At 39.8% G+C, this 60,948-nt stretch overlaps 2 protein-coding genes across 3 annotated transcripts; one reads left to right on the plus strand and one right to left on the minus strand.

The window, feature by feature from the left end:
* Nucleotides 1-8,329: 8,329 nt before the first annotated feature.
* CDC5L (cell division cycle 5 like) lies at nt 8,330-56,105 on the minus strand. 2 transcript variants are annotated; one of them, XM_082662585.1, is made up of 16 exons: nt 55,945-56,105; nt 53,173-53,276; nt 51,597-51,758; nt 50,655-50,782; nt 49,165-49,264; nt 43,727-43,945; nt 41,811-41,955; nt 40,516-40,704; nt 37,198-37,346; nt 35,084-35,246; nt 32,886-33,050; nt 31,573-31,653; nt 30,202-30,444; nt 27,394-27,591; nt 13,970-14,182; nt 8,330-12,969 (listed from the first exon to the last, which is right to left on the minus strand). In XM_082662585.1, the coding sequence occupies exons 1-16, from the start codon at nt 55,987-55,989 to the stop codon at nt 12,865-12,867; spliced, it is 2,409 nt and encodes an 802-aa protein (XP_082518711.1). In that variant the 5' UTR covers nt 55,990-56,105; the 3' UTR covers nt 8,330-12,864. The 2 variants fall into 2 exon arrangements, with proteins under 2 accessions (XP_082518711.1, XP_082518712.1); XM_082662586.1 differs by lacking the exon at nt 8,330-12,969 and having other exon boundaries at nt 14,142-14,266.
* Nucleotides 19,965-20,782, plus strand: LOC309829010 (large ribosomal subunit protein uL30-like). The gene has a single exon (XM_082664700.1). It carries the CDS (start codon nt 19,976-19,978, stop codon nt 20,720-20,722), a length of 747 nt encoding a protein of 248 aa, XP_082520826.1. The 5' UTR covers nt 19,965-19,975; the 3' UTR covers nt 20,723-20,782.
* Nucleotides 56,106-60,948: the final 4,843 nt, after the last annotated feature.

Below are 60,948 nucleotides of genomic sequence, written 5' to 3' on the forward strand. Positions count from 1 at the left end.
CAGATGCCCCTTTTACTTCCTGCCTTCAAAGCACCAGAGTCAAAAGGCACACTTACCCACCCAGGCCTAGCGAAAACCAAGCAGACTCTCAGGCCCCTTCTTGTGCAGTTCAATTTTGTATTAGAAATAAATTACTACATCTTAGCAGCCAACATGCCTTACCACCCGACATGACTTTCTAGAATAGCACTGCCCGACAGAACTTCCTTGAGGGTGGAAATGTGGCTACTGAACCCTTGATATGCAGCTAGGGTGAGTGAATGTAAATTTCTTTAGACTTACGTAAATTTGATTCATTAAAATGTTCGTTGTAACAGCTGCATGCAGCTCTTGTCCATATCGGACAGCACAGTTCCAGAAGCAGCAGCACCTTTCTGAACCTTTGTTTTTCCTTGGATTTGTCTGCGTCTTTGTCAAAGTACAAACGCAGGAACTATGGATACAGCAAGAGCCCTTGTCTTCTCCATCCTCGCCCCCAACTCCCCCTGCCCTTTCTACCATTCCCCCTTCCACCCAAGTTCTCTAGAGGTTTCCAGGACCAAATATTATTTCTAATAACAGAGTTTTCTCACTCCAGTTATAATCACAAATCCCTCTGGGGAGAAAGTCTTATAGCGAAACAAACGGCCTATCCAAAGGTTTCAGAAAATTACTTTTTAAAAACTCTTTGGAGTGGACTATGCAGGGAAATGAAGTAAGTATCAGGTTGGTTTGAGTAAGTTATCACATATGCCCCATGAGCTTCAGGGCATGTTTTGAGAAGGTTTTTCTCCCTGCTCCCAAATAACGGACAAATTGTTGATATAACGAGTGATCGAAGGAAGGGCCAGTTGGCAGCCTTTGGAGCAGGAAGGCCTCTGCAGGGAGGAGAATATTAATCAAGGTTTCCCGAGCACGGGGGCAACCCGGAGAAAAACAAGCTTCTCCTTCATGTACAAGGCAGCTCCTGGGGACAGTTCCAACAGAGCTTCCCAACTTCAATGTGCACGCACGCCACCCGGAGAGTCGTGTTATAACGCAGATTCGCATTCAGCAGGGCCAGGTGGTGCCAAAGATGTGGGTGCAGAGACCACACTTTACATAGTGAGCCTCTAGGCCTCGATGCTCCTGAAGTCCACTCAGGACATCTGGCAGGCGGCTGCCGGGGCCCTGACTCCCAGCCCACCCCTGCCTGCCGAGGGCTAGTTTCTCTTGAAATGATCATCTTGGAGCCTGTCTCCTAGGAATTCAGCCCCACTTTATAAACTCACCTGCTCCAACCAGAGATCAACAGACCTTTTCAAAGTTGACCAAACATATAGGACCAAAGCCCTGAGAGACCAGTGGAAGGCAGCAGTCTTGAGTGAATGCGTCTGCTCCACAAATTCAGACTAGCCCACAGGGGGTCTGCTCTGAGGCCTGAGGGTCAGGGGGGTACCTGTTAGCACAAACCTAAGCTCCATCCTCCATTCTAGTTTCATTGATAATAACATTGGTGTTTTCCCTTATTTCTTCTTGTTCCCTACTACTGCTCACTTAATTCAGCCTTAATTCGGGATGAAATTGGTATAATCTGCCCTTTCAAACCATTTTATCTCCATCTACAAAAGGAGGAAAATAGGGCACCTATACCTCTCAATTTTGTGAGGATTAAGCTAGTGCACAGAGGGGTTTAGCACTGTCCAAGTATGACAGATGCTTACTAAATGCAAGGTGTTATTATAGGTTATTTTATGATGTTTGTTCCATGAGTAAGTACAGACTGGGGGGCTTCCCTGGTGGCACAGTGGTTAAGAATCCGCCTGCCAATGCAGGGGACACGGGTTCGAGCCCTGGTCCGGGAAGATCCCACATGCCGCGGAGCAACTAAGCCCATGCGCCACAACTACTGAGCCTGTGCTCTAGAGCCCGCAAGCCACAACTACTGAGCCCGTGTGCCGCAACTACTGAAGCCCGCGTCCCCTAGGGCCCACGTGCCACAACTACTGAGCCCACGTGCTGCAACTACTGAAGTTCACACGCATAGAGCCCGTGTTCCGCAGCAAGAGAAGCCGCTACAATGAGAAGCCCACGCAGCACAACAACGAGTAGGCCCAGCCTGCTGCAACTAGAGAAAGCCCGTGCGCAGCAATGAAGACCCAACACAGCCATAAATAAATAAATAATTTTTTTAATTATTAAAAAAAAAAAAAAGTACAGATTGGTCTCCAATAACAATCTCTCTCTTCACCTCCAGACCCAATGCCCGCTCGGTATTTCCACCAGAAGCAAACGTTTCATCTTTTCTCCAAAAATCAGTCTCCCTCGCCTTCCTGTCAGAGGTGCCATCAATGTCCCTCTCAGAGGCAACTAACCCACAGCCATCTTCTACCTCCATATCCAAGTACAACACTTCTCAGTTCTGCCTTCACAAAGCCTCTTGAATCCACCCTCTTCTGTCTCCACTGCTCACACCTTGTCACCTGTTCTTGGACTCCTGCAATCAATACCTTCTCACCAGTCTTCCTGCCTTTGCCTCTCTCCTTTCCAGCCCCATTACAGGAACTGCCTCCAGGTCAATCTTTCCCAAGCACCACTGGAGGTTTCAAAACAATCCCGATACGTAGTTCCAAAGACTTTTTTTTTTTTTTAAAGCAATGGAAGCATAGTTGCAATAAGTGCCTGACTACTTGGGAAAGGGCCACACACATGTATCCTGATGCTTATGAAATTGCTCCACAATCACTGTGGTACCTTACAGCCACGTCGCAGGCACAGTTAGAGAGATGCAGATCTTCACTGCCGCACCCATACTCAGGGAGTTCCCTATAGTAGCTCAGTCTATTGAGGGAGACTTAAGTCTCAGGTTGGATGAAGCTGTTTCTCAGAGAGCACTGGTTTTGTTTGGGTTTTTCCCTTTACATATCTGCTGTGGTTTTGTCATCAAGCAAAATCACTGCTATTATTTCCTCATTAACTGCTAGGGATTTTAGGACCTAGTATTATTTTGGAATTCATCTAGTTCACAATAAGTATTTCCGAAAGAGCAAGTTCACTTGAAGATAGTGATGACACTTGAGAATGAACATGCTCTATTTTTCAAATTTGAAGGGCCAGTTGTTGGTCCCTCAGTTAAAAGCAACTCCTCCATTCAACCACTAGATGGCATTTGAGCCTTGGTGACAGAGGAGTCAGTGGGAATTTGGAAGAGGTAGGCCACGACTTCCTTAACCAACCATAACAGGCTTGTCACTTCAGAACTAATTCTTATTAAAGGCAAGAACAAAATACTTGATTACCATCAAAGCAAGAGCGGAAAATAAAACCAGACAGGTGACGGGGAAAATAATTCCACACAAGAGTCTGTAAGTCATGAGGCTCCCTAGTCCCACCCTCTAGTTCCATTCCCCCTCCTTCTGAAAATGACAGATTCTGCAGGGTAAATGCCCCCAAATCCCTCTAGTTTAGTGCCTACTCCCACCTGCAGCCTCATCACTGCTAAGATCCCCACCTTCCCTCTGAGCTCAATCATGTAAGTACTCAAAGGCAGTTCATTCACACGGGCTCCTCCTAACTCACCAAGCAGAGAAGCAGCTTGCTCCTGCCACCCCAATGGCTGTCATTCCCCTTCCACAAGATCTTACGAACCAAGTCTGAACTCTGGGGGCAGACACTGGACACGTCCTATGGAGATTAAAAACTTCTAGATTTCTCAAGAAAGCACGCAAATCCTAAATCTAAACAGGTTTTCTTGACCTCTGCTTCCTCAGGTAAAGAGGTTTTTTTGTTTTGTTTTGTTTTGAATTCAGCCGCGCAGCTTTCGGGATCCTAGTTCCCCAACCAGGGATCAAACCCGGGGCCCAGCAGTGAAAGCAATGAGTACTAACCAGTGGACCGCCAGGGAATTCCCTCAGGTAAAGAGTTTTAAACACAAAACTACAGTTGGCAAACCTGACCTTTTTTATTGGTGAGCAGGAAGTTCTCCTTGGAGTAATCAAATAACCATCACCCACATATTTTGAACAGTTCTGCTCTCACTCAGATATTAAGTTTCTTTGCAAGGGCTACTCTGGAAGCAGAGAGTAAATTATACATTTAATCTTCCAATTCACCCATCATACACCTCCTAGAGGCAAGCCACATGCATCGTTTTTAAAATCTGGTCCAACTTCTGTTTTTTAGCCACTTCGTTACAGCAGGACAATCTTTGAGCACATTCAGCCAAATGTTCTCAGTGGTGGAGAGGGGCAGGGGCAGAACATCAAGTGATGTTTGGTGGAAAAGGATGACAACTGCTTTTCCATGAATTCAAAGGTTACCAGTACAAGATATACTCCTAAGATGTAGAAAGAACCTCCATAATTATTCATGAATCAAAAAGGTGGATTCATGTGTTCCAATAAAATTTTATTTACAAAAACAGGCACGGGCCATAGTCTGCTTCAAAACAAGCCTCAAAGGATTGTTTTAAAGTAAATTAAACGTAAATTAAGTACATTAATTTTACTTTATTAATTTTACTTTACTTTAAGTAATTTTACTTTATTAATTTTACTTTAAGTAATTAATTTTACTTAAATCTGCAAGTAAATTAACTACCTGCTAGAATAAAGCCCAATACAAAGAACACAAAAGCCAGCAATGTAACATTAACAATGTATACCATCCTTTGTAGGTACTAGACCTACAAAGAACTGGAAAATGACCTTCTGAGAGAAAAATCAGTCAATAGAAATAGACCCAGAAATGACAAATGATGGAATTAGCAGATAAGGACATTTAAAAAGCTATTATAGGGCTTCACTGGTGGCACAGTGGTTGAGAGTTTGCCTGCTGATGCAGGGGACGTGGGTTCCTGCCCCGGTCTGGGAAGATCCCACATGCCACGGAGCGGCTGGGCCCGTGAGCCATGGCCGCTGAGCCTGCGCGTCCGGAGCCTGTGCTCCGCAACGGGAGAGGCACAACAGTGAGAGGCCCGCGTACCGCAAAAAAAAAAAAAAAAAAAAAAAAAAATCTATTATAGCAAACTATTACATATAAAATGGATGGAAACAAGGTCCTACTGTATGGCACAGGGACATTCAACGTCTTCGGATAAACCATAAAGGAAAAGAATTTAAAAAAAAGTGTGTGTGTATATATATATGTACATGTATAACTGAGTCACTTTGTTGTACAGCAGAAATCAACATAACATTGTAAATCAACTATACTCCAATAAAAAAATAAAAAATAATAAACTAATGATGCATTTTCCAATCCAAAAAAAGAGCTATTATAAACTTTAAATGGAGTATAAACTACAATAATATTGAATCACTATGCTGTACACCTGAAACTAATATTGTAAATCAACTATACTTCAATAAGAATTATATATATTAAAAAATTAAAAATAAAAAGCTATTGTAAACATAGCTCTTTATGCTCAAGAATGTAAAGGAAAATACGAATACTGTTAGAGAAATGATGTAAAAAAGAACACAGTGGGGGCTTCCCTGGTGACGCAGTGGCTGGGAGTCCGCCTGCCAATGCAGGGGACATGGGTTCAAGCCCTGGTCCGGGAAGATCCCACATGCTGCAGAGCAACTAAGCCCGTGCACCACAACTACTGAGCCTGCGCTCTAGAGCCCAGGAGCCACAACTACTGAGCCCGTGTGCCACAACTACTGAAGGCTGCGTGCCTAGAGCTCGTGCTCCGCAACAAGAGAAGCCACCGCAATGAGAAGACCACGCACTGCAACGAAGAGTAGCCCCTGCTAGCCGCAACTAGAGAAAGCCCACATGCATCAATGAAGACCCAATACAACCAAAAATAAATAAATAAAATTTTAAAAAAAAAAGAACACACTGGAACTGCTAAAGACAAATGAAATATCTGAAATGAAAATTTCACTGGAAAGGAATAATAAAAAATAGATACTGCAGAAGAAAAAGATCAGTGAACTTGAAAGACTGCAGTAGGATTTATACAAGATGTGGAACAGAGGAGAAAAGGATAAGTTTTTAAAAGAACAGAGCCTCAGTGACCTGTGGAATATCAAGCAGTCTTAAGAGACATGCCTACCACAACATGATAAAACCCATCGTAATTGTAAGGATAGAGAGGTCAAAAGTAAAAGGACAGAAAAAGATGCCTATTGACATAGTATCAGATAAAGCAGGCTTCAGGACAAAAAATGTTGCCAGATATAAAGGACATTTCACAATGACAAAAGGGACAATTCAACAAGAAGACATAATAATCCTAAATGTGAGTGCAGAAAATAACAAAACTCCTGAACGGAAAAAGCAAAAACCGACAGAACTTGTAAAGCAGAAACTAACACACCAGTGTAAAGCCATTATACTCCAATAAAGATGTAAAAAAAAAAAAAAACTGACAGAACTAAAAGGAGACATATATGCAAATCCACAGCTGTAGTTGGTGATTTCACCGGTATCTCTCTCAGCAACTCACAGAACAAGTGGAGAGAAAAAAGCAACTAAGTATATAGGAAACTTGAGCTCTACCAATCAATGTGACCTAACTGGCATTTATAAAACATTACAGCCTGCAGAATACACATTATTTTCAAGTGAACAAGGAGCATTCACCCAAACAGACCATATGGTAGACCATAAAACAAATTTCAATAAATCTAAAAGGACTGAAATCATCCAGAGTATATTCTCAAACCACAATGGAATTAAATTATAAATAACAAAAAAATTACAACAGTGTTTGGCAGTAGAAATATAATGCAAGCCACACACGTAATTTTAAATTTTCTACTAGCCACATTTTAAAAAGTAAAAACAGGTGAACTTAATTCTAATAATGTTTTATTTAACCCACTATATCAAAAATATTCTCATTTCAACCTGTAAGCAATATTTAAAAATTGAGATATTTTACATTTTTTCCATACTAAGTCTTCAAAATCCAGAAAGTTACTTAGGGCACAACTTGATTTAAACCAGGCACATCTCAAGTACTCAACAGTCACATGTGGCTAGTGGCTACTAGACAGTGCAACTCTACGTAGTAGTTTAACAAATATGTTAGAGCTGGTAATTTTAACACCCATCTATAATAAGTTATTGCATTTTTCCCCCGAAAGGAAAAAATCTTGCCTTGAGACAGACTTTTGAAATATTTAGACCTATCTTAAAAAATGTTAACACATCAATCATCAAGGTTACCAATTTGTCTTCAGACTTTTACTCCCCTTTTTCACTCACCCACTATCCCAGTGGGCAGAACACTTCCCAATTTTATCCATCGTTCTCAAACTTAGCTACCACCCATTCCATGAATACCTGCTGGCTACTTTGGGGTCCTCCTGTTCTTACGTCTGTCAGATGCCCCACTGCCTCCCTTTTATTTTTCCTGCACAGACACGAGAGCACGCAGGTCCTGTGCCTGTTGGTGGTTTATCCCCACCCCCTCATATTTTGGAGTCCATGCGGATAGCTTGTCGTCTAGTTCTTGAAACTGTTGTCCAGGGGTTTTTAGTTGTTACATTTTTATGTAGGGAGTAAGAAAATTCAAAAATCTAAAAGATATTCCAGCCATCACCATCATTCCAGAATTTGATTTTCTAAACATATGCATGTATGACTGATAAAACTAAAAATTTGAAAGAGAGAATACTGTCTGCACTCCCCTCCTTGGTTTTATTTCTGACTCCGAATGTGGAATAAAGGGGACACAAAGAACGATACTGCCGGGTGACACTAGAGTTGTGACCTATGAACATTCCTCCTTTACCAGTGACACATTATTAGGCGCTCTCAGCAGAAGGGCACTGGAGGGGCACTACAAGTGGAAGGAGCTTCACTCCCGGTGCTGGTGCTTTTCCTTCTTGCTCCTAATGCATCCTTGTCAGCATGTGGCTTTCTTGCCAGCGGGAGGTTCTCCGCCAGCAGCACACACTCTCCGGAATTTTGCTGGCACCTCATGAAGCACCTTTCCTCCGAGGGTCACAGGCACCCCCAGCAAGTGACTTCCTAGCGAGTTTTCCTGACACGCTGCCTGCCACCTTAAACTGTGGCACCTCAGCAAACTTCTCCATCCAGTGGGCCACACCACAGTCTTCAATGAGACCTGAGTATCAGCCTTGCGGGGAGAGGAGAAGGCTCTTTCAAGTTTGTTCCTTCCTTGGGGACTCTCTCAGTCTACAAGCAGTGGCTGCTCCCTACATCTGCTATTCAGGTATTCTTTAGAGATGTCTGCCCCTTAGTGGTTAATCCCCTGCTACCTAGTTAATAATTCTTCATATTGAAACTTCCCTGTTCAAATTACTGGTATTTCTTTCTCCTGAATGGATCCTGAACCTTAAATGATAACACAAATCATTTGTAAAATTTACAAGAGGATGTATTTTTTTTTGAGGATGTATATTTTCTAAATCACTAAGAAAATTAAAACCAGGAAATTACAGTCCATTTAGGAAATGAGAGAAATCAGTGAGAAAGCATAAAACATAATCACAGAAGACCAAAGTCAGTAATTAACATAAAAGCAAATGGATTAGACTCCCTATTAAAATGCAAAGACCCTCCAAATGGGTTGAAATATAAAATCCAACACGACACACTGTTTAAGAGACAACTAGAAATTATATGAAAGTTAAAAATAAGAGGATAGATAATTTGTCAAGCAAATACAAACAAAAAAGAGGAGAAATATTCTAATATCAAAAACAGTAAAATTCAAGGCAAAAAGCATAAATAGCAGATAAAGAATAACTTTAGACTAATAAGTCTTCGTTATGAATTGTACCTAACAGACACAAGTATTTATATACTAAGTAACAGCATCAAAATATACAAAGCAAAAGCTAGACGGACAAGATGAAATTGAGAGAAATAACTATAATAGGAGACTCTAAGACAATACTATTACTCTATGGTAGTTTATTAAAAAAAAAGAAAACAAAAATTGAATTAAAGTGGTTGAATAGATACACATTCACCTCCATCCCACACAAATTGAGTAAACTTTCATTTAAAACACCCATAGAATACTCTTAAAAAATGCTAGGCCCCCAAACCGCAATAAATTCTTAAAAACAGAAACCACATAAGCCATATTTTCTTTCAAGGTAAAAATCCTACAAGTAGCAAAAAATGAAAAAAAAAAGGCCAACCACACAGGAATTCTTAAATACTCTTAGTTACTGAACCAAAAACTTAAGACACAAAAATAAACTACTAGAACAAGACATATTAACATAGCTCGGATGTGAACATATTTGAAATTAGAAATAACCAAAAACCTTCAATGTATTCAACTGTATACAAACAAAAAGTATCAGACTCAAAAAGGTACAGGGAAAAAAATCTAGAGCAAACAAAGGAAATAATAAACATGAGAAAGTAATACATTTTCAAACAAAATCACAATTGATAAATCCACAGTTTTCTTTTTTTAAGGGAAAAAAAGATACCTTTAGCAAGTCTAATCAAGGGGAAAAAATGGTAGAACTAAGATAAATTTCTTACAACTTAGAAGTAGCAAGCTTAATAGAAAAGAGACTTTTTTATTCTCTATTAAAATTATCCAATGTTAAATTTCAACAAAATGAGAAGTTTTCTGGAAAAGTATAAATTTAGTAAATAATAAACACAAAAGGAGATATACATTTTAAAACAAAAAATTTTAAAGTTACTTAAACTTAAAAAGACATAACATACTAATAATAGCCACAAAAGAAACTAGTAGTTATCAAAAAGTTATTTCCTAAAAGGAGTCTGAACTCAGAAGTTTTATAAGCATGGTCCTTCAATTCTTCATGGAACAAATCACTCCCATGCTATAACTGCTATATTAACTGTTTATGTAACTACAGAAAACTATATACAGTTATCCTATTCACTTTATAGAGCTAGCAAAATCCCTATGTCAAAACTTGGATGATAGCCCAGAAGACCAAACTCACTCATGTAAAAAAGCAATTTTCCTAAATAAAATATTAGCAAATCAAATTCTATAGTAGCAATAGGGCAGTCACATTTTAGGAGAAATGGATTCCAAAGGACATCCCATATTTCAAAACTAATTTTCCCAGGAAAATAAATGTAAAGATAGAGGATGCATGGTTGGAGAGCGTAAGTCTACAGTCACTGTAGTGTATTTTTTTTCTTTGAGGCTTCTTTTTCTTATCTCACCGTTATTTCTAATATTGATAATCTCAAAGAGAGCTCTCACTCATCGTGGTGGTTTCTTTTGGCTCTTTATCACATTTAATTTCTGCCCCAAATTTACTGAAACTTGAACGTGCTTTTGAACACTAGTTTGTATACCACCACTGAATGAACGCCTGTAAGAGAATACAATAAAGGTGAATGTTACAACAGCCACCCAAATTGCTCTCAGAGGGTGTTGGTAAAGAACCCCGAGGCATTACAGGACACTGACAAAGGATGGCACATCTGTTTAGCAGTTAAAGCTGCACTGCTAAAAGGCAAAATCATGAGTTTACAATTGCAGAAAGACTGCCAGGTTCAAACGATGAAATTCTTGGTCATTTTTTAGGATATGGGTATGTGCATTACTTCAAATTTCAAAAACAAAGTGACTCTTTATTAATATTATTTGATTGGCTATTTTTAAACCTTATAACTCAAGTCTACATACGAAGCAAGTAAACTGTAAATCTTTAAAAAAAAATTTTTTTAACTAACTGACCTGATTCCAGGAGTTCAAAGATGGTTTGATGTTGGAAAATTTATTAAAGCATCATTAACAAATCAAATGAAGAAAAAAACACACACAAAAAATAAGATCATCTTAACGGATACCCAAAAAGTATATCTGACAAAGTTCCAGAGCCATTTCTAATTCAAATTCTTTAAAATCTAAAAATAGAGGGTATTTCCTCTCTAGATAAAGAAAAGAATACCTGACTCAAAACAGCCAACCTATAGGTAAAACACTACTGACACACCCATTAAAATGAGAAATAAAACAAGAAATGTCCACTATCACCATCGTCATTATTTAACATTTCAGCCAACAAAACATGCAATAAAAATTAAATAAAACTATTAGAAGAAACATTATCATTAACCATAGATCAAAGTATTTCCTAAAAATACATGTGAAATTATTGAAAAAAGTACTAGAATTAAGTGACTAGATACCTGGAAAACGTAAATTTATAAAGACTACAGATGAGACCACAGAATTACTACTGCTCAAATTCTTCCAACCTGTCTCCATCAGGACTGGCTCTATCCTAGTTTGAGTCGCTCTTGTTGTTTGCCTGGATTACTGCATCAGGCTCCTACATTAACTGGCTTCCCTACCTTCAGCCTGGTGAGACATAACAGTAAAGCCACAGGATAAATCTGATAGTGTCATTCCTTTGCTAAAATCTTCTCACAGCTTGCCATCATAGTTAGAATAAGACCCAAATTCCTTAGGACAGCTTCCTATATGGCCCTATCCAACCAGGACTCATACAAATGCCATTGTTGACACTCTAATCACACTGTCTTCCTTTCTGCTCCTCAAATACACCAAAGCGGCTTTGTACTAGTTCTTCACTCTGTCGGCACTGCTCTTCCCTGAAGCTCACAAGGATGGCTCCTTCTAAGATGCCAACTACATCTCCTCAGAGAGCTCTTTGATCATCCAACCTACAGCAGCCACCCAGGCACTATCTCTCATCACCCTATTTTAATTCCCTCCACTAAATCTGAAGTTCACGATCTGATACTTTTCCCTGTATGTTTGGTATTCCTCCCACTAACGTCACCTACATGGGAGCAGGAACTTTGTCTTAATAACTGTTCATCTCCAAAACTTAAATAAACGCCTGGTGCGTAAGAAGAGTTGCTCTTCTTCCCTGAATTTTCATTGTCTATCATTCTCAAGAGACTGTAAACTCCACAAAACAGGAACTCTGCCTATTTTAGTCACTGTTCTATCTCCAGGACTCAGACACTGGCTATATAATCAATAAATATCTGACGAATGAATGAGTCCCTCCATCCCCTCCCCGTAATTCCTAGCAGTCTAAGATTAAGCAAACTTTCTGGTGAGTCCAACATATTACTGGCTTATATTGAACTGCAGCCAACTAACGATTCCATATGAATTGTTATAAAGTTAGATCTTCCCACCTCTATGCATTCCCCAAATTCTACACTTGTGTGACTGACTTGTTTAGATAAACAAGGAGCTTTAATAAAGTTTGATAGTACTGTTGAAATTAATCTTTAAAATGCCTTTGTCAAAAAAGTATTTACAAGAAAATAACAGGTCAAGAAAAATTAAATCTTTTGAGTCCTAATCCATGAACTGTGTAAGTAGCTGGGAAGAGAAGAGAACTCCCTAAAGTTACACTGAAAAAAACACTGAGGTATTAAAAAGATAATCTATCTTGTCAAGGTATAGAGAAATGACCATCCTATGCAAAAATGGTCAAAACTAACAAAGCCACAAAAAGACTGCCTCTTAAGGATTTAAATTAAGATACTGGATCGTCATTTTGATCACCCGAGAGTTACTCATTAAATATGACACAGAGTACATATTTCCTGGTTTGTGGGCACTCTAAGTATCTAATTACTTCAAACAAAAGGCTACATTCTCAATTTTTTATATTTTGTTTTTATTCGAGAGTTTACTCACAGGCAGCAGTTTAAAATCAGGCTTTTAAAATTAAAGGCCAAAACTAAAAAAAATCTGCAAATATGACACTTTTAAAAGAATGATCGTCTTAATAATTTAAACCCTAAAATGTCCTGTGGAGTTAAAGTCTTTATACATAAATGTGTAAGATCGATATCATTTAAAATAAACAACTGAAAAACCACAGATGGTGGGCAAATTTGTCAATGAAGATAAACATCAGTATCAGCCTTCCAGGGTATGAACACCAGCAATTAATTCATCTTGTGAGAGAATATGCTTCAGAATTTGGCCTTTAAAGTCTCTTTCTCCAGCAGCAAATCAGCATATCTATGCTGAAGTTCCTTTTCTCTTTCCTGTTGTCGCTGAACATCTTCTTTCAGACACTTGAAGAAACAAAACCATTAAATTATTTTTTCATATGTAAGCACACTGAAAATTAAAAATATCTTATGGTACTTTATCATCTTACAAACAGCTGAGTTAAGTCAACACTTTCAAGAGGTAAGTATTCCCCAAAGAGAAACAAAAATAGTAACTACTTCTGCTATAAAACCAGTCCTGGGGCTTCCCCAGTGGTGCAGTGGTTGAGAGTCCGCCTGCCAATGCAGGGGACACGGGTTCGTGGCCCCGGTCTGGGAAGATCCCACATACCGCGGAGCGGCTGGGCCCGTGAGCCATGGCCGCTGAGCCTGCGCGTCCGGAGCCTGTGCTCCGCAACGGGAGAGGCCACAGCAGTGAGAGGCCTGCGTACCGCAAAAAAAAAAAAAAAACTCCTCCCCGATAAAACCAGTCCTGTGGCCATTCTTTGATTTGGTCATACAACTACCATCTTGTTATAAAACCTCTGCTGCTATCTCAAATAAACAAGCTATTATTGTCCTATCAATACCCACAAATGCACTTAAATAAGCCCTGGCTGCCCTTTATCTGGGCAGGGGCTATCATGCACACTTGGCAAATAAAGTTAAACCAAATCTGGCCAAAGGAACTTGATGCTCTGGGATTACTGATATATTCCCAGCATCCTAAATTACAAAACAAAAAGACACTGGTTTAATGTACCTCAGAGAGCTATATGAATGGGATGCAATTAAATTTCGGGGGAAAAGAATCACAAGGGTTACTTATTCCATTTCACAGTGCATCTATATACAAGACAAAAAATTGGTACAGGAAAAGCCTGTGTATCCAAAACTGGCCTGGTCTATCCACCTACACACAGGCAATTCTAGACTAGAAAGTCAAAAACTTTAGGCTCTCATTGAAAAAAAGCCAGTCAATGTCAACTGCAAAAGACAGCCTGCACAGGAAAGGAAAAGAGGAAAGCCCTGATTATTCTTTGGAACTCTCTTTCTAAGCAATGCTGCAAGCCAATAACGTTACCTCTAGCCTCCGGGGAATAGCAGAATCTTCATGTTTCTTGAGTTCTTCAAAAGTGCGTAACTCCAAGTAAGCCTGCTCAATTTGGTCCCATAAGTCATTCAACTGTTTCATGAGCCCCATTGCACGAGACTGGTAACCCCCAAGCAAAATTTTCATCTTCTTTTCCATCTTTGCAGCTCTCTTGGCTTCTGTCGTCATGTGACCCCTGTTTATCTGGGGGTCGGGGAAGATTCACATCAGCACACAAGAGAAAAGCAGGCTAAATAACAGGACTAAAAAGGCACAACTGGTCATCTACTACCTCAAAACAAAAGTACATTAGATGCAATCTCTATCAAATTACCCATGACATTTTTCACAGAACTAGAACAAATAATCCTAAAATTTATACGGAACCATAAAAGACCCAAAATTGCCAAAGCAACCCTGAGGAAAAAGAACAAAGCAGGAGGCATAACCCTCTCAGACTCTGGACAATACTACAAAGCTACAGTAATCAAAACAGCATGGGGGCTTCCCTGGTGGCACCATGGTTAAGAATCCACCTGCCAATGAAGGGGACATGGGTTCAAGCCCTGATCTGGGAAGATTCCCACATGCCGCAGAGCAACTAAGCCTGTGCACCACAACTACTGAGCCTGCACTCTAGAGCCCACAAGCCACAGCTACTGAAGCCCACGTGCCTAGAGCCTGTGCTCCGCAACAAGAGAAGCCACCGCAAAAAGCCCGTGCACCACAACGAAGAGTAGCCTCCACTCGTAGCAACTAGAGAAAAGCCTGCATGCAGCAATGAAGACCCAACGCAGCCAAAAATAAATAAATAAATAAATAAATAAATAAATAACAGCATGGTACTGGCACAAAAACACACATATGGATCAGTGGAACAGAAAAGAGCCCAGAAATAAACCCACACACTCACGGTCAATTAATCTTTGACAAAGGAGGCAAGAACATACAACGGGGAAAAGATAGTCTCTTCAGCAAGTGGTGTTGGGAAAGTTGGACAGCCGCATGTAAATGAATGAAGTTAGAACACACACTCACACCATAATAAATTCAAAATGGCTTAAAGACTTAAAATATAAGACATGACACCATAAAACTCATGGAAGAGAACATAGGCAAAACATTCTCTGACATAAATTATACCAATGTTTTCTTAGGTCAGTCTCCCAAGGCAATAGAAACAAAAGCAAAAATAAACAAATGGGACCAAATCAAACTTATAAGCTTTTGCTCAGCAAAGGAAACCATAAACGAAATGAAAAGACAACCTACTTGCAAATGATCCTACTGACAAGGGCTTAATTTCCAAAAATATACAAACAGCTCATATAACTCAATAACAAAAAAACAAACAACCCAATCAAAAAATGGGCAGAAGACCTAAATAGACATTTCTCCAAAGAAGACATAGAGATGGCCAATAGGCACATGAAAAGATGCTCATCATCACTAATTATCAGAGAAATGCAAAGCAAAACTCCACCTCACACGGGTCAAAATGGCCATCATTAAAAAGTCTACAAATAACAAATGCTGAAGAGGGTGTAGAGAAAAGAGAACCCTCCTACTGTTGGTGGGAATATAAACTGGTGCAGGCACTATGGAAAACAGTATGGAGATTCTTCAAAAATCTAAAAATAGTTTCCATATGATCCAGCAATCCCACTCATGGGCATATATCCAGACAAAACTATAATTCAAAAATATGCATGCACCTCTATGTTCACAGCCGCACAATCCACAACAGCTAAGACATGCAAACGACCTAAATGTCCACGGACAGATGAATGCATAAAGAAGATGTGGTACATATATATAATGGAATACTACTCAGCCATAAAAAGGAGTGAAATAATGCCATCTGCAGCAACATGGATGGACCTAGAGATTATCATGTTAGGTGAAGTAAGTCAGAAAGAGAACGACAGATACCATATGAGATCACGTACATATATATGTAATCTAAAATATGACACAAGTGAACTTACCTACGAAACAGACTCACAGACATAAATAACAGACTTGTGGTTGCCAAGGGTGGGTGGCGGCGGAGGGAGGGATGGACTGCAAGTTTGGGATTAGATAAACAACAATGTCCTACTGTATATCACAAGGAACTATATTCAGTATCCTATGATAAATCATAATGGGAAAGAAAAAAAATACATTAGTGTTTCTTATACTTCAACTACCTTAATGCAAAATTAGGCTTAAGGGCTTCCCTGGTGGTACAGTAGTTAAGAGTCTGCCTGCCAATGCAGGGGACACGGGTTCGAGCGCTGGTCAGGGAAGATCCCACATGTCGCGGAGCAACTAAGCCCGTGTGCCACAACTACTGAAGCCCGCGCACCTTGAGTTCCTCAAAGAGAAGCCACCACAATGAGAAGCCCGCGCACCGCAAGGAAGAGTAGCCCCCGCCCACCACAACAACATAAAGCCCACGCGCAGCAACAAAGACCCAACACAGCCAAAAATAAATAAATAAATAAATTTTAACAAAACAAAACAAAATTAGGCTTAAGAAGGGCTTCTCCTGCACTTGAACAGTTTTTACAGGTTAGTCCCAAATAAATTATTCATAATAACATCACCGATGATTCAATCTCAAAGAAGGCTTGAATTTCACAGTATGGGGAAAACTAACCTTTACCTCCAAAAATAACGTTTGCCATCATTAATCTGCAACAACTCTGGGACTGACAGCAATGTATCTTCACCATCTATATCTCAAAAATGCACTTCTATATATTATACATCGACCACATTTTTAATAACTGAATAATATCCAATCAATGTACCAAAGCTGTGATCAAAACATAACCCCTTCAGGGGCTTCCCTGGTGGCGCAGTGGTTGAGAGTCCGCCTGCCGATGCAGGGGAAACGGGTTCGTGCCCCGGTCCGGGAAGATCCCACATGCCGCGGAGCAGCTGGGCCCGTAAGCCATGGCCGCTGAGCCTGTGCGTCCGGAGCCTGTGCTCCGTAATGGGAGAGGCCACAACAGTGAGAGGCCCGCGTACCGCAAAAACAAAAACAAAAAATAAAAATAAAAAATAAAATTAGGTGAAAAGAATTTAAAACGTATAAACTCAAAAGAGAACTGGAGAGGGACAATTAGCAGAAGGTTTCAACAAAACTCTAGAGCTGATGCAGAAGGGCAGAGAAAGCCCCAGCTTAGAGGGTCCAAGGAGAGACGGCTGAGAAGGGAGATGTGGGATGCAGAATCCCATTAGCATAACGCCTTCTCTAGGTGTACATTCTACGTCCCACAATGTTATCACTTCATCATGATCTGCAAATACTTGTTTCCAACATACAACACTTAAAATTGTGAGGTCAAAGCCTTAGGGATAATTATTAAATCTGTGTTAATTTCTTTGTATTTATCTGTTCCTCCCCCACCCCCCTCCAAACTGATTCCATCAAGTGACTTCTATAAGCAATCAAAACTAAGTAGTTTCAGGATAATATATACCCAAATACTCTGTAATTCATAATAATGTAACTGAGAGCACCCTGTAACAAGGGAGACAGTGTGACAATATTTTTTTTGAAATACGAAATGTGGCGGTGGGGGGGAGATAAGCAGAAATGGTCCCACGGGAAAATACTGTCAAATACAAAATATTGATAAGAAAGCTGTTCATAGGATGTTTTTCTAAATATTTAGGAACAACATAATCACCAAAAGAAATATATAGCTTTCCAAGATAACAACTTTGAAACATGCACTTCAATGCATTACGTCTGATTTAAAAACAAACATGTCAATCTCAATGCCTTTTTTTTTTTTAGAACATGTAAGAACACCAAGAAACACAGTGTTCCCCAAAATATAAAGTACACTTCTACTAGAAAAGTAGTACTTCATACCTATCCATCTCCAGCTTACTTTATTGAAGTCAAAGTCAAATAAGTCTAGGGCAGAGGCGATGGCAGGGAAGGGACACGTTGCATGTGCGCCTTAAGAACATGAGATGGATCTAAAATTAATTTACATAAAGCTCTTTTAAAACAATTCCTATCTTCAGCATTTTATAAAAGTTAATAAGCTTTTATTCCTCTGCAAAGCACTTGAAGACTAAATCCATGAATAAATAATGTCCTTTACAAAAGAGCCATTTTCCTCTCACAGATAACAAATCAAAGTGAGTTCCACAGCAATGATCTGTCTTCTAAGAGTCAGGAAATACTGGGCCAAGTCAGCAGCACAGTGGAGTGGAGAAGTGAGTCACTCTTTCTACCCAGCACGGCCACCCAGCTGTTTTGAGTTGACGTAGGTTATTTAACCTCTGCATTTCCTTTTCCCCATCAGTAAAATGGCAGTCATTGCTAAAAGTTACTATGAACCCTAAGATAATGTACAGAAAAGCCCTTAGGCGCCCAGTAAGTGACATAAAGTAAGCAGTCAACAAATGTTAGCTCTGATTACAATTATTATAGGTACTACGAGTTTAACCATTTTGCTCTCCTCTCTAACGGATCAAGGGACTATGGATGACACTTTAAAACCCTCCTTTAAATTCCGACTTTAATTTTAAAAATGATGGAGATCCCCTTCCTGGGACTAAAGCAAGGAAAAACAGCTGTTTCTTCTTGTAAGTGAGCCGTTTGCCTCTTGAGGACCACCACACCTAGTAACCGGTACTGGAGCACATCTTTTTAAGCTAATGCTATTCAACCCCAGCTAAACTTTAGAATTAACCATACAGCTTTTAAAGTCTACCGCTGCTATAAACCCAGAGACCCTTATTTCAATGGTCTCAGACTACTGTATTTTTAAAGCCCCCAGATGATTCTAATAGGCAATAAGGATGGAGAATCCTGTTTCAGCCACTGTCATTACAGAAGCTAGGTGTCAGCTGTTTTAACTAGACCTACCAAAAAGTCCTCATTCCCAGTAAAAAGTGAACAACTAAATCCATAAGTTAGTTGCATCAAGTTCCTTACACTATAATTCAACATGTTCCAAGAATACCAACATTAGATATTCTAATCACATGTGGATTCGAATACACATTCCAAAAACCTTAACAGCACAGAATTTCAAATTAATACATACTTTTTAAAATTAGTCATACAAATTATCATTTTTATTGGTTAAGATAATTCAGTTAGCTATACACTGCACTCCATGGAAATCCAATTTCCAATTTGGTATAACAGCATAATACGCTCAGAAAGTGTTTAATTAGTCATCAAGGCACATTTATCTGGGAGTTACCTCACCTCACACAGTTGAGTCATTTATTATTCCCAAAACACCAAAGATTTTAAAACTGCAAAGTTGCTAATGTCAACAATTTTATTAATGCCAACAATTTTATTTCATTTAGCTCAAGCTTTATTAACATCTTCTGGCTCAAATACTGTGCTAAGATTCCAAGCAAATATGGAAATAGATTATACCAAAAAATTAAAGTGCAGAAAAAAATCAAATAGCTATATAAGTTAGTATAAAAATATAAAGAAGAAATGGAATACAGCTTTTAATATTCAATTTTAGCTTACTTATCTTACATCGGCCATCTGATCGTTAAAACGTAAAGGAAGATATCTGCACACAGAACTTTGTAAAATGCTCAACCTATGACTGCTCGATACATTTTAGGAGGAAAAAAACTAACCTATAACGTCTGGCCTTTTCCTAGCCAATAAATCTCAAGCACGAAACGCACATGCATGTATGGAACAGAACTACCTTAAATCAGCCCCAACTGCCCCGCCCCACATTCATACACAGAAACAACATTAAAGTCCAACAGAGTATAAAAACTTATTGTTTAAAATATGCAGAATTGAGAAGAACCAGACTCAGGTTTAACCAGATTAATATTTCTAAGCCCTTTTAAAAACTACAATTAGGCATTAGCAACTGCCCTGCGGGACAACTTATTTTGTACAAAACAGGCTTAAGGAGCTTGCACTGCCTCTTACAGCTGATTTACCAACAGTTCTTCCAAAAAATGATTTTCATGCTCTCTTTCCCGGCTGGAACCATGGAAGGTGCTGAGGAGAAGAAAAAGAAGGTTCCTGCTGTGCCAGAAACCCTTAAGAAAAAGCGAAAGAATTTCGCAGAGCTTAGGATCAAGCGCCTGAGAAAGAAATTTGCCCAGAAGATGCTTCGAAAGGCAAGGAGGAAGCTCATCTATGAAAAAGCTAAGCACTATCACAAGGAGTACCGGCAGATGTACAGAACTGAGATTCGAATGGCTAGGATGGCAAGAAAAGCTGGCAACTTCTACGTACCCGCGGAACCCAAACTGGCATTTGTCATCAGGATCAGAGGTATCAATGGTGTGAGCCCAAAGGTTCGAAAGGTGTTGCAGCTTCTTCGCCTCCGTCAGATTTTCAATGGCACCTTTGTGAAGCTCAACAAGGCTTCAATTAACATGCTGAGAATTGTGGAACCATACATTGCATGGGGGTACCCAAACCTGAAGTCAGTAAATGAACTGATCTACAAGCGTGGTTATGGCAAAATCAACAAGAAGAGAATTGCCCTGACGGATAACGTGGTGATTGCTCGATCTCTTGGCAAATACGGTATTATCTGCATGGAGGATCTGATTCATGAGATCTATACTGTTGGAAAACGTTTCAAAGAAGCAAACAACTTCCTGTGGCCCTTCAAATTGTCTTCTCCACGAGGTGGAATGAAGAAAAAGACTACCCATTTTGTAGAAGGTGGAGATGCTGGCAACAGGGAAGACCAGATCAACAGACTTATAAGAAGGATGAACTAAGGTATCTACCATGATTATTTTTGTAATCCGGTCAGTTAATAAACAGTGACTGCTCTCAAATTGAAAAAAAAAAAATGATTTTCAAACCACTGCATTTATAGCTGATTTACCAAAAGTTGTCAAAATCATTTTTTTCAAATCCTTAACTGCACTTAGAGATGATATACTTTAAAGTCTTCTTAAAACATCTAACGAAGTTAATAATGGAATTAGGATTAAATACTCTGTTCACGTGTCACCAGACAAGTCTCCCAAATATGATTATAATGGAAGTTTGTGCTTAAATATGTATCAGCACAAAATTTCCAATAATTTTAAATGAAGTTCACTATAACTACTAGGATTTTAAAGCAGGACAACACTTGGTATAATTAAAGCTGACTACATCCAAAATGAAAGCATAAAGTTCAAGAGGGGATGAATGAGAATAGATCTAATACAAATGTGCAGGGGGACCAAGTTGACGAATTTCATGCATCATAATTCTGTTTTACAATATGATGTCTGGAATTTGTTTCAAATAGTGGGAGAGGGAGAATAACATGAAATAAGAGTGGCTGTCACAGCTGGGTGATAACACGTGAGGACTCATTACACCAGTCCACTTTGGCGTGTATTTGACAATTCCCATAATAAAAGGTTTTTTAAAATTCAAATTCAATATCTACTCTAAAGGATAACTATTTTGTTAAGACCATACACCACAAACCATGAAACATCAGTACAATGAAACATAATGGAGACATTAAAATTTATAAGTATGTCAACTACTTCAACATACCAAAATGTACATATGAAATGTTAAAATGCACAATTATGTAAAATTCATTTATATTAAACAAAATCTGAGCCTTTAAGTATTACTCAAACCTCTCTCCTAAAATTGACCCATGTCTCATATTTCAGACATTCATCAAAATTCAGAGAACAGAAAACTTACCCAGCCTGTTATTCAAGGTGAATAACTTGATAAATATCAATTTAATCTAATTTAGCTAACACTAAGAATGATATGAACCTAAGAAAAATGGGAGAGAACTCCTATTCACTAAAACTTGCCAACTGCCAGGCACACAGTATCTCATTTAATCTTACATTCTCTCAAACTCTCATTTCCATGAGACTAAAAAACTATTACACACCCAAATTTTACAGGTAAGAAAATTTGAGACCCAGAGAGGTTAAGTAACTTGCTCTAGGCCACAGAGTCACTAAGAGATGAAGCTATGCAGTTGTGTCCCACTTGAAAGTCCAACACATTAGGCTACACCACAGCTAATAAACCAGATGTCCTCCCTGCCTCAGCCCCTGAAATGCAAACATGCCTGAAGAAAGTCAAGCTGTGGGGCTAAATGGCTTAATGTCACCAGACAGTTCACTGAAAAACAAATTATTCTAGACACACATAAACAAGATCTCAATTAATGAATCTGCCCATCATTCCTTCCCTGATTTAGACATTAACCTGAACGTAGGCCACTTGTAAGAATTTTGTTTGACACTGGAGAAAAGCATTTCCCCCGCTTATATTTTTTAATTCCTAATTCTTTTATTCATAACAAGCTATAAAACTATAGGAAAACAAACATCTCAGAAATTTTTATGGGCAAAAAAGGTTATTTAACAACTCTTTAAGAAGTTGGGCAGAATATAACTAGAATAATTATTTACAGATTTCACCAAAGCTAATCCTTTGCAACAGACTTTAAAAGAGAGCAAGTGATTCTTTTTTTGAATGATACTTACAATATTATACTATTAAATGATCCCAATTTAGTTTTAAAGGCCTTCCATCTTTCACTCACACATAGATATGTGTAGATGTTCATATATTCATCTTTTTCTATCATATTTAATCTTATACGTACACACACCGCAAGATGTTTAAGGTGATTACATTTGAATGGTAGGCTTTTCTCTTTATTTTTTTTATTTAAAATTCTCTACAAAGTACAGTTATTATTTTTAGAAAGAAAAAAAGCCTACAAATGTTATTTTTTAAATGCATAGAAGAGAAACTGTCTAAAAAAGACTGGCCAGAGACCAATGGAAAACTGATGGTCCCCAGGAGATGAATCAGTGGAACCATAAGTGTTTCCTCGGGTCATTACAAAAGGGGGCTGTATGGGACTTATAAAAGTGTAATTGTTACTTTCAAACTCACTAAGTTTGTTAAGGTTACTAAGCTTAAGTAATTCCAAAGTAAACACATTATCCTTGGGTCTCCAATACTGTCTTCAGTTAAAGTCTGTTACACTGAGGTTCAGAAACATTAAGAGCATCCCTTACTGAAATTCTTGCTTGGGGACCCAGAATATAACCTTATACCACTAGAAAAACAGGTTTCAGGATACCTAAAATAAATATAGTTAATGGCAGCTCCACTTCCTAGTCCATCATTCCACAATATGATCCTATAGCAGTAAAGATGTGGTTCAGCCACCGAAATGTTTGCAAACAAGAGACCACGAGCGACTCTCCTTTAATCTCTATACTGTTCACTAGCATTAAGTTTTAGCAGTGAACCATCTCTGTATTGATGAGATGCAGGTCCAATTCAGTGATTATTGTCAGCATCTATCAGTTAGCAACCATCAGACTGCATCCCTGAAAAGCAAGCTAAGCAATAAGGCAAAACCTTACTAAACACATCTCCAAGGACAGTAATGTAACAATAAAGCAATGCCGAGAGCATTTTACATTTGCCTAAGTTAGGAAATGAAACTCAAAAACTGCACGAAACAAATTCAACTCGACGTTGAGGCATAACGAAAGCAACATGGTTGTATCACAGGAGATCTCTGGTCCAGCTCCCAGAGTTCTTGCTAGAAACAACCAAGAAATCTGTTAATGCCTTTAAGGGTCATGGCAGAGGGCAGAACTTAAGGATGAGAGCGTTCCAGAGTACTGGGGACTTGTCTCCTGCCACAGCATCCACCCCCCCACACACATACACTCACCCACAAGGGAACATAAGCGCAAACCTGCTGAGATACAACATATAATCCCTCCACCCCGAACTGCCCACCAACTTAATCCTTACCCTAAGTTTTCACTCTTTAAAGTATTAAGGGAATTTTTTTCCTGTGTAAAAATATCTAACTTTATAATGAAAATCACTGAGAAAATGAGAGCCATTGTGCAGCCAATTTTGCTGAAATATAACCATTCAGTAAAGTCAGGGGTCCCCAAAAGAGTTCTACAAATACACTGAGAAGGATTTTAAATGTGTTATCTGTGTTCTTTAAGTTACTTTATTTCCAAGAAGTCAACGTTACATAGTATTTCTTGACTAAATTGACTGTGCCAGTAAAATACAGGGAGAAGTATTACCTCTGGACCTAGTTTCCACCTCTAAGGAAAGCCTTTCCATTTTTACAGCTAACATGACAAAATCTACTTTTCAGCCAAACTTCCTCAACACAGCCGTTTAGATACTATTTCAAATACTATTAAATTTAATGGCAGGCCTAAATTCAGACTTCTCATTTCACTTTTGCACCTACTGGAAATTATTTCACTCAAAATAATTATGTCTTCAGACAATTTCCTATTTCCACTTTAAGTGGAAACAAATTAGAACACTTCAAATTCTATTTGCACTTCCCAAATACAGTAATGACTCATGTATCTGGCATCGGAAAATGAGGTTCTTCTCCATTTATCTGGAAAACGCTTAACGTGAAGTCCACAAGAGCACAGAGCTCATCTGCCTCGTTCCCTGCTATATCCCCAGGGCCTAGCACAGGGGCTGGCACAGAGTAGATGCTCAGTAACATTCACTAAATGTGTGATTAAATAAAGTACTAAAGCTTTTTACTTTTAACCACTTGATGAAAATTTTTCTACAGTTATAGCCATCCCTCTTTTTCTGTTTTTTAAAAACATAACACTGAACAGAAATTAAGCTTTTCTTATTAACTGCGGTATCACTATAAAGAGCAATCACTCTACCCCCCTACCATATACCCATAACACCCTCAAAGCTATTCAAATAACAGGGCTTTTTGCCGCCATATTTAAATGGCCTCAACATGCTATGTTTTTATAACTTTTCCTTTTCTGATATTAGGTGTCATTTCTGTTTGCAACTGCTGCCTTATTTTACACACAAATGTCTGGTAAGGTCCTGAAATTAATTCTACCTCCTAAGCAGAATAAAATACATGGACTTGGTTACAATTCAGAAGTCTTTCCCACTTACTTCTGACCTGCAACTACACTGATTCTATTTATTTAACAGACTCCTTGTACCACCCACAACATTCTACATAAAATCTGAGATGGTTCTACTAGTTTTAAATGAGTATCTTAAGGATTTTCGGTTAAGTTCTAAGTTTCAAATATTAATCAGGAGTAATGGCTCGAAGACTAGCTACAATATAAACCTCGGGGCGTATTTTTTAAATCCATTTAGGAGACACCAACCACGACAAAGCTGGATTTCATCTTGCTTGATATGCTGCGATAGGGCCATAATTTAGATTCACTGTTCCAGAGTTCATGGCAGCAAAACTCAAACACACTGGCAGCCATGGTGTACTGTGCTTGCACAGCAAGGCATATCTCCCTGAACCTAAGAGTGGAAGGATAATTTAAGTACAGCCTTTAGTTTATATAATACAACTGGAGTTCCTTCCCCACAACAAACTTTGAATAATGTTTATAATTTAGCAATCAACTGAAATGATGAAAGAATTACCACAATTGAAATAAAATATTTATGTATTTCAAACCAGGAGAATTGTGTCTTCAAAAACTAAAATAAGCTAAGACAAACCTAGTTCTGAATTAGGGAATGAATACAAATAAAATGGGGGATTTGTTTATTTGGGTTTTTGAGTCTCTTTTCTTCTTTTTAAAGACTTAATGAACTTTCATTTGAAATAAGCATAGTTTACTAAATTAAAGGATTTGATTACATGTTCTTTAAAAGTAACTAGTTGGGTAAACATTAAAGCAAGTTATCCAGGAGTCAAGAAAAGAAAAATTACTTCAGACTGTTTTATGAATATTCTTCCAAAATCACCAATCCTTCAGCAAAAATAGTTCAACAGAAGATTTCAGTTCCTGGTACTGAACTGAACAAAGAGAACCACATGTTTTTAATGGTTGCTCATAAACGACCCAAATAAATCTCCAAAAGAACAGCAGTGGTTCTCTCTGTATTTTTCCCTTCAAAACTCACAAGACCAATTCAACACAGAAATAAAAATTACTGTACTTTATGGCACCACTCACTTTGTGACACATTTATTTGCTGTCATGAAAGTTAGGGCCTCAACAAAGTAAATGAGATTTAGGGAAAAACTTTTTTTTATATTTTAAACAGCACAAAATGTCCTTACCACTTGAGGAAGAAAGAGTTTACCCACCTCAAATGAGATTTTCAAACTAAGTGAGAGACCTAAGTATTTATGTATAAGTGTTACAGGAAGCTTTCCAAATAGCTTTCCAATCAATTATGATGCTGACCTTAGATCAGAATTACACTGCTAACTACCACTTATAAGAAATGAAGCCTACATAACAGAAAATATAACTTAAATTTAACCACTGATGTTCTTTTTTAGTTTCCCTGTGAATTAAAACACAGAGCAACAGCACACCCTGCTGGAAGTTAGTAACACAGCTAGAGTAACCAGCAGCACTGGATTGCTAAAATTTCACCCAAGATGAGAATTACTTCAGAAAGTCTGATTTCCCACTAAATGATAAAAGATGTGCACAGGCATTACCATTAGTGTCTATACATGTGACCTTGAAGGTAAAATCAAAAATGTTAATTTTAACAGGATATCGCTTTTTCCAGTTCATTTCCCTAGCCCCACACAGCCCCAAACACCCCTAAGTGATTTTACTATTTTTTTATTTTAACCCCAAATAAAAATATTTCCAAATCTACTTTCTGCAGAGAAACTGGTAATCACATAAGCGGAATTTGAGGCCACTTTGACTGCCTGAAGCACCCCTTTCTCCTTCCCATCCCAAGATATCCTGGCCTCAGAAACATCCCTGAAGACCACCATTAAGAATTCACAAGGCAGCCTAGCGGTCTGTGAACCACAATTTACATACCATTGGCAAAATGCATACACAGATTCTGGAATTCAAAACATGCAGACTATATTAAGAAACCACATGCCATGAAACTCCCATCTAGTATGTTTCAACATTTTCATAGACATGAAAAAATCACAGAAGCCATTGTCTGGATAATCCAGCTCAGTGCTCTCTCTGTAACAAACTGACAGGAATCCGAGGATGAGCAGAAAGGTACCAAAGTTCCGTAAGTGTGCCCTTCTGGCTACAGAAAGAAAGCTCCCTGGTACACTGAGAGCCCCCCTAGAGAAAACTGCATTGCTCTTGTAGCACTGCTCTGCACTCTTCTGAGTGACCAGTGTTCACGTCTTGGCTCTTTGCCCCCACATCTAAAAGGTTCTGATTGACCTGTGGTCAACTTGGAGGGCACTCTTCATCACAAAGGCCAGCAGCTCTGAAAACCCAATGAAGAAGGCCAAGGAAGATCAAACACTTCAGTGTAGTTTTTCTCAAGAAATTCGAAAACAATTACCTTAGATCTATTTTTCTGAAGTTGTCTCCAGTGGTATTATCTGGTTCATTATTTCAATCAAAGTACATTTAAATTAGAATTTTAAAAGGATACCAACCTCAAGCCTCTTTTCCAGTGACTCAATTCTGTCCTTTTTGCTAGCTAGGTTGGCCCGTGTGTAGCGGCTCTGCCCAGGAAGATATAAAACTTGACTGTAGCATTCTTCCCACACCTGGTTATAAGCTTCACTTGAGAGTTCTCCGTGGCTCATACCTTGTTTTACCACTTCCATCTCCTGTACCAGAACATCCTGGGCCTGTTCACAATAATAATAACAATAAGCTTGAGTACTAGAGATACCTGCCATCAGCAGAAATAAAAGACTAGTTTTTACTCCTCTGGGCAAAGACAATGAGCTCTGGTTAACTGTTTGTTTTGGAAGGGGGTTATAATACCTAAGCAAAATTAATTAAGAAGCCTAGAAGTCAATGCAGGTTGATCTGAAAAGCCAAGCATCCCTGTATCATCCCTGATAATGTAAACGTCCTTTGCCTTCATTCATTATAATAGCAGCTACCATTTCTCAGATACCTACTATGTGCCAGGAACTGAACTGAAAAGTTTTACCTACTTTATCTCCGAACAGCACACCACCCTTACAAAGCAGTCAACGTTAACCTCACTTCAAAGCTGATGAAACTAAGGCTTAGCGAGGTTAAACCACTTGTTCAAAAATACAACACTAGTAAGCGGACAAGGCAAGGTCACACCCAAGCCAATGCTTGGGCACCAACGCGTGCGGGTGCTCCTCCCTCTCTACCATCCCCCGCTATACTCTGGACTTCCCAGTATGGTGAAGCGGAAGTAGGCGTTTTTTTGACACCTGCCTTTTTTCTCATCTGAAAGAATGCCCCTGCCATTGTCAGAGAATAAGACTGGAGGCACAAATCAAATAATGACGGATCACAGACCAGCTTCTGTTCAGTAGAAAAGATACGGTTTAAGATGACAGAATGGGGATGGAGTTGGACAAGCCTGGGCTCCAATCACAGATTTAGCATTTAAGTCGCTATCTGAACTTGCTGAACTTCTGTGAGCCCATTTCTCATCTGTAGAGTGGAGATAGTACCTAACATGTTTGTTATGAGAATTAAGTGACACAGTATACACAAAGAGCCAGTCCAACACCAGACACACAGACTCCATGAACATACCACATGAACTTTTTCCAGCCCTTTGCTTCATGGCTCATGAAAAACTGACAATTACTTTTTGTGCTTTATAGAAAGCTTTCAATCACTCCAGGAACATCAGAAAATAAACACAGGCCAAAATACATAAAGTCAAGATAAATAACCAGCATATGAAAAAATGTAAACAAAAAAATGGAAAATCAAGTCTCTAGAAGATAAAGAATGGATACTTTTAAACAATACCTCTTAGGGGAAATAATGGAAACAAACCAATTTTAACACACTTCATGAAAATCGGGCACTGTACCATCAGAGAAATGGTATTTCACTCTGAAACTGTACACAGTAAAAATTTACAAATTCACCTCTTATAATAACTAGGAGAGAGTACAGCTAAGTTCTACTTAAACCATCCCTAAAGAATCTGCTAAGTAAATAGCTGCTTCAAATTCTTCGGAACAAAGAGGACTATAGATAGATAAATAAAATATGGGAGGATATTTAAACTACTGTGTAATCGTTTCAAATAATTCCAAAGCACTACTTACATTATTATCAAAATATTTATTAGAATTTGTCCCTTATAGAATCTCTATTAGCAACAACATGATCTTTATTTCAGGTTTCCATATGTACAATAAATTTAGGAAAATTTATTTCCTAAATTCCATCTTCCCCTCATATTTTCACTCTAAAAAGAGGAAACTGTTCAAGCATCAAGTTCATTGTCTAATTCTCACCCGGTTCAGTGACTGAACGTGCCTGCCAAAGTGCAGGCGCTCAACAGAGGACAGCTTCCATGGTACTTACTGAAAGGCAGCAAGTCAAAATTACTCGTGAATCAGGGGCAAACAAACACAAATCTAAACCCTCCTTCCTTTCTCTATCTTCTTTTTAAAAGTCCTATAATAAACATGTATCACGTATGCAATAAGAAAAAGAGAAAGTAAGAAAAAGAGAGGAGAGAGGGAAAGTGCAGGAGAGAAGACAGACAAAGGAACCTTACCGGTTTTCTCCCAAGTTAGCCCATTCTAATGGATGAATCCATCTCTGCCCCTCAGGGCGAAAGACTAAAGAAAAAAGACTTTTAAGCTAATGACCACTCTGCTTCCAACCATGAAACTAACTCTATTATCTTATGCCACTGTACAGATTTCTAGTCAAAATCACACCTGTTTGCTCTGTCAAAGCAGAAAGAATAAAATGCATATGGAGGAAGAGGCAGGACAGACTTTAGACAAGAAAACATTTCTTTATTTCCTTATCCAAAAGGGTAGGGGGAAATCATGTCAGGGGAATGAATTCAGTGAATATTTCCTTTCTGTGAATAGGTGAAAGATTGAATCTGTAAATATTTTTAATATATTCTTGTTTCTTCATAGTATTCTAAATAAGTGAGGTTTAAGTATTAAAGGCATTCCACCCTATTCAGAGACAGCAGAGTTAAACACAGAAAATAGCAACTGTAGCAACTATCAATGAGGCATACACCCATGAGACAAGAACACCGTGCCATCACAACCAGTGTTCATCTGATAAAGGCCTGCCACTGAACACAGGAAGGGGTGGGGGGGGTGGTATGTCCTTTGCATAACACTTAATATGAATATTTATCTCTTAACCATATATTTCAGTTGCTTATGAACATCAATAAGGGAAAATGTTAATGTCTGTCCATGATACATGGTATCTAACAAATACTTAAGTCTTGAGACAGAAATATTCAATGATACCTTTTTCAGGTCTTCTTTGGAAAACTTTTCGTAAGTGTTATGTTCCAGATAGGCAATGTGCTCTGCATTATTGGTACCAAATCCTATAGTTTTTCCTTTTTTATTTCCAGATGGTTCATAAGGGTGATGTAGGAGGTCATAATGAAGCATTGTGATCATTTCTTTTTTGATTAGTTCTTCACTTTTCTGTAAATCTGTCAGAGGTGGTTCTACATTTAAGGGTCTTAGAATAGTTTCATTTACCTAAAATTTTAAAACAAGTACAATTATTAAACATGTCGCTGCAACATACTAATGTTATTAGCTCTACTAGCATGAATTAAATACAGGCACACCTTATCTGACTGGGCTTCACTTTACTGTGATTTGCAGGCAGTGTGTTTTTTTACAAACTGTAAGGCTGTGGCAGCGCTGCGTTGAGCAAGTCTATTGGCACCATTTTTCCAACAGCATTTGCTCATTTTGTGTCTGTGTCACATTTTGGTAATTCTTGCAATATTTCAAACTTTTTCATTACTATTCTATTTGTTATGGTGAGCTGTGATCTTTAATGTTACTACTGGAAAAAGATTACGACTCAGGCTCAGAAACTTAGATGATAATTAGCATTTTTTAGCTATCAAGTACTTTATAAGTTACGTACTTTTTTTTTAGACACACTCCTACTACACACTTAAAAGACTACAGTTCAGTGTAAACATAACTTTTACATGCACCAGGAAACCAAACAATTCGTGTGGCTCGCTTTATTGCATGACATTCTCTTTACTACAGCGGCCTGGAACCAAACCTGCAATATCTCCGATGTATGCCTAAAGCAGTTTTACATTTTCAAAAGAAATTATTTTCTTTTTTTCTTCAAAATTCTTATTTGGGGACTTCCCTGGTGGCTCAGTGGTTAAGAATCCGCCTGCCAATGTAGGGGACACGGGTTTGAGCCCTGGTCCAGGGAAATCCCACAGGCCACAGAGCAACTAAGCCCATGCACAACTCCTGAGCCTGTGCTCTAGAGCCTGTAAGCCACAACTACTGAAGCCCGTGCACCTAGAGCCCATGCTCTGCAACAAGAGAAGCCACCACAATGAGAAGCCGGCGCACCACAACGAAGAGTAGCCCCCGCTAGCTGCAGCTAGAGAAAGCCCACATGCAGCAGCGAAGACCCAATGCAGCCAATCAATCAATCAATCAATCAATTTATTTTTAAAATTCGTATTTGTACCAGTGAAGCATTTCAAAGATTGGATCTGGGAACTGCTTTACTATATTCCAGAAAGTAGATGAAATGTCGTTTTATAGACTTTATAATATAAAAAACATCAATCACATAAAAAGAAACTTAAAACTTCCTAAGCCAGAAATTCTAATACTTACTTCTGATGGTCTTGGCAGATCTTTCTGGACAGCTTTGTGCATTCGTTTCATTTCCTTTACACGCTCTGCATCTCGTATGGCCTAAAAAATTATTTTAAAAACCATTTTTGCAGCTATACAGTATTTGACACATTTCAGTAAAGCTGAAAACACTTTAGTCTATAAGAATATGTTATGTTCAAGAGCTAAAGCTGTAGGAATCTGTGTTAAGTTTGTAGAAAGGCAATATAAGGCCACTAAAATTAATCAGCCTATTCATTCTCCTATTACAGTAGAAACTAAGAACTTCCAACGTCTACCAGGAGCATTCTCCAGATTTACATAGTTCCCTCCAACAGATAATCATTCTTTTCTTGTCTAAATCAAATCCTAAATGTAGAGGGGATGCTTCCAATTATCCCTCCTGCAACACAACCTTTCCCTTCCACCTCAAAAGCTACTGATTTTTAATTTAAAAAGCCAGCCAATGAATGTGCTGTTTCCTGATTCTTAAATTATGAATAATGTGGGTTAACACATTAGAACTTCAAACCAGTTCTGAGAGTAAATGTAACTCAAAATAGCTAAGAGAACTAAACACATAAAGTATTATTATCTACTCCCTACCAAAAAGCACATTCACGTGGTTTCCCTCTAAAACGATTTCCATTGATGCCATTCTCACTCCAACCCCGGGAAATTATTCAATTTCTAAAACCATCCTGAAATGGACTGCAGCAAGAATGTCTGAAGTGGGTCACATGATCTCAGTTTTAGTTCAAGTTTCACCAGTTTCCAGCCACAAGACCTGAGAAAGTTAACTTAATTCACCTGAGCCTGTTTCCTCGTTTCTAAAACGAAGCTGACACCTATCCTACTTACATCACCTGATTGTTATGCACAAATGAGAAAGTAATTAACTAGAAGATATATTAGTACAAGGTGTTACTAATTTTATTCTGACCCAGGCTACATATCCAAAGCCACATTTTTTATTAGTTTACACTGATGAAAAACCATTTGCTCAACCAATCCAAGATGTACTTGTTTTTAAGACTGATAATAACATCTTTTCTTGGCTAGAGTGAAAGCAATGTCTAAAAGACTACTTATATGTATTTTAAAGAAGCATAATGAATTTGACAGAGGATATTTAAATGGCTATCCATATAATTATACATTTTAAGAATACCTATCAAGATATTCTAAGTATATTATGAACTATGTGAGCGAATATTATTAATGATGTAAGTAATTTTCTTCAGTGTAATTTTTTTTAATACTGAAAAAACTTTTAAGTAGAGATCTTGAGACATGTAACCGTCATCACCCACCTGCTTCCGTGCATCCACATCAGCAGCATCTTCAATGTAAGTATCATCTATTTCACGGTCTTCCAGTTCCTTCTCGGCATTTTCTGGTAGAACAATTTCAAAGTCATTCTTAGGGGCAGGAAGGCCCAACAACCCTAAACGGAGGTGTTCACGAGATTCTCTTTCCTGTAGAAAAAAATTGGTCCTTCTCAATTCATGTACATTAAAATATGCAACTAATATTGTGTAAGAGTTTCTAAAAAGTAATTAGCTTAATTTTAATTCTAGAAAAATGACCCCTAACTTCAGAGTTGAAACAAGATTTCGTTTAATTTCTATCTCCATTTCTTCCCTACCTTAAGACCAACCATAGGGCTTCCCTGGTGCCGCAGCCGTTAAGAATCCGCCTGCCAATGCAGGGGACACGTGTTCGAGCCCTGGTCTGGGAAGATCCCACATGCCACAGAGCAACTAAGCCCATGTGCCGCAACTACTGAGCCTGCGCTCTAGAGCCCACAAGCCACAGCTACTGAAACCCGTGCGCCTAGAGCCTGTGCTCTGCAACGAGAAGCCACTGCAATGAGAAGCCTGTGCACCACAACGAAGAGTAGCCCCTGCTAACCGCAACTAGAGAAAAGCCCGCGTGCAGTAACGAAGACCCAAAGCAGCCAAAATAAATAAATTAAATAAATAAATTTATGGGAAAAAAAATGAAACCTTTAAAACAAAAAAAAGGACAGCTCATAAACTTTCATTTGTGGTCAACAAATTTACCTGGGATAATCTAACAGAAGGTTTGAGAATTACCTCTGAAGGAGCAAAAAAAAAAAAAAAAAAGTCCTTTAGGATTTCCATTTAAGGATTTCTGAAATTTAACAGCAAATGAAAAGAACAAGTTCAAAGGTAAATTTGTCCTTGGACTAATAAAACCTAACCTGAAAAGATGCCTGAATTTGTGTGTGTGTTTCTTTTCCATGCAAATACTAGATAATATGAAAGCCAAAGAAAACAATTCATACTTCCCAAGAGAAAGTGCCTGGTACCCAAGTTTTCCCCAGTCCATCCTCAGCTCACTTCTCTCATTCCCCACTGCTCCATTACACGTATGCTAGGTGGAAGGACCAGATGAGCTGCTATGACGCAAACATGCTCCAGGTTCACTCATGTTAACGGCCTCCATCTGGGACAGCCCCCAACCCTCCTCTGAGCATACCTCCTCAATGAAGGTTTTCCTAGTACCCACCCAACAAATGTGATTATTTCTCTGGCCAGCCAAAGCATGTTGGTTTTCCTCAAAGGGCTTATTTTATTCATATATTACAATTATTTCTGGACTTGGTTTAGTACTGCCAATCTCTCCAGAGCATAAACTTCTTGAAGACAAAGGACATCTTTACTCAACTTTAGATTCCCTGAAGTGTCCAGATCCATGCTTTGCACACATTAGATTCTTCATTTGTTTAATTCTTATGTAGCCACTCAGAGTTGGCACTACCTGATATCAATTTGGGCACTAAAAAAAATTCTCAACTAACCAAATCTATACATGAAGGTAGAATTAATTTGTAAACCAGAAGCAGACCATCACTGGAACTCATTTTTTTAAAAAATCTCACAATGATCTTCTGTGGCATAAATAAGAAGAAGGCTCAACAGTGACGTAATGAAAGCAGTAACGAGCAGAAACAAAACTATAACTTGTATAATTAGCTTTCTACATTCACCTTGCAAAACATACAAAAGAAAACTTCACTAAGGTTAGCAACAAACATCAAATTAACGTGGCTTTGAGATCTAGACTGTCCTTCTAAAAGTGTAATGAAAACAGAGGAACCAATGTTCAAAATCTAATTTATGAGGCATTCGAAACTCAAAACATTTTACAGAACTAGGAAAAAAAATTAAATGTACCATTCAAGAAGGTAAAGTATTAATTAGTAAATGATGAAAATTAAAAATCACAAAAGATATAAGGAGCATTACTATCAGCATAATCATTTCTGAAAAATATATTAAGAATAAGAAAAAGTAAGCAATAAGACCGTAAGATTTCCCTTCTCAAACCCTACAAATCATGTTGCTTTTCTGGTGTCCGCAGGTGTACAGAATCTTAAGGTATATGCGATATGCACTGACAAGGGGACAAATTTTAATTTGGTACCCATGAGATTTTTTTTTTAATTTTTTTTAAAGAATACTAAAAGGGAATTGACATGTACCATCTGCTTCACATAAGAGGGATCACTGTAGTCTGCCATTCCATCCTCCGGATTAATGTTTAACTTGTCTCGAAGAGGCGTTCTACCCGGGGTGGAGTTAATAACTGGTTTGGGAGTTGTCCCACTCCGGGGAGTCAGCCCTTCAGATCCATGAGAAGGAGTTCTATAAAGACAGAAATTCCAATTAATGAAAGTGCCAATTTTATTTGGATCGTGCTTTCAAATGTTTTTACATAAATTATTTTACAAGGAAAACAGAAAAGAAATAAAGATTCCAGAAATTCCATCTCCCTACCTGGTTTTTAGTTAGACCTCTAGGTTAAAATAAAGCTTTGGTTCAGCTAACTCAGTATTTACACACAGTATATTTATTTTAATGACTTCAAATAAAGTCATTACATCTGATATTTTCTTACCTTATTAATAACTAGGTCCACCAAACATTTTTCAACCTTTTTTTTAATAAATTTATTTATTTTTATTTATTTATTTTTGGTTGCATTGGGTCTTCGTTGCTGTGTGCGAGCTTCCTCTAGTTGTGGTGGCTTCTCCTGTTGTAGAGCACGGGCTCTAGGCACGCAGGCTTCAGTAGTTCTGGCACGTGGGCTCAGTAGTTGTGGCTCGTGGGCTCTAGAGCGCTGGCTCAGTAGTTGTGGCACACGGGCTTAGTTGCTCTGCGGCTTGTGGGATCTTCCTGGACCAGGGACCGAATCCATGTCCCCTGCACTGGCAGGCGGATTCTTAACCACTGTGGCACCAGGGAAGTCCCACAACCTTTTCTTGACACATCAGGGTGGCTGAGAACACACAGTGGGCAGAGAGGTTGGCCACCACACTCAAGATCCCAAATGACTCCTTTCGAGTTCAGTATCTTCAACTTATCATTTGTCTCCTCCCTGCCTGTAGCTGTTGGCTATCACATCATCATCATCATCATAGATGTGCATACCTGAAGTACTTCTTCCCTCTACAGTTTGGAAACCAAACACCAGGCTTTTAGAATCACATCTAAATATGAATAGCTCTGAGTTAGGTCTAAGAAACTCTCTTAGGAATAAAAGCCATAGACTTTGCACCTTATAGTTTAAATGTTCAAAGCCTTTTTTTTTTTTTTTGGTTGATTACTTCCTGTATCTTGGCTGTGTTCCAGACAGGTGGTGCTGCCAGAGAGCTGTTCCCAGAGGTAAGGTGAGGTGTTACCATATAACACATGGTCCCTGCCCTCAATGAGCTTACAATCTAGTTGAGAAATGAGACACCCACGGGGAAAGAGGGATTAGGCTCTCTTGCAAGCCTTGCAATTAAATATTATATAAGGTTTTAGGGGCCAATGTTTCTTGATCCTGTTTGTCATGTGCAACTATAACAGTCTTCATATACTTAACAACCAGTAGGAGGACATATTTTAAAATTACAAGTAAACCCTAAATATTTCTAACCTTAAAAGCTCAAATTCCATTTTAATACAAATTGCTTCTATAATGTTTGTATCTTAAAAATTCTTCTTTAAAAACAGTAGCTTAAAACAAAAGAAGTATAAACAAATACTGAACTCTAGTTAATGATATACACAACTAGGAAGCGTTTACGGTGAAATGGACTAATACCTGCAACTTGGAAATTACTAAAAATAAGATAGATTGATGGACGGATATGTGATTAAAGCAAACACTGTAAAATATTAACTGGAGAACTGGGTGGTGAGTATATGGATGCTTGCTTTACCATTCTTTCAACCTCTCTGAATGTTAGAAATTTTCATAATAAAATGTTGGGGGAAAAGCAACAGTAATACATACATTAAAAGGCTTAGAATTTTTATAAAATTCACCAAATCATCATTAACAATGGATTGATCTGCTCTTTTAAATCAGATTAAAAGTATTCAGAAACGAGGTGATAGCACCAGAAACCCTGAAAAAAAAAAAGAAGCTCCATTTGGTATTTGACTATTTCCTGGATACTATAATGTTATTTGCTACTATGAGGAGAAATTAAAAAGCAAGTTAAACACTTATTTCCATTCTCTGCCAGCATTTCTAAAGCAAACATGTTGTCCAAGTCCTCGGATTCAAGTTTTTCTAAAGCAGAAAACAGTTATTTATTTACAATACCTGAATGGGGTAGAAAGAACTGTGTTTGGAGTCTGTACAACCTGCCGCTGTGGAGTCACACCTGAGAAGTCGCTCTCGTGCAAAGGGGTGTTAAGTCCACCTTTTAATGGGGTGTCCACGTTGGTCAGAGCCATGAGGTTTTGGGCTTCCTGATTAACAAGAAGGTAAAGAAGCATGTTTTAACAGTTTAGACAGGAGAGCAAATTCCTCTCTTCTTGTCCTACTACACAAATCTTGAAACAGGCAGAATTCTTATACATTTTTCTCAATGAAAACCAAGAGAGAAAACGAATACTGAGCTGTGGCAGAGTTCAATACTTCCATTCCTTCTGTCGACCTAACATTAGCATGCCAGAAGTTCTGGAATAGGGCTTCCCTGGTAGTGCAGTGGTTAAGAATCTGCCTGCCAATGCAGGGGATACGGGTTCGAGCCCTGGCCCGGGAAGATCCCACATGCCGCAGAGCAACTAAGCCCATGCGCCACAACTACTGAGCCTGCACCCTAGAGCCCGCGAGCCACAACTACTGAGCCCATGTGCCACAACTACTGAAGCCCGCGCACCTAGAGCCCATGCTCCACAACAAGAGAAGCCACCACAATGAGAAGCCCGTGCACCACCATGAAGAGTAGCCCCCCACTTGCTGCAACTAGAGAAAGCCCGCGCGCAGCAACGAAGACCAATGCAACAAATAAATAAATAAATAAATAAATAAGAATTCCCTAATAAATAAGTTATAGGGATGTAATGTATAACACAGGGAATAGAGCCAATATTTTACAGAAACTTTATATGGAGTATAATCTATAAAAATATCAAACCACTATGTTCTACACCTGAAACCTATTCAATATTGTAAGTCAGCTATACTTCAATAAATAAATAAATACATTTTAAAAGTAAAACAATTTAAAAAGAAATCTCCCCAATAAAACATCCCAGCCAGTTCAGCCCACAGGAAAGTCTGGAGTCAAGGGGTCCTACCCACACCCAAGGAGTGTCTAGTCAGCTTTTAATTGCCCTACCCTTATTCCCTAGATATAGGCAAAGAACAAGATCGAACGATATTTGAGGGGCTTCCCTGGTGGTGCAGTGGTTGAGAGTCTGCCTGCCAGTGCAGGGGACACGGGTTCGAGCCCTGGTCTGGGAGGATCCCACATGCCGCGGAGCAACTGGGCCCGTGAGCCACAGCTGCTGAGCCTGCACGTCTGGAGCCTGTGCTCCACAAGAGAGGCCGTGATAGTGAGAGGCCCGCGTACCGCAAAAAAAAAAAAAAAAAGACTGTGCAGGAAAAAGAAAACTTGTAAAAACAAAAGAAAACCATCATTAATAGCCTCAGAGGAATAAAAAAATATTCATTAAATGAGACATTTAAAAATTGAACACATTTAAAAAAGAGCTCTTAGAAATTAAAAATATGACAGTAGAAATTTTAAAAAAAGATAAAATTCAGAAAATCTCCTAGCAATCAAATCAAAGTCAATTAAGACAGAAAACCAGAGAGTAATAAGTAGCAAAATAAATTAATGAAAGGGAAGAAATTTTTTAATTTTCAAAATAACTTCCCAGAATTGAAGGCCATGAGTCTATAGAATTAAAAGACCCACCAAGTACCTAGCACAGTGGTTAAAAATAGACCCACATCAAGAAACACGCATGTGAAAAAGAGAAGATCATATAAGCTTCCAGAGAAAGAAAAAACCAGGTTTCCTATTAACAACCTGAATGGCACAGGACGTATCAATAGCAACAATGAAAGCCAGAAGACACTGGAGCACTGCCTTTTAAACTGTGAACAAAAACTCTTTCAATCTGGAATTCTATACCCTGTTGTACTATCAATCAGATAAGAGGGTAGAGGACAGTTATTTACAGATATTCAAGGTCTTAAAAATTCCATCTCCCATGAAACCTTCCTCAGAAAGCTACTGACAGATACACTTCACCAACAAGGGAGTCAACCAAAAAAGCCAGAGACATGGGAGCCAAGAAAGAGGAGACACAAGGGACTTTCTAGGGTGACAGTGAAGGGAAAGCAAGAGAACAAGCTGTAACAAGATCTAAAGAGTAAGCAGTCCAGACTAGAAAATTCAGAAGTTCTGGGAACGACTTCAAGTGTTGAAAAAGGTAAGAATACCTAAAATGTGACCAGATTACAGGAGATTTACAGTTAGTATAAAGTCCAGAACTGAATTTGTGCTAAGTAATCAGAAAATTTAGCGACTAAATAAAACAAGTATTCATTCAAAGAAAAACAAAATACTGTACAGTAGAGTAATTATAAGGCATTTTGTGGGTCAAGTGCAGTTTGACCCACAGTTTACGTAGTGAATGAATGCAGTTTACGTAGTCCTAAGGTAAACCATAAATATGGAGCTAGCCAAAATTATAATTAACTATAATGGAAGATGGGAAAATGGAAAGCATGTGTCTGCACAGTAGAGGCAGAAGGTGTGAGAGAGCCAGATGTTCAAATCCTTGGTGGAAAAATGCCTAAAACTGAAGAAAAACCAAAATGTAACAAGTGTCTTAGTAGTAAGGTGATAAAAACAAAGAGCTATCACTGGTACCTGTAGAGAGCAAGCAATGAGGGGCACTGTTTTTCTTACAAAGCCTTGCAGGACTATTTGACTCCTGAATCAGTAGTCAAATTATATTTGACTATTAGAAAATTGAGATGTAAGAATGCTAAAAGACTCAGTAGTATTCCGTTAGGTTTGTCTATTCTCTGGCATGCAGACACCCTAAAGAACACACAGGGCTTCCCTGGTGGCGCAGTGGTTGAGGTCCGCCTGCTGATGCAGGGGACACGAGTTCGTGCCCTAGTCCGGGAAGATCCCACATGCCGCGGAGCGGCTAGGCCCGTGAGCCATGGCCACTGAGCCTGCACGTCCAGAGCCTGTGCTCCGCAACGGGAGAGGCCACAGTAGTGAGAGGCCCGCGTACCGCAAAAAAAAAAAAAAAAAAATAGAACACACACAGCTGTACACCCTATGTGCTAAGGAGAGAGAGGGAAATAGTACTGAAGGCAGTCTATGCCAAGCTAAGTACAGAATCACAAGGAAGTTTTAAAAATTACTGACTACACGTGTTTGATTTTTTTTCCAGGACTGCTAGGCAATGTGAAATTTTTAAATGCTATGCTTTACTGACAGGATTTAGCTTCCCTACTACAGAAATCTCTAACAGCTATGCATTCAGGACTGTTTCAAACTGCTTACCCTAAAACACACAAAACCCTAAAACACACAAATCCTTTATAATACCTTTAAGGATAATAAACAAAGTGAAAGGCTCACTCTACCATATGGCAGCCTACCTGCAGAATTCTGTCCTGGGAAGCTGGTGTTCGTGGTGTTCTCAAAGCGATGCTGTTGTTGGTGACATTGTACTCAGACAAGAGAGTACTGGAAGCCGAGTTTGTTATGCCAGATTCCTCAGCAGTTTGACGTGCAATTTCACTTGCTTGGCCTACTTTTACAACTTCCTGGAGTTCTGCATCTGAAATCTAAAGACACAGTTATCACAGTAGCAATATTTTAACCAAGAATAACACAGCTTAAAACTTCCACATTCCAGAAGATGAATTGCTGAAGCTGTGTGATGAGTACACAGGGGCTCGTTGTAGCACTCTCTTTACTTTTTGTGGGTTTGAAAATTTCCATAATAAAGTTTTTAAAAGTCTTCCCTATTTAATGGGGGGAGGGGGCAGAATTCCATATGTGACATAGAATCAAGCTGCAGATACGGAAATTCCTTTTCAGTATTTCCATACTGAAATTCTTTCAAACCAAAATATTTATAAATCAAGAACATAAAATAATAGTGTTTATACAAAGCCATTTATCAATTAGGGGGAGGGTGGGCACTAAAAACCAATTAAAATATCACACAGAGTCCACAAAGCCACAAGATCCCTGAGAAGATCAAAAGGTGTTATCCTTGTAATTTTACCAAACTAAATACCCTAAGAACTAAAAATAAATTACAGGCAAAATCTCAGTTTAAGAAATATAACTACTATGAATAACAGCATCTAACAAAATTATTTTATGTTTATGCCCAAGGATTTTGTACTGATGCAGCCAGGGCACTCGTTTGCAGAAAGAAGCTGTTCAAGCCTCCTAAATCCATCCCTCTGCTCCATTTAACTGTCCAATTCTACAAAGCTGTACTCGTCAAAACAAAACAAGAGCTTATTCAAAATCCCCATGTTTCTGACCAACTATAATTCAAAGGAACAGAGCCTATGATGAGCTGAATGAATTTTCTCTTCTCCACAACTCCCATGTTGATTTTCACAGCTACTGTCTCAAAAAGAGAAGGAGGTGTGACACAACAAAACATTCCCTAAAAGGAAGTGGCCTGAAGTCCACAAGGCCAAATACCACCTTTATCAGCTGCAAAAAAGAGGTCTGGAGCCCTAGCCTACTGAAAAATTGCTAAGAGCTGACAATTACTTACTAAACCATCATACGAGCAGTTCAAGGCCTGATATTTCTTAAAGGTACCAAGCACCCAGCAAAAGCCTGGCACATAGGCCTGCAAACATTTGCTGGATAAATGGTAAGCATATGAGTTCATACAATGAAAAACCTGCTTTTATCAGATTACCTGAGGGGCAGGTAGTACTAGTTTGCTTCTCTTTTTAGTAAATTCAGAAACACCACTAGTTTGAAGAATTGCTGACGGTAAATCAGATTCTTTTTTCCTTTTCAAATGCTGCTTGTCTTTTTTTCTATCTCGTCCTTCTTTTTCACTGTCATGGATCAAGGTGGAGAACAGATTTTTTAAAGTTACATATAGGCAGCAACATTAAACGCCATATAAATAGTCATATGCTCTGAACGAAATAATCCCATTCCTAATAAAATTATGACAAAAAAGACAAAATAATATACATTAAGTTGTTCCCTACACCATTACCTACCCACTATACTCAAGAGGAATGCAGACTTAGAATATCAATAGAATTACTAAGAAAATAAGATATACTAAGTAATTTAAGCACTAAATATTAAAACTATGTAACTATAGGGCTTCCCTGGTGGCGCAGTGGTTGGGAGTCCGCCTGCCGACGCAGGGGACACGGGTTCGTGCCCCGGTCCAGGGGGATCCCACATGCCACAGAGCGGCTGGGCCCGTGAGCCATGGCCGCTGAGCCTGTGCGTCCGGAGCCTGTGCTCCGCAACGGGAGAGGCCACAACAGTGAGAGGCCCGCGTACCGCAAAAAAAAATAAAATAAAATAAACACCTATGTAGCTATAAAGACTATGATAAGCAAAATGTTACATATAACATGAATAGAAAAACATAAAACTACTCCTATATTGTGACTATGTTCATGTAAAAATATGTGTGTGCACATAGGAAAATGATGAAGTATACAAAAACGGAAACAATTAAATGAAGGGAACAGAATTAAAACGTGAGTTTTAAAAGTTTTCCTTTAAAACTATTCTTCAATTGTTTGCTATGATTTTTTTTAATTCATAAATTTTTTTAAAGGATATCTAAGTCCTGACAAATGACACCAAAAAGTCGTTAAGGTCTAAAGCCAGGCTCAAGGCCATCTTTTAAAGGACCAGGAATGCCTTCTCCCCCTCTGCATGTCATCCTCTTCTTCCATCTAGTCTACTCCTTCCAAATGACTATTTTTTCTTCAATCTCTTTATTTGTAGAGGCTACCTAAAGCAAGGTCCTAATTTGAAAAATAAATACAATGGAGTACATCCAAGAAAATCCTGTTTCACAGTGACTGACATCTGTTGTTTACTAACAATTCATGTCAACAAAAATGGAAAGCCATTGGGGGAGTACTAAAAATCTCTGACAATCCTAAAAGGTTCTCCCCACAACATTCAGATATAACAATTTAAAAACTCTAAAAATCCCTAGAAATAAACAAAATCCTCTGTATTGTAAGACATTTTAAAAATATACCTACTAATTGCCATTAAGTGAAAAGACTTAAAAATGCATTGGTAATGTTTTTCCTTTTAATTTCATTTTATGAAAAACAAGAGGGAATTCCCCGGCGGTCCGGTGGTTAGAACTCACCACTTTCACCGCCGGGGCCCAGGTGTGATCCCTAGTCAGGGAACCAAGATTCCACAAAGTCTCATGGCACAGGCAAAAAAAACCCAGAAAAACAAGATAAAATTTTCACTAGAAAAAAAACTAAGAAGCAGCAGACCGGATTTTGACAGACTCCTTCAAGCCATTAGTAAAATAACTAACCTCTTCCCAAAGGTACATTTCGTAAATGTTAAGACTGTGATTCTGAGTAGACAGTTCACTAAGAGCCAAGCGCTGACATTTCGAGAGCTTCGAACAGTGTTCTGTGCTAAAAGCATTACAGCCAGGGTCACTGGTTTTCTCAGAAAGGTGAATCCATTAAATAAGTAAAAGCATTATGTAAACCACATTGTGCTAACTAAGAAATATCTGGCTCTGACCAGGATAATACTTGGCCCTCCATAAAATTACTACTATACTTTTCCATTTATAAAAACAGAAAGGCAACTTACGATCTCAGCTCCCCATCAAGATCCTGTTGTCTTAACTTTCTGAAATCGGCATCAAGAGCCTGGTAGTTTTCCTCAGAAGTATCATAGAAACCAAGAGCAGGCTTTTTTTCAAATGGGATTTCAGCGTTATAATCAACTCCTCTCTTCTTTTTTCTTTTCTTCTGAATTTCTATGCCAGCTGCTCGAAGTTCTCTTCTCTTTTGGAGGGCAGCAAGACGCCTGAAGAAAGAGAACACAAATCACCTTCAAAATCATACACCATTGGGAAAGGATGGATCACCCATCAGAGTTAAGAAAACTACCCGGTCACTTGGGGAAGAAATATTTATTTAAATCCTCACCTCACATCGTTCACCAAAACCAATTCCAGTTTTGATTTAAAGGTACACACATACACTAGAGCAAAGAGAAAAGCCAGAAGGAACTATACGTAAATATGTATCCAATCTCTGGATGGGAATATACTCACTTAATATAAATTAAATAAAGGGTGAAAAAAACAATCAACAGCTTTGAATTTTAAAATTTATATCCCTGTAGCACCATTTTTTAATCATAAAACAATATTAAAAGGCAAATAACAGGAAAAAATTTTGCACTTAGTATTAGGAATGGTTAGATATAAAGAATCTAAGCAAGTTTTTTAAAAATGTACCCAAGGGAAAGGAAGAGCAAAAGGAAATAAACAGTTCACTAAGGGGAAAAATGTAAATAGCTAAAATGACAGAGTGTACTTTAATAATTAAAGAATCACAAATTAAATCAAGTACCATTTCTACATATCTAATCAACAGCCTTCAATTTTTGCTTTGTTTTAATGGCAAGGGTGCAAACAGTGGACAGTCTCTCACAATGGTAATGAGAAAGTACAGTGGTATAGCTTTCCCCAAAGAGAATTTGGAAATACACATTAATACCCCTAACTTTTTTACATTTTTAACCCAGCAATTTCACTCTTCAGTCTTAGCCTAAGGAAATAAATAGGGACATGTACAAGGCCTTAGCTACAAGACTGGTTACCAAGCACTGTTCAGAAAAGCAGATAAACAGACACAACCTAAACATCCAACAATAACAAATTAGTTAAAATAATTTACAACACAGCTATAAGATAAGATATTATATGGCCATCTAAATAACCTTTAAGAAATCTGTTGGGCCTTACCTTGTGCCACAGTGGTTAAGAATCCACCTGCCAATGCAGGGGACACGGGTTCGAGCCCTGGCCTGGGAAGATCCCACATGCCGCGGAGCAACTAAGCCCGTGTACCACAACTACTGAGCCTGCGCTCTAGAGCCCACGAGCCACAACTACTGAGCCCACGTATCACAACTACTGAAGCCCGCACGCCTAGAGCCCGTGCTCTGCAACAAGAAAAGCCACTGCAATGAGAAGCCCGCGCACTGCAACGAAGAGTAGCCCCCGCTCGCCGCAACTAGAGAAAGCCCACGCGCGGCAACAAAGACCCAAAGCAGCCAAAAATAATAAATAAATAGAGATAGATAGATAAATAGAAAGAAATCTATAGATAGATAGATAAATAGAAAGAAATCTGTAAATCTACTCTGACGTGGAAAGATGCTCAAGACACACTGCTGTTTAAAACAATGTTACAAAGTTTACATGTTATGGAGCAACATGTAAAATTATATGCATCTCTATCAGTGAACACGTGCATGGGGAGATGTGAAGGATGTTCACCCGAACAGTAACAGTGATAATCATAGGAGGCTGGAATTTCATTTTTTACTTTTTCCTTTGTACTTTCCCAAGATGCTATAACGTTAATGATTCAATGATCAGAAAAGCTATTCAGAATATTAAAGAGGGGAAAAATCAAATTATAAAACAGTATATAGGAGCAATTTCAGAAACCCACTCCCCAGCAAAACTGACAAAAATTATTTTAAAAAAAAAGTTAAGTCTCTGGAAGGGATCCTAAATAAAGGAGATACAGCAAATGAAGAAACGTTTATTCAAGAAAATCTACAAAAATTCGATAAGAAAAGTGAGAGCCTGCAGTATTCAAATCAAGACCCACTCCCTCTTCTCTTCCCCCGTCCCAGCTCAGGGAGACAGAAACTCCACTCCACACTTGGTGCAGCCAAGAACACAGGGTTCTCTCTCCCCTCCAGCTCCCTGGCTTTCATTCCAGTAGGGGCAGGACGGCAGCATTTTTCATCCTGCCTCCAGGAAGCCACTGCAGAGGCTAAGTTCAGACAAGAGTGACTGAGAAGGAGGGGCTTCCTTCTTCTGCCCAGGGGCTCTACCTTGGGCACAGTGCTACTGAGAATACTGGAGCCCAACCTGGGCCCGTGGGATGAGGGTCAGGGTTAGGGGACCTGGGGCTGCTGCCTACCCCCACCCCCGACACTGAACACTCAGCTCCTAAAGTGGGTGTGTCACTCAACAAGAAGTACCTCAGTGCCCCTGGATAGAACAGAGAATTCCAAACTTTCCCCAAAGAAACTGACTTCATTTGCAAAAGGAAATGGAGACGTTCAGGCCTCAGGGCACTCTCAAAAACAGTGGAAGTCTCGGTGAAAGGCAACTGTGAAGAAACCGACAGATTCTTTGGAGATGCAGCTAAACTGCAGGCCCACTAGTTTGCCAGAGAGAATCTCTTTCAAAAAGTGGGAGAAGCCCTCCTGGGATGAGAACAACTGCCAAACACTGACCTCAGAAATTATCCCTTCAAAGGAGCCAAAGTTTGATTGGAACACTCTGTGGAGCAATTTATGCCTCAAGCCATTGTTGAAAACAATACAGCAATAAACTGGCAATTAGTAGAGTTTAACCGCTGGGTGTAGCCAGGGAAGAAGATGTCAAAGAAAGTCCTGTCAAAACCACCTCATCCCAAGGCGACTGTGGGCGCACCCAAGACTGTGTCCCCATGAGGAGCAACATCAGAAGCTTCACATTTCTGGGTGAGGAATGGGGAGAACAGACTTCACTAAAATAGCCCAGCTAGTCACTAAAGGAGTAAGCAAGCAACAGTAACAAGGAGTGGATGGGAGCAACACAGTCCCCAGAACTGCTACAATATATCATCCAAAGTGTCCAGTTCTTAACAAAAAAAGGTGAGACATGCAAAGAAACAGGAAAGCATGACCCACACCAGAAAATAAGCAGGCAACAGAAACTGCCTGTGAGAGCAACCAGATGTCAGCTTTGACAGACTTGTCAAAGGAGACATTACAAGTATGTTCAAAGAACAAAAGGTAAAAGCACGATTAAAGAAGGAAGGTAGGATGAAAATGTTCATCAAATAGAGAAAATTAACAAAAAGAAATAATTAAAAAGAACCAAATGGGGCTTCCCTGGTGGCGCAGTGGTTGAGAGTCCGCCTGCCGATGCAGGGGACACGGGTTCGTGCCCCGGTCCGGGAGGATCCCACATGCCGCGGAGCAGCTGGGCCGGTAAGCCGTGGCCGCTGACCCTGCGCGTCCGGAGCCTGTGCTCCGCAACGGGAAAGCTGAAACAAAAACTTCACTAGAACAGATTCGAAGTAAAGAATTAGCCAAGATGAAGACAGATGGATAGAGATTATGCAATCCAAAGGAAAGGGGAAAAAAAAAAAAAAAAGAATGAAGAAATACGAACAGAGCCTCACAAAAAGGTGGAACACCATTAAGTGCACAACATATGCACAGTAGGAATATCAAAAGGAAAGAGAAAAAGGAGAATAAAACATTAGAAAAAGGAGAACAAAACATTGGCTGAAAATTTCACAAATTTATTGAAAATCATTAACCTACACATCCAGGAAGCTCAAGGAACTGCAAGTAAGACAAACATTAAGAAATGCACAAACAGAAACATTATATTAAAAATGCTGAAAGCCAAAGACAAGGAGAAAATCTTGTAAACAGAGAGAGAAAAACGATTTATCACTTACAAGGGAACCCCAGTAAGATTAACTTCTCATCGAAACAGTCTATACAGTATGATCTAATTTTACACAAATGTTACTGTATGTGTAGTACACATAAATGTATGTCTATACTGAGAAGAGAAAGGTTTGAAGGGACACATTTCATAAGTAATTTTATTCTTTAAATAAAACAAAGACTTCAAACGACATTAGAAAACCTTTACAATATAATACTAAGTGAATATAACCAAGCTATATAGCATTGTATCAACCATGCCCCAAAAAGAAAATAGTACAATACTAGTATTTTGTAGGAAAAGTGTTATTACTTTTATAATCAATAAAAAGCTTTAAGTTATAAAACAGATCTGTAATTTAACATTTAAAGTAAATAGTCCTGCAGTACATTCTCCATACACACCAATCTAGTTAATTACAAGATATATGCACAAGTTATAAACATGTTCTACAAGAAAATCTACAAGAAAGTGTAGGGTAAATTTAAATCTGGAAAAATGTATTTGTTAAAGCAAGCAATACCAACCATACTTGGAGATTTTCATATATATACCTGTCATATCCCTGGGCCAATCCACATGGTTAAAAGGCTCAAACAATTTGGTCCCCAAACCACCATGGACAAAAATGGAAAAATGAATTTTTTTACCTTACTCACATTACTTAACCCTAAATAGTATACGGAACAGAAAGGTGACTAAGACCCAGCAGAAAATTTAGAACCTCCTCTTAGCTTGTTTACTGTCCCAGGCCAGTCATACTCCCATCACAAGCAACTATTCTGGGCTAGTGGTTGTCCAGCTATGCCAAAAAGCATCCTCTGGCATAAAAGAATCCTCCATCCCAGGATCTGGCACTTCACAGCCATTAGTGGGGAAACCATCAACACAATGCTAGTTATTAGGTCAGGAAGTATCAATACTTCCCAGCTTAGGGACCAAAAAAGGTAGCTGTGGAGGCTGGGGAGGCTATTCCAATGCCTGAATTCCAAAAGCTAGTAAGCTCTTATAAAGTTCAAGTTTTCCCTTTAACCACTTCATCTGGGTTTCTAGGCCATTAGAAATGATGTCAACCATGGATCTAACCAAAAGGGAGGGGAAAGTAGAGAAAACCTTGAGCAGAGGGCAATACTCAATTCCACTCACTTTTTAAATACAAATTTCTATGACAGCCTAAAATGTGGTTCAAGGCTCATTAACTCCCTCCATGTTCAGCTGAGTCTCCTGTTTCACAGCCGTTGCCTGCCCAACGCTAATCAAGGAGAGTAACTAATTGGCAGTCACACCACAGTCCCAGAGCCCCGTGTGTCCTCCAGCCATCTGACGCCAAGATGGCTACAACAAATGAAGCTCCCCCATGCTAACAGAACAAATCCAACACACCAAGACATACATGTATGTGTATACCTGGGCATTACTTCTGCCATGTTGGAATTAGACAACTCTAGTTATCATTCACCCAACAGGGTTGATAAATCACACAGTTTTACTGGGCCTAAGGATGCACAGACTAATTTGTTCAACTATAGATGGAAAACAACCTTACCTTGCTTCTTCCAACTGTTTCTCCCTCGCTTTCCTCTTGGCTTTCTTTCCCTGAGTATTAGCCAGGCGGGCTCTAGCTTCAGAAAGCATCTCCAATTCATCTGCAAAAATAAAGAGAACAAAATCTAACTTCTCCAACAGAAGCAAGGTGAAAGACACACCCTAGTGCTTAAGATGAGAAAACCCATCAATATAATCATTACATGGTGCAGCATAAAGGCAACAGCTTGGGTTTTTAAGTCAGAGAAACCTAAGTTAAAAATCATGCCCACCACTGGACAGTTATGTGACTCTGGATAATAACGTTTCACCACTTATAAAATGGGAATAACAATTCCTACTTCACAGGGATGTTGAGAAGAACTAAGAAAAAAGAAATAGGTAAAGCATCTAGCAAATACTCATTAAACAGTGGCTATAATTATCATATCCTTCATTATCATCAACTATCTGGCACAGCACAAATTGTGAAATATTGTAAAAACTACTGTTTAATTATAAGGGGACTGACAATCTTCATTATCATTTTTCCTTCATTTTTTTCCTCAGAACTATTTCTCTCCTCCAGTATATTTTCCATAGCTCCCCAGAGTAGAACAAATTTCATTACTGATACCTTAGAGCAATTCCTACACAAGGGTGTCCAATGAAATCACAAGGGAACTTTAAAAAACAAAAAAACCCTCAGATTCCAGGATTACCCTCCATTCCCCCCCCCACCCCCAATTTACTGACGCAGACCTCCTGGGGAAGCCCTGGTACCTTTATTTTTTAAAGTTTGCCATGTGACAGTGATGCAGCCAGCCTAGCCACAGTCTGCCTTTGGGAACAACTACCTTCAAACTTTTAAATTAAAAACTCAACAAATATTCACTGAATGCTTCACGACCCTGTGAAGTAAGATAGATATTATTACTCTCCATCTGACAGGAAAGAGAACCAAAGTTCAGAGAGATTATATGACTCACCTAAAGTCAAATAGCTAATAAGTGGCAGACATGGCACTAAACTAGATTAAAATCTAGTTCCTCTGATTCCTGATTCAATGTCTCAAAAAGGCATCTCCCTCATGGTATTGTAGTGTTGCCCTTTCAAGAAGATCAAACTTCCTGTCTGAAGTCAAAAAAGTAGTTAGTAGGAGCACTGGATCCCCAAATCCTGACTTGTTGCCTCTCTCCTCGGAATAGAAATGAGAACACAGAATCCTAAAGAGCTTACCTCTAGCCACCAGGAAATGTCCAGTCATATCACACTGCTTAACTTACTAAATGAATTGAAACATCAAAAGATAAAGGGACATTATACAAAAAGAGCAATTACTCTATGATAGAAGGTTGGACACACTTGGAAAGATACTTAGAGTAACAACTACAGACAGAACTGCAATTCGAAAAAGTCAGAGGAGTTTAGAAAAGAACTAAGAGAGTTAAAAGAAGGCCTGAGAAGTCTATGGTTACCAAAGAAAGAAAGTCCTCACAAAAATACACTTACCCTCATCCATATCAATCGGATCAGGCCGTGCTGGTTTTGTTTCTGGATTTGGATCTATTTCTCCAGGTTTAAGTTTTCGTGGATCATCTGTTGTTTCCTCTTCATTGTCTCTCTGGGCAGCTTTATCCCTAGGAATGAGCCCAGAGTAATCAGTCACACTACCACCCGTTTAGTCTTAGAAATACCAGGTTCCCTAGTGCTGGCACCCTTTTCCTTTGAAAAAACCAATGGATGGGCATTAACAAAAATAAAGCATTTCTACTACTGCTTCACCTGAAAAGAGATGGTTTTAAATTTCTCTCTAATTTCAGTGTTTCCATTCACCATGAAACAGGCTCCAAGCAGCTCCCTAAATCACAAATGCAGCAGAGCCACACAAAAAAGCTTTTAGAGAAGAATCAAGATGTTCCAATGGTTAACTCTCAGCAGTATGACTATGGGTGATTTTTATTTGCTTTTTCACTATTTTTTCCCCAGATTTTCTATGATGAACATGTATGATTTGTATAACTTTTTTTTTTAGTATTTATTTATTTATTTGACTGCGCTGGGTCTCAGTTGGGGCACGCAGGATCTTCGTTGCAGCATGCGGGATCTTTCAGTTGCAGCATGTGGGCTCTCAACTGCAACATGCGGGATCTAGTTCCCTGACCAGGGATCAAACCCAGGCCCCCTACACTGGGAGCATGGAGTTTTAACCACTGGACCACCAGGGAAGTCCCTGTATAATACTTTTTAATTATTTCTCTAAAAAGTGTATAAAAGGAGACATAATCTTGATCAACCACACGAGACTTGGAATATACAATCCAATAGCTTTAGCTCCTCTGGCTTTATTCAGATCTGTAACTAATGTTTAAGGACACAAAATGCTAAAAGTGTATTCAGCCTCATTCAGAAGATATACACACACTTTAATACTGCTTTTGGAGATTCACTTACAGAAGAAATTCGTAGTGTTCCAAACACTGGGCAGCTGTTCTTCCAATGATTGGAGCAATGGTCCTCCACTGAGTTGGCATCAACTTGGCCAAGTGCAAGAGTTTTTCCTCTTCTTCTCTGGACCATTCTGTTTTCTTAATGCTGGGATCCAGCCACTCATACCTATTAAAAAGACATCATTTTATACCCTAATCAGTCACCCAGCATGAATAATATCCTCCTTACGTATTAGACATACTGGCTTCTAATATCTGAAAAATGCAAGCTCTCATCCTTCAATCACAAAAGCTGGGGGTTTTTTTTACAACAGAATATTCCCTATTTGGTTAAACTTACCCCATTCCGAATACCCTATCTCACTAAATTCTACTGTATTTTAATTATGCAAGGTTAGTAATGCTTAAGAAAGGTAACATGACTGAAACATGATCATATGCCTTCCTTCTCAACTACCAATTGTTTCCATTCATCTTACACTTTATTAGAGGTTATGCATTTATAAATAAGACAAAACCACCTCATATTTTCATAGTGTTTCTAGTTTTCATAGTACTTTCTGGTGCTTTGATTTGATTCTTACAACACCTTGGCTTACTTCTTTAAGCATTTGACTTACACTCACTAAATGCTTTTCAAAACTGTATTTGTTTGGTGAGTTTTTTAATTTAAGTAAAACTACTATGTCATCTCTGTCTTTCCCCATGCTCCACCTGACCCACCTTTTCCATCCAGTCTACTTAGCTGGATGAGAGGCCCTGCAAACAATATATAAACCTTGCCAAACAAAGTGATAGGAGCTTAGCTCCACTAACAGAACCAGAAATCAGAGTCACTTATGCAGGCTGAGGACCATCTTCCTCTTTGTGGGCCAATCTCTATATTCTGATCCTTTCCCCTACCCAGGTGCCCAGGAAATTAGGTCACTCTTATACAATCCAAAATATGATCCTAGTACCACATGGGTCAGGGCTGGGGCCAGATCACTCATGCCAAAAATACATGTGAAGAACTTACTATGTCCACTACCCTGTGACTTAAAAGGGGGCACCACAGATGTAATGTTGGGTTATGTTATATTCTGGGGAAGCAAATATACAATGTTTCAACGATTCATGAGGAAACTCAACTACTGTAAGCTAGCCTAGAAAATTAACCATTATTTATCATTTATTTCTTTGGGAAAGTAAGTTCTAAAACAATCCACTTATAAACTTTTGGAATACAATCCATTTGTAAGCTAGGGTCCATCTGTACCTAAAAGTAGTTATATTTCATGCTTCACAAAGCACTCTCAAACAACATTAACTCATTTGAGCCTCACATCTCCATCAGTTAGGGCCAAGTATTATCCCCAGTTGGGAGAAGGTAGTGGTAGGAAAGAGTGGCTAGAAAATGGCTTGCCTAAGATCACATAGGAAGCAAATGACAGCTAATTCTTAAATCTAAATTCCCATCTCCCACTCCACACTTTGTTATATCACAATGCCTGCTTTCTTTGGTAAGGTTCAAAGAAATGACATTTTCCTCATCATAATTAAGGTCATTTTGTGTTTTCCACTCATTAACTGGTACATACCATCTGGCTTTGCACTGCTTTGCTGATTTTCTATGCAGCAGTGAGGCAATCCTAGACCACTGGTTTTTCCCATATTTCATTACCGCTGCCTTCAAAATTTCATCCTAAAAATTGTTGAAGAAAAACAGTGTATTCAATCACAAAACTCCAAGTGAGAAAAGACAAAATTAAAATTAACTCTAACAGAGTTGTGCTATGGAGAAAGAGAGATATCAACACACACATATATCCTAGATTTAAAAAGAAAGTACAAAACTTCATTACAATAATTAAAAAAAAGCAAGCCAGAATCAGTGAAATGCAAGAAATTAAGAACTCCCTTAGAGGGACTTCCCCAGTGGCGCAGTGGTTAGGAATCCACCTGACAATGCAGGGTACACGGGTTCGAGCCCTGGTCTGGGAAGATCCCACATGCCATGGAGCAACTAAGCCTGTGCACCACAACTACTGAGCCTGCGAGCCACAAATACTGAGCCCGTGTGCCGCAACTACTGAAGCCCGTGCGCCTAGAGCCCGTGTTCCGCAACAAGAGAAGCCACCGCAATGAGAAGCCCGCTCAGTGCAACGAAGAGAAGCCTGTGCAATGCAATGAAGAGTAGCCCCCGCTCGCCGCAGCTAGAGAAAGCCCACACGCGGCAACGAAGACCCAATGCAGCCAAAATAAATTAATAAAATTAATTAATTTAAAAAAAAAGAACTCCCTTAGAAGGACATCCTACCCTCCCTTACACACAACCCCTTCCCCATCCCGTCCAGTAATTGGGAATGGGTACAGTGTGTGGCTGTTATTCTCTTGAAAGGAATATGGCTCATTCATTTATTCATTCATTGAAAAAACATTCCCTGAACACCAACCTTGTACCAAGTCTTGTGTACTTAGGGAAAGAGAATCAAATAGGACACATCCAGCCCTCAAGAAGCAAGTCAAGACTCAGGTGAATCCAATCTCTAACCCAGGCTTCCTGCCTCCGGCTTACGAATAGCATTTTCTCTTCAGTCCCATAACCCCAACTCTGACCCAAGAATCCACATCTCAGGTCTAACCTAAGAATTAAGTATTTCCCCCGAAGTCACCAGTCAACTCTGTCTCCAGACTCCCCCAGTCTCTAGACACTATTTCACCAGGGCACCCATTGCAATATGGAACTCACCAACCCCAGGAGAGCCCGGCAAGCTAAATCACAGACACCAGGGCTATTAGAGACACAGATGAATGCTCTTGGGGCATTTTACTTTCAGGCTTTTTTCCACATTGAACTAGAGCTACATGCCTCATACATGAGCCACTCCACACCACTCCACACCGTATCATCACAGACTCAAAGACTGCAGGGCTTGGGCCACATCATAGGAATCCTGCTGTTACTTGATTTTTGTACATGTCTCTCCCACAGAAGTCGTCTCTTCTCCAACTTAAACAGCCTGGTTCCCTCTGTGCAAGTTGAGGCAAGGTTCTCACTGACTTTATGTGTAACTTTGTTGCAGTACTGCTATACTTAATCACATCTTCAAAGAAGTATATACAACAATTATCTATCCTACTCGATCCATTCGGAAAAATTTCCCAAGCAAATTTTGTTTGGTACTGTCCTAGTTTCTAAAGATACCAAGATCTGGTCCTGCCCTCTTGCAGTGCTGTCTACTGAGGAAAAGAAATAGCAACTAGCACTTACTGCAAGATTACTATGTGACAGACCCTGTTCTAAATGTTCCAAATGTAGTGACTCACTTAGTCCCCAAGACAGGTAGGTATTATTATCATCCCCATTAGAAAACTGAGGCTCTAAGAGGTTAAGAAACCCTCCCAGCATCACACAGAAGGATGTGATGCTTGCAAAAAAAAAAGCAAACTATAACAAGTGGATGAAAGAGTTGTCATGGGACCACTGGGGGTGCAACTACTTTTTACAGGATGAACAGGCAAAAATTCCAGAAGAGTTTCTGGACTGGTTTTTGAAGGAAGGGCAGAAAGATGCTAAGCAGTAGGAGGATATTCCAAGAAGGCATAAGATGTAAAAAGACACAGAGCATGAAAAAATATGGTGTTCTCGGGAAACTGACAAATTCAGTGCACTATGAACACCAACTTCACTAAAACCTCGTTTCTATTTTACTCATTCTCTACTGTTCTCTGGCTCACCAATGACATGATCCACTACATTTCTGGAAGCAAAGAGACTACTGAAGGCCTATCTGGCTTCTATCCAAGCTGAAGCGGAATGATAGGAAGACACAGGCCTTGGGATCTGACGGGAGAGCGGACACGTTATGCCTTGATCACAGATGACCGCAGGGATGCGGGCATAAACGGGCACTTTGAACCTGGCACTCAAACTGCTTCCCGTGTGCAAGGAAGTCAAGAAAAAAACCAAGTTGTCGCCACAGCACTTCTTCATTTTTGAATATCAGAGAGAGGCACGATGCCTGGGCCGAGGAACGGGGGTGCCCCAAAGACCGACTCTAGCGGTTATCCTAGCTCTCCCACCACAGTGAGTTCCACCAGGGCAGAGGGCGCGTCCTCAATTCAACAAATGTTCACTGAGGGCCTAAGGAGTGCCCGGTGGGTAATCAAGTGGTTAAATCACAGTCCCCGTCCTTCAGGTGCTCAGATAACGTAGGACCGGGCACAAGGTAAAGGCCCCGAGGGTCGGCCCCGCACCGACCCCCACGCAGACCCCGCAAACAACCTCTCCGCCTCCCCGACCTCCGCGCGCCTGCGCACCAGCAGCCGGAGGGGCGGAGGGCAGCGGACGGCGGGAAAAGGGAACTTACCTCAGTATTCCTCCACACGCCCCCCTTGATCATAATTCGAGGCATCTTAGCGGCGGGGTGTCTCGGCAAGCGGCCGAGTGGAGCTTCTGAGAAGTAGTAACGGCGCTGCGGCCACGGAACCCAAAGCCGTCACTTCCTCCAAGCGCAACCTTCTGCTTTGAAGAGCTCTGCGCAGGCGCAAGGCGGGGTTTGGGGTTGGGGGAGAAGTAAGAGTAGCAAGTCTCGCGAGAACTCGAGTGACTGAAAGGAAATAAGTGCTTTGTTGTTAAAGCTGTACTCTAGGAAGACTGACAGAAAGTCATCAAACCACTCTAAGCCAAAGCGCCCTACGCCGCACGCATGCCCAAAATAGATTGGAAGAAGCCATGGCTCTCGCGAGATATCGGCAGTGGCTCTTGGCAGAGAATGTAGTGCTGGGGTTGGTTGTGACGTCACCTGGTGGCAGAGAATAGGAACGTGGCGCGTGTAGAGTTTAAGCCCAGCTGGTCTAAAAAGAACTTTGTTAATTTATTAATTTAGCACTTTATTAGGCATTTAACTGATAGGAATTTATTCACAGAATACTCAGGAAAACGCAATAGCTTATTTAAGCCTAAATTTCCTAACCTGGAGGTAATAATAGTACCAACTTCGTAGGGTCGTCTTAAGGATTAAATGAGATCGTAAACCTAGCATAGTATCTGATACATAATAAGTGATCACAAAAGTGGTAACTGTTACTACAAGAAGCGCAACCCCAAGTGATCAGTGGTTGTCCCAGAAATCCACAGAAATGTCATGTCAGAGTTTTTCATTCATTGCTATTCAGTCTGTGTGGATTAATAGTAGAGAGTTACCATCGATAGGTACTGGTATTAGACAGACTCGGTCTGGGTTGAAATCTTGGCTCTCTCATCAGCTTGGGTAATAACCTTGCTGAATCTCAGCATCCTCATCTGAAAAGTGGAGTTAACAATTCATACCTCATAAATTTGAGGGACAAATTAGTTGAAAGATACCTAAAACCCAGTGAGGTAGGGATTGCCAAACTGCCATTCCACCTCCCCATTACTCACTTGGTCTCCTTCACCATTCAAAAACATCTCTTTGGAGCCAGCCCTGGAAGGCATGAAAATGTTTAGTGGACTGGGAAACATCCTAAGAATTTAAATAATGCCTTTCTCTTTATAGTTCTTCATTTCTCCATTTGCCTCTTCTGAGAGAGCTACAGAACTTTCCGGTTATATATATATATATATATATATACTGTTTTTCCTTGAAATGGGAAATTGTAGCAATAAAATCACTAGTTTGTTGAGAGGACAGTGTGAGATTATGAAGAACACACAGATGTGTGTGTTCTGGTGACAAGCCATATTTTCTGTCTCTGGACGCAGGTCCAGAGATAATGCTTCTCTGTAGAATGTGTGACCATTACTTCCTGCCAACCCCACCCCCAACATGCACTCAGCTACAGTGGTTACAAGTGTCTCTCTCTCTCTCTCTCTCTCTCTCTCTCTCTCTCTCTCTCTCTCACTCTCACACACACACACACACACACACACACACACACACACACACACTGGCCATTTGATTGATCTGATCAAAGTTGAACCAGTTAAGTCTCCTCTCCAGGAATTTTGACACTGAAACCTAGAAGAAGCCAGTCTCTCTGCTGGCCAATGAATCTCTAACATGTGAAGCCCAGGAGTTGCCTGCCACCATGTTTTGTACAACGTAGACTAAGAAGGGAAGAAAAAAGGTCCCAGGTGCACTGAGAGGAGCAGAGAAAAGAGTACAGAAAGACAGAGGTAGGTCTTGGCTGCACCACTGTCCCTGGATCCAATATGTTCCTCTGTCCTTGGTGCATCCCTGTCCTTGAGTTGTTGTTGTTGTTTTTTTAATATTATTTTACAATCTACTGTTTTCTTAATTTTTAAAATTTATTTTTTATTTTTGGCTGCATTGGGTCTTCGTTGCTGCACGCAGGCTTTCTCTAGTTAAGAGTGGGGGCTACTTTTTTTTTTTTTTGGCTGCGTTGGGTCTTCATTGCTGCGCATGGGCTTTCTCTCATTGCGGGGAGCAGGGGCTACTCTTCATCGCGGTGCGCAGGCTTCTCATTGCGGTGGCTTCTCTCGTTGAAGAGCATGGGCTCTAGAGCGCAGGCTCAGTAGTTGTGGCGCACGGGCTTAGTTGCTCTGTGGCATGTGGGATCTTCCTGGACCAGGGCTCAAACCTGTGTCCCCTGCATTGGCAGGAGGATTCTTAACCACTGTACCACCAAGGAAGCCTCCTGTCCTTGAGTTCCAATGATTAGTTCCCCTTTTGGCTTCAGTCAGTTGGAATTGGGTATCTGTTATTTGTAAGCCAGATTCCTAACACATCCAGAGTTGAACCGGTCCTCTCTGAAGAGCCATTTCAGATCTAACATTCCAAGAGCCCATGATGACGGCTTCTCCTTCCCACTCAGCACCACCTTTACACCCCCTCCATGTCACCTTTTCACCAAATAGAAAAAGTGCCCCTTCCTCAAGACACTTTATTGACACCTGCTGGAAAATTGTCACAAAATACTGATGTTTTGAGAACAAGACACTTACTACAAGAAAATTAGATCTCCCATGCCTATGATACAAATTGCACCCCCTTAGGGGCATGCGTTTTACAACCTGCCCATTAGGACAGAGCAGCCCTGTCAAAAGTCCCTCAAGGCACCCTTGAACACGCAGACTGCATGTCTAATCGAAATTCTAGTTTCCATCTTGTGCAGTTTTTTACCATCAAGAAACTGTGCAGGGGACTTCCCTGATGGTCCAGTGGTTAAGAATCCGCCTTCCAATGCAGGGAATGCGGGTTCGATCCCTAGTCGGGGAACTAAGATCCCACATGCCATGGGGCAACTAAGCCCACGCACTGCAACTACTGAGCCCGCGCACTCTAAAGCCCGTGTGCCACAACTAGAGAGACGCCCTTGTGCTGCAACTAAGACCTGACATGGCCAAATAAATAAATAAATAAAAAGAAACTGTGCAAGAAAGGGCTAAAATGAGAGTCAAAAGCCTGTGACAACACCAAGGGATGGAGAGGAGCTGGGGCTAGCCACCCTCATCATCTTCATCATCTCCCCAAATAAGGATATGGAATTTAAGTAGAAATATTGCACTGCTTTGCAAATACAATTTCAAGACAGGTCCTCCAGCCCTGCCCGCATCCACCAGATTGCCACCCATAAGGCCCTCTCCCATTTAGAAACTCCTCAGCTAGTGTTAGGAAAAACTAATATCCTGGTGTCCAGTTACTACAAAATGGAATTCCATGCACCCTAAATGCTGGTAATTCATACCGTAATGCTAACCATGGTTAATCATCTAAATTGGCTTGAGTCTCACCTACTGATACTCTCTTGTGGTGAGTCCAGTTGTAGCTTGTAATTTTTTTCTCAGGTACTCATCTTCATGGTTGTTATTTCTGGGGAGTCCCCTGTGCCCTGGGGTGGGGAAGTGTTCCCAAAGAGACTATGCTTATTGTCAGGCCCCAGAGATTCAAGAGTGTTTGTGAGCTCATTTCTCAGTTTAGGATCAATATTCCAATCAAGTCGTTTACAACTAACCCTGCATCCACAGGGCACAGGCTTGGGATTTACATTTCTCACAGGAGACTTTTTTTTTCCACACTCACATACCAGACCCCAGACTCATAAGCCCAGTTGCATACTGGACAGTTCCGCTTGGGTGTGTCACAGATTTCTCAAATTCATCTTCCAAAAATTGAGCCCTCAGGAATTCCCTGGCTGTCCAGTGGTTAGGACTCCACGCTTCCACTGCCCAGGGCCCGGGTTCAATCCCTGGTTGGGGAACTAAGATTCCACAAGCCTCGCGGTGCTGCCAAAAAAAAAAAAAAAAAAGAACTCCCCCTAGAAAACCTATACTTCTCCAGCATTCCTTATTTCAAGGGATAGCACAGGACTGGCGTGTATGGCTGTGTAAAGGGTTCATTGCATAAGGGAAAAGTGGGGGCTGAAATCTAGCTTGCACACTGCTCACCAGGCAATGCGTCCACGGGACTGTGTCCACCAAGAAAGCATCTTTCTCTAGGTGTATGAAGCCACCACATGGGCTAGACACTATATGTTGCCCTGGCAACAGCGCCACCATCCACCTATTGCCACTTTTCCTTCCCCCATAACTTCCTCCCACCCACATCCAAGTCATTCCAGAGTCTTGCCAATTTTATCTCCTAGGTAGCCCTCCAATCCATCTCCTTTGTCCACCTCTGCTGTAAGTTTCCAGATCGAGCAAATTAAAATACCAGTTAAATCCCAGTTAAATTTGAATTTCAAATAAACAGCAAGTGAATTTTAGTATAATTGTGACTCACGCATTCCTTCTGTCCTCCCTTTCCTAGAGAACCCTGGTTTCTCCTCCAGCCCACACTGCGCTCAGCCAATAGAACACACTTCTAGCCAGATGATCACTCCCATGCTCACACCATCACCACTGCAAGGTGCCGTCACACCCTCTCCGTACTTGGTAGAAACATACACATTTCCTCGGAAAACAAGCCATTGGGATTTTTGACTTCTTTTTTGATATGAGGCAGGGTCCCTCCATGTGCACCAAGAAATGTTTAATTTGCATGTATTTCTTACAAAGTCCAGGTTTGGGAGCCTCAGTGTTGACTCTTCAAGTCAGTAGTGGCCGCCCCATCCCCCAGGGAGGCTCAGGCCACAACCCCTCCTGGAGTTCCCCAGTGTTGGAAGGACAGAAGGCATCTCAAATGGGCTCCCAGACCTTCCCCAGAGTCCACTGGGAACTTGGCCAGTAGATGTGCTAAATCAGGGTCAGAGTTCCTTACTGCAAGGGATGGGGGCTGTTCAGTGCGTTTCGGGCCCAGACGGGAAGAAAAGTCGCAGGGCATAAAGATGTGAGAGGGGCCAAGGCAGGGGGCAACGTGTGGCCAAACCAGCCAAGGTCAAGGCTGGTCAAGGGAGAGGGAATGAGTCCAAAGACCCCGTGGAGGCAGCAG

Source organism: Grampus griseus (genome assembly GCF_964374135.1).
Source record: "Grampus griseus genome assembly, chromosome: 10".
Lineage (NCBI taxonomy): Eukaryota > Metazoa > Chordata > Mammalia > Artiodactyla > Delphinidae > Grampus > Grampus griseus.

Coding starts and splice junctions, on each gene's coding strand:
- LOC309829010 (XM_082664700.1), top strand. CDS start 19,976: ATGGAAGGTGCTGAGGAGAAGAAAAAGAAGGTTCCTGCTGTGCCAGAA.
- CDC5L (XM_082662585.1), bottom strand. CDS start 55,989: ATGCCTCGAATTATGATCAAGGGGGGCGTGTGGAGGAATACTGAG. Junction 43,946..49,164: donor AAACAGTTGGAAGAAGCAAG/GTAAGGTTGTTT, acceptor CTCTTTCTTCAG/GCGTCTTGCTGCCCTCCAAA. Junction 14,183..27,393: donor CACTGGAAAAGAGGCTTGAG/GTTGGTATCCTT, acceptor CCCGACCCCCAG/ATAAACAGGGGTCACATGAC.